This window comes from Ixodes scapularis, unplaced genomic scaffold (genome assembly GCF_016920785.2).
Source record: "Ixodes scapularis isolate PalLabHiFi unplaced genomic scaffold, ASM1692078v2 ptg003374l_1__unscaffolded, whole genome shotgun sequence".
In the NCBI taxonomy this organism is placed as follows: domain Eukaryota; kingdom Metazoa; phylum Arthropoda; class Arachnida; order Ixodida; family Ixodidae; genus Ixodes; species Ixodes scapularis.
The window spans coordinates 1-54,766 of record NW_024610320.1 but is presented as its reverse complement, the minus strand read 5'-3'; the positions used below and the strand labels follow the sequence as shown (position 1 = coordinate 54,766).

The following is a 54,766-nucleotide window of genomic DNA, read 5'->3' as shown; positions in this document are numbered from 1 at the left end:
AGTGCCGAATGGAAATCCCGGCTTCATTTCGTTGTTTTGCCCTTTGTGTTCTCCCATCCTCAGATATGCAGTGCTACTTTGATCGGTATCTGCACTAATATTGGTTCTAGTGCTTAAATTCAAAATGCTGGGAATACAGTAATAATTACTGTAGTGGCAAACAGCAAATCCAGTTTTTTTTTTTTCTGGTTTTCCCTGCCTAGGATTTCTTAAAAGTAAGATTTGCTATAGATTTGTCATTTTGTAGGTACTAAATCCCAATCTCAAACTCTTTATTTCTCTTCATTTGGAGAGAAATATGATTATGGGTTGTCTTTATTCTATCTCTCAGTTGTAAACTAAAAGCAGTTACTGGTACTTTCATTCGTCTGAAGTGTGAAAGAGTGTGACAACATACGAGACACTCTGGGACATTTCATTTTCGCCTCTGGTTCTGGTGAGTAATTCACAAGCTTGTACATCTGTTTTTCAAAATTAGCATTCTTTTTGCTTTTGGAATATTTTTTTTTTTATGGTTTCAATCATATTCTTTTTCGGAAGCGCAGGGTCAGAGCCCAGAACAGCTTTGACAGTGATTTTGTGGCACGTGGGTGGCATGGCACGTGGGTGCACAACGGATATGACTCACTTGGATGGCGGTATAATTTATTGCCTTCCGGTGGCAGAGATTGGAATAGCTTTTTTTTTTTTTATTTGTTTATTTCATTTGGATAACTTCACTCTGTCAGACTCAGTAACTGTGCAGACACAATGAAAAATTGAAGTATGCAGGATATGCCACTCATAAGGCCAGTCCAAAAATCGGCTAGTTTGGTACATAATTTTTCGGAGATCAACTTGATATTGTTAAAAAGAAATATGAAGCAAAATATACTGCTAAATAATATATATATAATATATTATTTATATTATATTATACTAAATTATACTATACTATTATATTATACTAAATATACTGACAAAAATCTTGCAATTGCAAAAATAGAAAAATGGCATTTTCTGCTGATATTTCCTGTGTCATCAGGTAACTCATTGAACTGCCTGATGGTACTGGGAAAAAAATAATATAGTATTCATATTTTTGATTTTTAATGGCTGTGAGGCCTTCCTTGTGAAAATCTAGCTGCCTTGGTTTGTATGTTGATTGATATGCAGAGTGTTTTTTAAAGTAAATAATCAAAACAAGATACTGGAAATAAAGAAATTATTTCTTTAGAATAGTGTTATTGACCAGGATAGACGCAAAGGCACAAGTATACAGAGAGAATTAGTGGCTTAATTAACTGAAATATGCTGATTAACTTTCAATTTTTTTTTACTGGCATATCTCAATTGTAGACTTGTAGCACGTTGTTAGTAAGGACTAGACGAGTTAATAGATTTTAGAAAATAAATTTGTGGAGTTATTACGTGGCAAAATGGGCTCAGGTGTACCATATTGCTCTTTCCTGCGTGCCCATCGTACCAGTGCCATCCAAGCGGGGGGTGTCTCCTTTATATTTGCACACGGTACTATTGCCTGCTATTGCACATTCATGTAACAAGAGCGCCGAATTTGAGACCCAACGTAAGAATCAACGAATAAGAAGAGACAAGACGATGAGATGTCAGATTTAGTGAATAGCGTTAGAGGAAAATGATGTCAGCATCAAGCATTGTTCTTTATGCACGTTGGTTTCTACAGAGAGAGCTGCACGAATGCCGGACCATTTAAGAATTATGTTGCCCCAGCGGCAGCATTTTTGGAGGAGCTAGGCAAGCAGACCTCGCTTTGAGTAGCTGCGAAGAGGGTCCGCGGAGCGTCGAGAAAGTTCCCCTTTCGACTCGTAAAACTTTCTGTGTATTATTCCCTTCCCCGTACATAAAGTTATTTACGCTCCATCTTCAACTGACTTGACCTCAACAACATCAGCGAAGTCATCAAGACTTTGCGACACCTCGTGAAGAAAGGTCCACCACCATTAACATTTTCTACCACTCAAAGAATTTTTTTTTTTCATCTACCAGTTTATTTGGGTTATATCAATGATTGGCTACAAATCTTCAGTTGGGGATCACATATTTCAGAAAAAAGTTTGATGTATCAGTGTACCGTGTGAGCCCACATAGGTGCATTAATTTTAATTCAATCAATTGGCTCTAAAAGAAAAAAAACACAAACTATTTTTTTTTTGGTCTATAAGATGCAGCACCCTATAAACAGCTGTTTTCGGAACAAAAGTTGCTAGCTTCATCACGAAGCTTGATTAAAAATTTGTTTCATTGAATAAAGTTTCATTGAAAAGCCCTCATATGTGTATAATGGTCGCAATATCTGCAAGAGCAAGTTTCAAAATCGTCCCATCTAGCGACGCAAATTCCAAACTATGCACGACCGCTGGACGTAGTTACATATGCCGCTACAAGCAAGGCGGCAGCCGTCATTAGGAGTTTTACGGTAACGCAGGCCAGTACACTGTATCGCCTGCCTCGCACATTTCCAGGTGCGCTTTTTTTGCAGCGCGGCACTCTGCAAGCAGAAAATAGGTGGTAACCTTGGAAACATAATGAGATTTTTTGTTTTGCTGCACAAATTCAGCTGTCAACAAAAAATTTATGTGTGTCAACCACAATTTGTTTAAGAGGATATCGCAGCTCTCAAGCCCTATGCAATTCCAATGGCAACCTTTTGATATTTTTTCTCAGCAACCACCGAACACATTGAGTTGGGAAGGGTTATATTAGAAAGATGATAAAAAACTGAGTAATATTGTGGCGCTACATTTCCCGTTCTATACGTTAAAATTGTTTCACGGGAACTTAAACTTGCTTGTAAAGGCCCTTTTTTCGTTCCGTTCTTCATGAACATTTAAAGGGACACTGACAGGGTATTTATGCTCGCCGAAGTTTTTAGTTGTACGTGACATATGAGAGCTCAACTACCCAGAACAGAATTTGCGGCTCAAAATTCGGTTTCTTTCCGCCCGAAAACCGCCGATCAAGAACTGGCCGGTTCGAGTCTCGCTCACTCTCTTTTCCGCGGTCACGGGCCGTTTTCTAAGGTATCGATGCGACCACCAAATTTAATTAAAGTCGTAGGTCACTGAAGGCACACACTCAATATTAAAAATAGAAAAAAATATGAAACCCATTTTTTGTGGCTTCTAAAAATTTGCAAATACGTTGATTGAAAAAAAAGTTCCACAGACAACCGGAAGCAATTTGTGCGTGCGTCGTTTCGCGTATCGTGGGACTCGCAGGGACGGCGATGGCAGCGGACGACGGGCGTGGGACCTCTATTTCAGAACTGTCGTTCGCGGTACCGGCGAATTTTGTCTGCCTTTAAAAGAGAAATTTGGGACTGATCAAAAGAACTGGTATTCATCCCGTACGACACGCCCGATCACCAAGCCGATTTGCACGAAGACGTCGCCGAGCCGTCGCTCCCTTCTCGTGGCTGAAGACATCGCTCGCGCAAACGTCAAGCACGACGTGTCTACTTCGAGTTGAATATGCACGCGTACGATTTCTTTACTACGTGAGAATATCGCCAATGCGTGGTGCATCCTGACTTCGACCCGGGAGTGCTTTTGCTAGAGGAAAATCGGCAGCAAACTTTCAAACTTACAGTTTATGGGCTGAATTATTACTAAGGAAAGAGATTCCCCAGTTTCGGTATGCCCCAGTAGCTCAGTGGGAAAGACGTCCGCTTCACACGCGGTAGGACCGGGTTCGATCCCCCGTGAAACCTTTTTTTTTAAAGATTTTTTGATGTCTACATTTTTTTTTTTTTTTAAACAATTATCACTGAAGACACAAAAAATAAGAAACAAATGTTGTGGACGACACGTAGCTGAATTAAATGGTACGGGATTTCCTTTTTGACACCTGCGAACTCAATGTAATCACTTTCCACAAAATGCAAGGAGCATATAAATCACGTAGCGTCCGCTCCGAGATGCCCGTAAATGTTCTACAGGAATTGCAGCCAGCCATTGGTCCCGATCCCTTTGATCTTTCGGAAACTGTCGCACAATGCCACTTCTGTTTCGGACGCAGGGCATGTGAGCCAGCTCTTCACGCAACATCTTGGGTGTATTCTTTTCGGAGCCGATCAAAATTCACCGCGGGCACTCACTACTCATCTCCAACTCCTCAATGTACAAAACAACTCATCTTGGAGTACAGAACAACGAGCGGAACATACATAACTGCAAAAGAATCGCTCGGTGAACAGTTCCGGTACGCCGCATGTCGTCTGCTACAAGAAGGAGAAAAAAAAAACAAAAAAAAACACGGTCGCGTGTAGCCACGTGACTTCCGCCACTCACTCTCTTCTCTCCACCTCTCCGACCTCCGTCGGGTTTCGGTTTCGGTTTCGAGCAGTTGCGTCTTTTGGCTTTATTAAAGAAATACGCTACTCTGTTGCAAAATATTAATTGGGTAGTCCTCCGACACCATAATAAAGCGCCTGGCAAAAAATTAAAAAAAAAATTTGGGGGGTGTCAGTGTCCCTTTAAAAATAAACCAGGGCCTAAATACATATTCAGGCGCCACAATATTAAAGACCAAGACTTTTTGAATATATCTCTTACAAGGTCATTTTGCCAGAGATTCTCATTGTGGTAAGATTTAACTAAGTTTGTGGCCCATAAAAATGCCAGAAATCCAGCTGTCAGCTGGCGCCATCTACACTCTTGGAAAAAAGGGTATGGATAGTCCTCCCTTAGGGGAGGAACGGTCTTGTAACCTATGTTCCTTTAGAAAGAGAGAAACTTTCGTCAATGAAGCACGGGAGCAAAGTTCCTCCGTCGCCTGCATCTCATTATGGCGGCCCTGAATCAAGCAAATCGAGCTCAACAAGGCTTAACGAGGACGCTACGTCTCTTGTACGGGGCGAGAGGAGCAGCAAATAAAAGTGTAACACGAGCTTTCCGCGAACTGTGTTTATTTCCGAAGCCAGACTCCCCCCACTGCTCAGACCAGCGTTCCAACATGACCATCCGCACGTTGATCGATTGCACGTAATTTTTCAAGCGGTATTAAACTTTCTAATGTAAAGCAGAATGTCAACCTGCGACAACCCGCCCCCTCCGATCACGGCCCGATTAGCGGCATCAATGCCCGACAGTTTACAATCTCATCTTGTTGTTACACCACTGATACGCGAACACACGGTCACATCGGCGATAATTCCAGTCTTCCATTCACAACCCACAACACTACCATCACGATGTTGCAGCTATGTTGCTGACACGCACAAATACAGACCCACGTTGAAAGCCGGTTGCACTCGGCATCTGAAAACAGAACCGAACTCAGCACGGAAGGCACCCAGGCAGCCGGCAGCAAAACCTGCCTGTCTTGGACGCAGTTCCTGCGGTTTCCATAACGTCGAGAACGTCGACACAGTTCCGCGTGGTTTCGCTACTGCAGTTCCGTGCCGCGTGAGTCCCGCAATCCGGAGACGGCCATCCTACCCAGTGTACGTGGCGCTGCTGGAGCTGCTTCGGAACTTCGCTGTTTCTAGCAGTTTCGTTTGCTTGTTTAATAAAATTAGCGATAAAAACGTCAATGCAACCAAAATGTTCTGCACGTTTAGACTAGAAGACGGAATTATAGGCGCTGAAGCTCAATCAACTCAACAGCTATTTATTAAACAACGTGCCCGACCTGCTCGAAAAACGAAACCGAAAGACGATGAGTCGGGAGGGCGAAAGCTTTCTCCCGTCTGCCTGGAGAAGGAGAAAAACGTTTCGTTCCTTCCCTTTTCTCGTGTCCGCTTGGGGGCGCGTCAGTAAAAGGTAGGAAGACGCGCCGTTGCTACTTTTTTCTTCCATTTTTTCTTAGAGTGTATGAGCATGTCGCTAATACTACCTCTTGAAATTGCACAGTGTGTTATAGCGCCCCGGACTACTTACACCTTCAAAGTCGTCGGGTTGACGGTCGGGATTTTGAGGGAGAGTGCCTCTCAAAGCTTTCTTTCTTTCTTTTTTTGGCGAGCGAAGATATTTTGTGGATTATCGCGATAGTGAGCAGTAGGTTGTCCATCGCCCGAGCGCGTCCTTCGGAGGATGTTCCGTGCTTTATTGGTGTTTTGGGGTCGCATAAATGCGAGTGAAAGGTTTCTTGTTTTTTCCTTTTTTGTCCGGCGGCGAAGATATTTTGCGGTGGGTGTTAGTCATTAGTTTTCAATTGCCAGAGCGCGTCATAGGGACAATGTTCCGTTCTTTGTTGGCGTTTTGGGTCACGAAAATGGGGGTGAAAGATTTCACGCTTCAAGGGATCCTTGCATGAGTCCTGAAGTTACCAAATGCAGGCTGACAAAAGCTACCGAAGCGTCAAAGGGTCGATACTATCTTACCACTTCTTTCTGTTCGAAGTAAGAGAGGTGATTTGATTTGGCGATTTCAAATATTCTGCAAAGATGCATTTGAAATGTTTACATATTTTAAATGTGGAAGAAACATACGTGAGTTCGTCGATTTTCTTTTAATTTCGACATTCGCTTGCTTATAGACTTGTGGAGGCTGATTTCTACCGTAATAAAACAAACATTGCGAAAATGTCTTCAGTGAAGCAAAAAACAGAACAAACGTTTTGGTAGTAGCGCGTCGCACGTTTTTATTTGGAAGTTGTGAAAGTCTTGCGCTGAAGATTCTTTGTTTGACCCAAACCAACAGATTCTTGATTCAGTGTTTTATGAAATAGAGGCGAATGTATTAGACAAGAACCCGCACACCTTTTATTATGCTGTTCGTCGATTGCATGTCTTGGCTGCGACAAGCCCTTGGTCAGCTGTACGTTACTCTTGGGCGGCGAAGAAAATCTCGCTGGAGAAGGGGCGGCGGAGAAAAGCTCACCGGAGAGAAGGTCGCCGGTGAAATGCTCATTGCTAAACCGACAGATGCGGAGAAAAGCTCATTTACGAAACAATTTATTCAACATTTAAAATTTAAGATTCTCGGCATTGTTTGCACTGCAGTGTTTATATTTAAAGCTCACGTCCGCACTTTGCTCACTGCTCATGCTGCGCTTTTTGCGTGTTCGTATAGTTGTAAAACCAAGTGTTCTTGTTCAGTCCCAGGAGAATAGCTTACTTTCTAAGGAAAATGGGGAAGAGGCAGACAAATCCACAGTTTTGCAGAATGCGAACAATTAAAAAAGTGGGGAACTCGTTTCTTTTTGTTCTCTGTTATCATTTACATAGAGACAGGACATTGCCTCAAAGTTGAGTACTACGAACACCAACAATGTGGACCTCCGTCTCGGCACCCGACGACTCCTGACCTCCCAAAAAGTATCAAGTCCATCTTAGGCCACATCACCGAAAGAGGTCATTGTTTATTACGAAACAAAAGAAAAACGGAACATAATATTGCCACGTGCGCAGCTGGCCAGGTAGGCAGCGCGCCCTTGGCCTAACGGTTGCCGTGCTTGCATTCCACGCAGATGGCCGAGGTTCGATGCCTGGCCACGGGTACACTTTTTTATTGTTTCTGTAATGTCGCATTCTGGTAAGTTCTAAAACCCTGTTGCTTATTCGAGGTTAGCTGGTTCTACCGCCGAACCTTCTACGCCGATTGTTACAGAAGACCATGCGTGTACATAAGGGGCTCCGTGTGGCGAGCCGCAGTCAGTCTCGATCCTGCTGTTTCGCCGGCATCGACGCTTGCGACGTTAACCTTCTATTTCCTTCACCCGATTAAACGTCTAGTTTCTAAAGTTATTCACCGCCTCATCAGTTGTCATTCATGACACTATATTTACGTATCCTTTGGATGCCGCCTCGGTGGCTCCGAGGCGAGAACGCCTGCCTACGGATCCCCAGGTGGTGGGTTCGAATCCCGACCGAGGTGCCCGCAATATGACGGAGACTTATTGCGTGGGCAACCAAGCTTTTGGTTGCACATCAAAAGATCCCCAGGTGGTCGAAATTAATCCTCAGTCCCCCGCTGGGGCGTGCCAGATGCCCGTCGTAGGTTTGGCACGTAAAACCCCCAAATTTGATTTGATTTGATTTTTGTATCCTTTGGATGCAAAGAAAAAACATTGTGGCCAGAGACCACAATGTTCGATAAAATGGCAGTCTACTAAACGGTTTGGATGAAATTGGGTTCAAATAAATGGCGTTAAAATAAATATCTTTGATAGAACAGAGTTCGATAAAATATTGAGAGCTGCGAAGAAATGTATCAAAAGTCTGGTGAGCTCTTTTCCACATCCGCCGGATTTCTGTAAGCTTTTCTCCGCCGGAGAACAGCACAACACCGTGAAGCTCATGGGAGAAAAGCTCACTTTTCAAAACTGACAGATGCTGAGATAAATCCACGCAAGAATTATACGATCAAGCTTTTAAATTTAGTATTTGCGGCTCTACTCTGGGGGCCCTGTGGGGAACACGAACGGAGATACTGTAAACGACTAAATTTTCGCGAGGACCTAATTTTCGCGAATTTCGCGAATCGCCTAGATTTTACGAAAAATACATCTCACTAACAATTCAGGCAATATGTGAACGCTATGGAAGCTACGCTCGATTCGGGAAAATTAGAACCCACGAATGATTTCAAATTTTCAGCTTTGGCCCGATTCGCGAAAATTTGAGCCCGCGAAAATTAAGTTGTTTACAGTATATACAAAATTTGTATATTACAGACACCAATAGAAACGAAGAAGCAGAAGTCCACAGTTATGCAGGATGGGAACAATTAACACAGTGATAGACACATATTTTTTCTATGAAGACATTGCCTCAACGTTGAGTGCTATAACGAAGTGACCCTGTCCTTGCACCCGACGACCACAGAAGCCCCCAAATTGTGTCAGGACCCATCCGCTCAACGAATCATAAGTTACTACAAAAAAAAAAAAAATACTGAAAAGACTGTTACTATTATTCATATACTAAAAGAATGCCATTTCCGAAAACAAAAATCGTAGGTGAGTTTCCACCGCATTCATCAAGTGGCCGGTGAGCTTTTTTCCACGTCAGTCGGTTTTGCGGTGAGATTTTCTTCTTTTAGTTTTTTGTGAGATTCGTGACTTTGGCATGGACCTGCATCTTTTTTTTTTATCAGAACCGTGAAAAATCGCACGTGCCTGAAAGATGATGCCAGTTTTCAGTCATCATATTTTCACAAAGCAAGGCATCCGAGGTTCTGTTGCACACTAGATCAAGCGCACCTGGGACCAGATATTTCACTGAACGCCGTTTCACTGAATGCATCATAAGTTTCTGCCAATAATATCTGAAAATTTATACTTTCTTTGAAATCATTGAACCTTGCAAACTATGAAGTCATTTCTCATTGTCCTCTCGTACGACTGACGCTTGAATGGCACGACGGAGGACACGCCTGGAGTTGTAACCAAGCGGATAAATTCAGGGTTTCCACCACCTCTCCCCCCTCCACCAGCCCCAAACATTTATTTTTTTTTGGTTAGCAATGTTGGTTAGCTTAGAGGTCAACATCGCCATTTTCAAAAGAATGAAATTTTAGAATGTTTTTGGCTCCAAAGACTCATGTTCCCCCTTGAAAATATATGTGACAATTTAGCAAAATATTGTTTGGCTAGTCTTCTGACACCATAATAAATTGCTTGGCAAAAAATAAAACAAATCTTGGAGGGTGTCAGTGTTCCTTTAAGTGCGTGCTCCCAGTGCTCGAGATAACTGAAGTCATACAGATGGGTATGCGCACGTGGGGCACAAAGATCCATTGTGAGAGATAGCGCAATAAACAGAGCCACCATGGCTACGAGCACACACACATAGCTGTCTTTGAAAAGACTTTATTCGGGTGTGGCATACGAGCGATAATAGAATTTGGGTGCTCTCTCCTTTCAGGTGTCCCATTTTTTCCTTCCCGAGGGATTCCATTGTTGTTTTACTGGGAAATCTATAAAATGACAGGAGGAGAACACTTCCGAAAACCAAATATACGAGGCTAGGCTCGAAGCGTCTCAGACAGGCTGGCTACCTCTCGAATGTTGCTGGTAGCCGCCGCTTGTTGCAACAAGCCGTTCCTCGTATTTTTGCTTTCAACATCAACAAAAGGCCTCCGAGGAGGAAACCTCATGTCAAAGGCTGCCACTGCCGACGAAGCAAACATTCTCCACCGCTGCTGCTGAAGACGCGGTAAGGGAGGCAGTCGTCGACATGGACCTCGCGACACAGGCAGCAATGGCATGATAACCAACCCTGTCAGCGACATAAACTGCATCGCCAATGAAGACGCGACAAGTGACTTTTCGTCACCAATGTGGACAGCGTCACTGTCATGTTCCTCCGAGGAGACGAGGGCATGTCGAAAGACAAAACGACACATAAGTAGACGAACAAAAATTAATTTACTCGCAAGCACAAAAAAAAGCAGAACAGAAAACAAAATTATAAGCGGAAGCGAAAGGAAAAAAAAAAAAATAGAGTGGTTAAATAGCTACAGTCAGACAGTCTCGGTCGCGCGCTGAGAACACTCACAGTCTCGAGCGTCGATCTTGCTTGGGACGGAATGCGGCCTTGTCCTTCAATGTTACGGGTGTGGGTCCAGGCTGTGTAGGAGCTCTTGGCCTCCCAGCACCGGTTCGATGCTGTCGCTTGACGGACCAGGTATGCGGCCTGGGTTGACAGGAGTGTTGCGAGGACACCCCTTCGCGTCCGCCTTCGAGCTCGAAGTCCAATGCTCCGGGCTTCTGGTGCGAGCAGCAGGCACGACGTCGCTCCGGCTCGATGGCGGCGAGAAGGCCTGGAGCGGAGCCAGGGTTCACCAGGAGCGAAGCCTGGGCTGCCGGGAGCGTTCGCGTGTCAGCTGCCGCCCTTCAGGTTCAGTCGTCGAATGTCCTGTGCGAGCTTCTCCTTTCCCTTTTGCTCGAGCTTCTTCTTTCCCTTTTGCTCGCGCTTGCCCACTTCTTCGTCTCTCGCTTTCATCGTCACTTCAGGAACGTGACACTCCCCCCTTCTTCAAGAGCCTCACTTCCTGAGGCGAATAGCGGTCAAAGTTCTGATGTGCGTCACGTCGTTGACGTCGCTTGTCTTTCTCAAAACGCTCACCACACACACACGCATACAAGCATCAACGTACACATAAAAAGCAAAATGAGACATGATAATCGCACCAGTCTTAACACTGTTCAGAACGCTCGTTCAGGCTTGGCCCTTTATCCTTTAAAAGTTTGAGCCAGACGCCTGCTCCTGGAAACCTTTCTGTAACTTTCCTTTAACTTTGATCCAAATGAACTCAAAGCTCCCCGGTGCATTATATAAGCTAGTCCTGACTCTTTAAACGCGACTCATGAAGTCAGCCCCCACGTTGTCTCTACCCTTAATATATTCTACATGAAAACTTTGATCTTGTAGCGCCATACTCCATCTCATCACTCGACTGTTGGTCGGTCTGTACCTTGAAAATTCTCCCGTACAAAAACTACTTGAATCCTTGCAATGAGTTTGCGATCCGGTGATATCTTCCCTAGTTGAAGAACTGTTCAAAGGAAACTTAAATTTATACCGTAAGCTGTTACTGGACGTTTAGTCGAAGAAGACAAGAAAACGAAAAATCACCAACTTGATTCCAAATAACTGGCCTGAAAGTAGCGAAGCGTCATCACGAAAGTTCGAAAACCTGAAGTTTGTTTAGTGTTCGAATACCACATAAGACTCACCTACCAAGTGAAAGTTTATAAAGAACACTGAAACTGCCTTGGCAAAAGTGCGAAATCGGAAGACCAAAAACAAACAAAAACGACGCGGCTTATGACTCGCAGCAAACGCTACAGCCATGCTGTGTACAGAGTCCTGTCATAATTTCAGTATTAAATTGGCTTTCTTAATCTAAATTAGCTAACCGCCCAACCTGGGCCTTCGAGCTGACCAGCTCGGCGCAGGACCTAACCGCGTTTTGGCGTCACGCTCAATCTGTGCTAGGCTGGCCTCAGCAGGGTCGTACTCAACCTCTGAGCATTTAGGGCTTCCGGTTTGTTTTTGTATCCGAACTTGCTTCCGCATCTTCTGGCCCACTCGTGTCTGACTCCTGCTTATCTGGCGTACGTCCTGTGTCAGCCCAGTGATTCCTGTTCGGCGACGAAGCTTGCTTACCTTGAAGCGCTCTCTCCGCCCTTCTCTGATCTGCACTACGTAAGACATTTGACTCTGTGGTCCTCTCGCAGGAACAACGCTGCGTTTCATTCGACGAGATTCAGTCAGAGACTCCTTTGATTCAGACTTTTCGTTGCTATCTCGTTGTCGGGATTCCGAAGCATCACCGACTAGAAGCCCCAGCAACAATTCATTGGTTACGCCCTCCACGCTCGGCATCTCATTTTTCACCGTTTCTGTGGTGCAGCTTAAACCACCGTGAGGTTTGCAAGCCTCCCCGCATAATCTGATTTCCCTGTCTGGCACCTCTTTGTCTGCACTCAGGGTACGGGTGAGTGTTATCTAGTCACCCTCAGGTTTCTCATCTGCGTTTTGCTCTTCAGCTGATGCGCACATTGCATCTTGAGCTGAAGTCACTATGGCTTCCAAAAGCCCGATCATCTCTTTCAGGCTACGAGATTCTGCCTGAAGACGCGACAGTCGTGCAACCGTCTCTCTTTTACATTTCTGCATTTCTAAGGAATCTCCGTCCCCTCTATTCTCCCCTTGCCATAGCATTTCCCATTCTTCACATTCCAGCTCCCACTCTTGCTTTACGAACGAAAGGTGACCTTCTAGCCACTTCTTCAGTGACACCTCGTCCATTTCCAAGGACTGCCCGAGTTTCGTTACCCTATTGAGTGTGTCATCTTTTTTCATCCATGCTCTTTTGTCGTCTACAGATTTCTTCAACTCCGGCCCAGCATAGCCGAGTTCCTTTTCGACAGCCGTTAATCTGTCTACCTCCATGACCCTGGATGCCTTTCGCCTTCCGACGCTCCTCTGCCTCTCAGAACAACAAGACGTCAGAATGGGCCATTATCCTGGCAGGCTCGCCAATTGTCAGGTTCCTTCGCGGGGACGAGGGCATGTCAAAAGACAAAACGACACATAAGTAGAAGAACAAAAATTAATTTACTCGCAAGCACAAAAAAAAGCAGAACAGAAAACAAAATTATAAGCGGAAGCGAAAGGAAAAAAAAAAAAATAGAGTGGTTAAATAGCTACAGTTAGACAGTCTCGGTCGCGCGCTGAGAACACTCACAGTCTCGAGCGTCGATCTTGCTTGGGACGGAACGCGGCCTTGTCCTTCGTGTTACGGGTGTGGGTCCAGGCTGTGTAGGAGCTCTTGGCCTCCCAGCACCGGTTCGATGCTGTCGCTTGACGGACCAGGTACGCGGCCTGGGTTGACAGGAGTGTTGCGAGGACACCCCTTCGCGTCCGCCTTCGAGCTCGAAGTCCAATGCTCCGGGCTTCTGGTGCGAGCAGCAGGCACGACGTCGCTCCGGCTCGATGGCGGCGAGAAGACCTGGAGCGGAGCCAGGGTTCACCAGGAGCGAAGCCTGGGCTGCCGGGAGCGTTCGCGTGTCAGCTGCCGCCCTTCAGGTTCAGTCGTCGAATGTCCTGCGCGAGCTTCTCCTTTCCCTTTTGCTCGAGCTTCTTCTTTCCCTTTTGCTCGCGCTTGCCCACTTCTTCGTCTCTCGCTTTCACCGTCACTTCAGGAACGTGACAGTCACCAACGAAAATGCGACCACCAGCTCAATAGCCGATGTAAACCGCATCACCAACAAGGACGCGACAAGCGACCCAGTTGCCATTGCGGACAGTGTTTCAATCGAAATGCGACAACCAGCTCGATCACCAACGCAAAAAAAAGTTGCTGTTTAGAGCAAAGATGCCTCCAACTAACTTTCACTCCAAACTGCGTCGTTAATTTTAGTCGCTCGTCTTGTGGGCGACATAGCAGTCGTTTACATTATCTGTAGTGCACAAACTTGCAGTGTCAAGAAGTCTATTGGTCCACGGTAGTGAATCGGGGCCAGCGGCGCTGATGCTCGCGACCGTGTAGGCATGCATCTTGATGACCATACCTTTCTCGATCATAGTGGCCAGTCGCACTTTCGAGCACCGTCAAGGCAGCATTACAGGGGCATTTTCGGAAAGGGTCTATTCTTATCAATGAATTGAATGAGAAATATAGCCCCCATGGGGAATTTCTGCAGTTAAGGCCCATACTTATTAAAAAAAAATGCACCTCACACCGTTCTATCAAATGCACCAACGAAAATTTAAAAAGAAATAACACAACTTATAAATTGGAAAATATGGTATGCCACTTTGAATTAAAAAATAAATTGGGTAGTCTCTCGACACCCCACTCATTCGCCTCGCATGAAAAAATTAATATTTTTTTTTTGGTGTGTCGGTGGCTGGCCTTTTAATTGAGGCTGTGTGAACTCCAGGTAGCCAGGTGAAAGTTGTGGGACGAAACCTTTGCTCTCTAACAATTTTTGCCCTTTGTGCTCGTAGTTCAGGAAACATTTCGCAGGAGGATTAGAATTTTGTCTTGTGGGGTACCTTGCATATTTAAAAAAAAACAGCAAACATCTCATGCTGTTTAAAAAAAAGACTGAAGACAATTTCCGAATTTTTGTAGTGATTGTATTGTTTCTTTTCACTGGAAGGTAACACAAAATGTTGGGGTAGGGGTATTTTTACAAAATTTTTGGACCAAGCATTTGTTTAAAGAGTGCTTTGAAAAGAAACAAATTTTTTGTACCTTATTATTGCCAGACCAAAATTACTGCCTCGGTGACATGTGTGGGTGATATTTGTTGAAAGTCCTCCAGCTGCAACAAGTGTGAACTAGCACCTGGTTTTTCTAGCGTGACTACTTGTGTGGTTTTAGCATTTGTCGGAAGTGCAAGTTTGGAGTAAAGAAATTTACTGTAAAGGGGAACTCTACCGATTTTTTGGTACTAGACTTCGATTTGGCTGGAAATTTGCAGACCGCATCAATAACCGTATCTCAACTAATAACCAAAATATTAATAAAAAAAAATTTCCGTGAAGTTATTGAATTTTGAAGTTACGCCAGCCGCTAGGGTTCCAGGAGGCGACTCTCTACTGGCAACAATGAAAAATCCCTACTTTTCCCTACTTGCGTACGTTGCTGGCATACCTCGGCAAACCTCACTCATGAGGGCCCTCACTCACCCTCACTCACCCTCATCTTCACAGGTGAGGTGAGGGTGAGTGAGTTTCTGAACCAGGAAAATTCATGAGTGTGAGGGTGAGTGAGGGCCGTGAGGGCTGTGAGGGCGGTGAGGGCCGTGAGGGCCGCGAAGGCCATGAGGGCCATGAGGGCGGTGAGGGCGGTAGGGGTATGAGGGCCATGAGTGCGTGAGGGGCATGAAGGGTGTGAGGGCCGCAAGGGCGGTGAGTGGCGTGAGGGCGGTGAGGGCCGTGAGGGCGGTGAGTGGCGTGAGGGCTATGAGTACGTGAGGGCCGTGAGGGCCGTGAGGGCGGTGAGTGCGTGGGGCCCCCTTCAGATCGAGCATCTTTCTCGGCAATTTTGGTGTTAATGGCGGGTTGTTCTCTAGCTTTCCCTAGATCGACACGAATTGCTGAGGTCGGGTCCGGCTCGAAATAAGCAAGCAACTCGGAGCAATTTGAATACGTTTGAAGCGGCTGCATCCAATCAGGGACGCTATATTTTCACATGATACCTCATGCCGGTGATGATGACAACAAAGGACTTGGTTATGGCTTGAAATTTATCGTTTTTGGAAATAAACTGTTTCAGAAAGGTGCATTAGTATCCCTTAACGAGGTTTAAATGCATAAAAACACGTTTATAACGCGTAATTGTGTCTAAATAGTGCAAGAAAAATAAAATGTTATGATGCCGATGGCAAATTGCAGCAATTGGTTGCTGCGTGTGATCGCGGGCGGCGCGTGCTGCTGGTGTTGTGACGTAAAGTTTCTGGGCGAAATCGCCCCATCTGAAGCTGGCCTGAGTGGCGTGAGGGCCGTGAGTGCGTGAGGGGCGTGAGGGCGGTGAGTGGCGTGAGGGCGGTGAGTGGCGTGAGGGCGGTGAGTGGCGTGAGGGCCATGAGTGAGTGAGGGGCGTGAGGGCCGTGAGGGCGGTGAGGGGCGTGAGGGCCGTGAGGTTCAGTGAGGGTGAGTGAAGGGCTGAAGGTGAGTGTGAATGTGAGGGTGAGGGTGAGTGAGGGGTTGAAGGTGAGCGTGACTGTGAAGGTGAGGGTGAGTGAGGGGCTGAAGGTGAGCGTCGCTGTGAGGGTGACGGTGAGTGAGGGGCTTAGGTCAGTGTGGCTGTGAGGGTGAGGGTGAGTGAGGGCGACCTAAAATGCCGACCTCTGGTTGCTGGTGGGCAGGCGGACGAGTGACTCAGGCAGCCGCGAAGTGGCATTCCGGGTGCCAGCGATTGAGATTTTTTTGCGCAGGTTTAAGGTAGAAAGTTCCGTTGCAATGGGTAGCAATCCTGTGCTTTGTGATAGATTGTAGAAACAGTGCCAAGAAAAAGCTTTTTTTTCTTTACCCTTGTTTTCGTGGGAGAAAAAAAAATGCATTCCCCGGCAGCAATGGAGGCCGGCTACGTCAAGGTGCTTTTGCGCAAGCTGTGTGCCAAGAGAACTAGTGTCACGTGAAATACTTTCACTTTTGCTCGGAATACTTTATAGCCGCATGCTGCAAGTTGAGTATCCTTCAGCAGCTGGAACAGCTTCAAGAGCGGCAAGCGCAAACTCAAGCCGGCAGTGACCACTACGACATCCGTCCAAAGAAGAGCGCTAATAACATCGAGAAAAATTTTACATAATCTAGCACTATAGCTGACATTTTGCACAGTCACATTTGTTATTCACTATTGCTTCAGTGATTTATTTTTATTTTTTATGAACACTATATCTGTTTCGTACGTCGAATCTAGCTCGGGCTACTATTGAAGTTCCCCTCACGCGGCCGATATGTTGAAGACGAGAAGTGAAACGTCTAAACAAAGTCCAAGTTTGAATTTAGACACGACTTTCGACATATTGCTATTCCTGTCTGCTATTACAGAGGCTTATGGAGCAGGTGTTGAGCTCCATCAAAACAAAAACTCAAGCGGTTTTTGAGTTTTTGTTTTGATGATGACAACTGAATCTAGACGCCCTAAGTATCTTTAAGAACCAAAAAAATATAGTCATACAGTGATTATTTCTTTAATAAAATGTAATTGAAGGCCACCAACCCTCAGACCATCCAAAAACGAAACCACTCTCATTGGTCACCGCTCGCATATCAAAACGATCTGGGGCCAATGGCGTTAGACGACGCTCCGTCGCGCAGTGATCCCGAGGTCCGAGGTAGCCGCATTGGCCGAACTTCTTTGTCATTTGAGCTTTGATCATGGCAGAGTTTTCTACGCTCGTGGACCTGACGCCGTTAGAGGTTGAAATTCTTCGGCGGACAGCCGGCGTGGGGATGATTTCCTATGACGCCACTCCGACGTGCGATGTGGACGATAGCAGCGCTTCGGAGTCGTGTTCGGGTTCCGAGGACGAATAAGGAACCCGGGTTCCTTGTTTGTGAAACGATAATTGCAGTATCGCATATTCTAAACTAGAGCTATTTTACATCTTGTGAAATTATCATGCACAACATATCTAAATGAACTGAAAATTGTTTTTTTAGCGAAACTTTACAAAGGCCACCAAAATTTTCAAACATATGATCATTTCATTGGTCGGCGCAGGAACAGAAAAGAGTCCGCACATATTTTATTCCTGCATGATTAATAGGTGGTTCTGCCTTCTAAAACTGAAGATACTCATTCACTGACACTTCGTTAATGCCATCGCACCAAAAAGTAGCTTCCCCAAAAACCACTTGAGTGCCCTTTTAATATACGACAGAGACTTTGCCTGGTTTGTCAAATGGTTGGTGTGCAATATTCTCTGCAGAGGAAGTTAGGAAAGCATCTATTGTATTGCTGAGAAATTTCATATAGGGCTGAACAGTTTTTTTACACCATGAAAATATTAATGTCGTTGAGGGGAGTCATGCAAATTTACAGCTGATGGAAACTGTGCTAGACCAAACTTCAAAAAAAAAAAAAATCTTATATATAATTAGCCTTTCTGATGTGCTCTTGTGGATGGGTGTTTGAACGTGTTGCATTCTACTTCAAAAATAAAAAAAAGTAAAAATAGGGGATCCATATTTTTTTTGAGTAACTTTTGTTAACTTATTTTGAATTAAAAGTTTATGATGTCTTTCTGTACCTTACGCACTATTGTATCTTGAAGCAAATAATCTTTATTTGAAAATGAACAGTGTAATTATGTATTTTTTACGCATTCCATTGCACTTTGATGTTTGGCTTGGTGGTTGCAGAGTTCTTTTAATTGTCATTTTAACACAATCTTCATGATCACTAACCTGCCATCCTATCTACATGAATGCAGTTCATTCCATTCTATACATTGCATTGTTTACGAGAGTCACAGTCTACATTTGTTAGGTCCCAGACCAGCACGCACATGTTCGTCGCTTTGGAAGGCAAGCAAATTACGTACCACACGCACCAACCCTGAAAATGGCATCGACCAGAAGCGCTTTTCAGAAATGGTCCATAGGGATCTTTTGTTAAATTACTTAAGCACCAAAGAGCATATTCATGCCACAAGAGTAGTTTACACGTGATGGCATCTGCAACACTAACTTTTCTAAAGAAAATCTAAAACACATTCCTTCAGGTTATACGAGCGTGTGGGGCATCTGTCCCCACATTCCGAGCATTTTTCGTGGTGCTTTGGCAATTTGTAAAAAAATGTATTGCATGACCCTTTGATCTTTCTTCACCAGCCATTTTCGAATAAAAAGAAAGTGGATTTACTAGTGATATCACGAAACTAGCGAGCCACGGCTTGAGCGTACCGAGTTGCAAAAACGGTTTTATTGAAATTCCGAATGCACCTGTTTTTTTTTGTTTTTTTTTTGCTTTCTCATAGTTTAGCACGTAGGCCAAGGTCATACTTTGTGCAAATATAGATAATTAACTTCAAATAGAACGAACGCCCAGATTTTCTCGCTGTTAGGCGCGAGAAAGGCGGGCGCGAGCGCATCCGACTGCCGGCCACGCTCCTCGCTGCCCACCAGTGACGTCAAGCTTGGGTGGCGGGGAAAACTGGGGAAAAACTAGGGAGAACGATCTTGCAGTTTCGGCAGCAAACAAAATATCACTTTTTTAATTAACCAGAGTGAATCTGGGAGAACAAGATAGCATTTCGGAATCAGGAAGCCATCTCCATTCAGATTATGCCTTTGGATTAGGTAGCTCAAAAAATCGGCGGAGTTTTCCTTTAAGAGAGCAAGTAACTTTCTATTGTTGAGGTTCTAGCAAAGATGTACGAGCTGTGATTGCCCATTGAAAATTTGTGCGGAATGTCAGGGCTTGCTTACGTTTTAATAATAAAAACAATACTCTTTTCTTTAGTCTTTTCATTTTTCCTCAATGTTGTTCACAATTTCTATACTTGTTTCACTGCTCTAAAGAAGTATTCTGAACTTTTTCTTTCTTTATTGTTACCAAAGCGATACAAATGACAACCACCTAGTGACCAGGATTCATAGCCAGTGCCTAGTGACGGATCCTTTAAAAAAATACAATGCAAAACAAAAAAACTTCTGTTTGGTATTGATTTCAGGACGAGACCAGGAGAAAGGGCGAGAAGGCGGCACCTGGCTAGCAGTCTCCAAGACCGGCCGCATAGCTGCACTCCTCAACATCCTCCAGAGGTCAAACATCATAGACGCCACCAAGAAGGGCCGAGGTAGGTCAAGCAAGTCTTCAGATACGTTGTGGTGATTGCATTCCTTTACGTCTGGGGACGGGTGCTCAAAGAGGAACCCGATGCCCGTCCCACCGTGCGGCCAACGGCTACCAGCGAGGGCAGTCTGCGCCGGGTTCGCCAGTGCCATGTCAGAAACAATGACCCCGGTATCCAACAGCGTTTATTGGGAAACAGGGGTCACCAACAAGACACTGCGCTCGTGGCAATCTGAGGACAGAGGGCGTCCGCTGCGCCTGCCGACCTGAGAGCCAAAGGGGATCGCCAGCGGAGTCATTGCCGGTAGACCGAGCTCACGCCGCTACTCGTCATCGCAGGAGATCAAGCCGGGGCTTGATCCTTTAAAATTCAAGACCTGCATGCTGACAGCATGGGTGCCAGTCACGCTTACAACTACTACATCTTGAGTCGGAGGCACAGGCAGCCCCCGGAACACCCGCCATAAATGTTCAACATACCAGAGTTCACAATGCTCTGGCTTCCGATGCACTCTGGATGCCGTTGAACGAAACCAAAAAAAGTTCCTGAATGTCAGACGATCAAGGGTTCAACGGGAAGTTCTTTCAGAATACCAAGTGCCACTTACATGCAGGCTACAGTGTAGGAAGGCTCTTTAGGTGTGGAGACTCCCCTCCTCGCCCCGTCGGAACGGCGAACACATCACGTCCCCTCCTTTCCTATGTTTTCTCCGCCTGCCCCTAGAGGGCACCAAAACGCTCAGGCCGTCCGGTCGCCGGCCCTCCGCCGGAATAGGGTGGCATATAGCCGGAACGTGGGCTAAGTCACCCATTGCTTACGCCACCTCTAATTGTTTCCAACTTTTTTAATTTTTTTTTTTTTTTTTCAATGGTGAACCGAGCATAAAGGAAATGTAAAAACCAAAGATCCAAAGCCAAACATTTGAATGAATGCGCCAACTGCTCTCCAGCCTGGGGAAACGTAAACATTTTAGAAAGGGAAAACAACGACATGAAAATACTAGTAAAAGAGACGATCACGATAAAGACGTCTGCCGAATGGATCAGTCACATGTTCTGTCGTTGTTCTCTCCAAATTGAAGGAGCCTGGTAGGGGATTGTCTTGCATGCAGTAGACGCAGACACAACAGACTGCCCATCTGTTCAGGGTCGGATTCTGTCTGGCGTTCTCGTGGAATGCAGATGCCTCCGTGGAAGGCAGACGCTTCTCCGGTTTCGGTCGAACGTGCAAAAGGGTTCGGATCGCATTAAATGCGACAGGACTGCAAAGGAAAAAAACGAGATTTATAGAAGCAGTCTCGAGAAAAGAAGAAAGAGTCCCGACTGTGCGACTCGTAATGTGGAAAAGAACTCAAAAAAAAAAAATTGGGTTGTGTGTGTGTTTATACAGCCTAGAACTTGGTCTGCCTCACAGGGGCGACGAGTCTCCCAGCTGTAGATGAGAAATTTAGCCAGTGCGGTACAAACCGCTAGCCTGGGGTCTTTAACGTGCGTCACGCAGTAGTGATACACGACCGCACGCCGGTACGATGCTCATCCAGATCGAAACGGGCAGGTGTGGGGCTCGAACCCAGGATCCCTGGGTTCTGCAGCGCGAGCTTTCGCTCCACGTGCTCCGAGCTGGTGTGCGCTAGACCACTCGGCCCCCGATCCCCCCAAAGAACTCCAAAAGCAGCTATAGAGTGTGCCATTAATTAAACAATATTTTAACCACGGTTTTTTTACAGCGATTTTGTTTTAAGTTTGTGATGATATTATTATTATACTTATATCACAAGTGCCATTAATAAAACCGGTTTGCTTTACTGGACGAGTGTGGTTACTACAAACCTTTGCTGCAATCTGCTACATGCAAATGTAAGTGTACTAACAAAGTGAACCTTTCAAAGAATGCTGCTTTTATTAACCTCTGCGTGCAAAATGTATAACTTTGTGCCAATTCGGCCAGCAGTTCAATTTAGCAGGACTTAAAGGCTGCCTTAAAATGTAAAAGAATAATCGCGTTAGCTGCCCCACATGTTGAAAAAAAAATTTTGTGTTTTTAATAGTCCAGTGAATCAAAGGTAATTAGCGAACCCGATATATATATATATATATATATATTTATTTATATTTAGAAAAGTCATGTGAACAGTGCTTAGAGCAATTCAGTTCCTTATTATCCGTTAACAAAGTTTGTGCTAATCATTCTTTATTTTTGTGCATTTTTTTCTTTCGGTCGCACTCAAGTTATCGTTTACCTGCGCTACAATCAGAGTTTATTCATTTTACAAACGCTTCCCGACGTTACTATTGCGCTACTGAAGAAACAAACGACGGAATGTAAGCTAGGCTAGAAATTATCTACAGGAGAGGGATATTTCTTTTTCACTCGTAGACCGCCGCGTCGGCTCGTATTAGGGAGGTACTCTTGTTTGTCCGTCTGCCATTTTTTGGGTTATGAAAACTTCAGTGTGCTGTGAGAGATGATAGTTGAATGGCCCCACCTACATACCACATTGTACGCGAACCCTTAGCCACCGGAAAGCAAGCTGCACCCTGAGCAGGCAGCTAGCACAGGCGGCCCGGTGCGCTGTTGGATGGCCTGAAATTTACGGCGCCATCTGGGGGTGGCTCCGTGAAGCCAAGCGCGCAGGGTGTCATTATCTGGTCGCGGAGGAGAGCGGAATCTCCACACCTAAAGAGCCTTCCTACACCGTGATGCAGGCGTGGAGGCTCGGCAAAGTTGCTCGGTGGTGTAGCTTGGCTCATACTGCACGTCGTCGACTCATTCGGGGTCGACCTCCTGCGGAGTGGACCTGGTGACGCCGTAATAGTTATAGGTGGCGTTATAGTATAATGCAAGGCAGTTAGTGCAGGATCATATTACAGGTGACGGAGATGTTGATGCCTGTTAGGAAAACAATCATGCCGATATTTAAAAGTTGCAGGAACCTAAACTTGCGAAGCTTTGTGGTGGGCGAGCGAGTTCTAGGCACCGGCCATGTCACTTTTTGTGGCAGAATATTTTTGAGGATGATGAAGATATTGTGTTTGCGCTTTGCCTGGCCATTTGTGCTCTAGAAAGTGAGCCGCGCACGCTGACCGTCAAGCTCTTGAAGAGCAGCGCTCGCAGTATTGATGTCTTCGTGTCAAACTCACAACTCGCTGCTCACCATCTCGATTCTAGTGTATTACAACACGTGATCGAACTGCTTTCTGGTTATTGATAGGAAGTTGGTTACCGCAGGCTACCGTGCAGTGTAGCGTTGCAACCGGAAGCTTGCACTGTACCTTTGCAGCATAATTTTCAGCGCACGCCAGAAGTGTTGCCGTGCTCACAGTAGCCAATGGTAGCCTGCGGTAACGCTAAGCTAAAACTGCCTATTAACACAGTCGGCGTGTTTAGTGGTTTTATTTATTTCTCTATCAAAAATAAATATTTTAATATACCATACATTTTTTGTACTGTGTTATTTTAAACATTGCGGCCCCTCTCACCACAAACTGCCCGTTCTGAGCTCTCGTCACGAACGGCTGGCTAGCACAGACGCGCTTGAAATGCTTCTAGCATTTATTCATTTTCTTTGTAATTACTTAAAAGCAAGTATGCATATTTTGTCTTTTGAAAGTGCTTGGAGTAAATGGCCATGTTCCTTGTAAGGGCCTTGAAACGCGAATCCACTCCCGATGTGTATTGCTCGATATACCGTTGCGCGACGAGTATTTTCCTACTTAGGGCAAAGAATAGACTTTTCATAGACCGTACACTAGAGCTCTACATTATTAGCGAGAGCGTTTGCCGACACATTGAGCACAGATTGAGTTGGCGGCCACGCACAATTCCAGAAATCCGCAGAGTATGCGATATACGAAAAGTTCCTAATAAAATTAGATATCCCGTTTTTTCGTGCAACGCTGTTGCAAGGCGGAGCACAATAATTGCTAATTTAACACGCTCACTTTTTTCACTAAAACGACTTCACAGACCTAGGCCGACGGTCCCTGCCACCGTCTCCGCGCCGCTGCCTCCCCGCCCCTCTGGTTCTTCGTTCGTTAGCGAGAGGGCGAGCGGCGACCTGGTGTTGCGAATATTAATAAGGATGTAGTATGGGCATATAAAAACACCAGTGTGGCATCCCCATGGAGGATTATATTAATTTATTATGACCGCTGTGTGTAAATGTTCAAGAATTGCGGGTTTTGTTGTTATACAAGCAATTAATTTTTCTATTTCAGGTTTTCTCGTGGTTGACTTTGTGCAGTCATCACAAGATGGCGAGACCTACCTCAACAAGTTGATGCAAGAGAGGAATGACTACAATGGATTCCTTCTGATCACAGTAGAAACAAAGTAAGTGGGATATACGTCCCGACATGCCTCTTGGTGCTCTCTGGTATGGCCTGCAGTGTGGCATGATAAAACAATTATATATTGGAGTTGGGGTTCTCCCCATGGTGGGCGGCAGTGGCTTTGCCTCCCACCGCTCTGACTCTCCGACAGTCAGAGCAATGGGCTCTGACTGATCGCCCCAACGGTCAGTCAGAGCCCATTGCTCTGACTGACCGCCCACCGCTCGATTATGCCACACTAAGCCCACCGTTCCGATTGATTGCCCATTGCTCTGACTGGCTACCCACCGCTCGCTTATCGGGTAGAACACGGGTAGAACACGAGAGAAAGGCAATGTCTTTCTCTCGTGTTCTACCCGCATACCCAGTCTCGCAGTGCCGTTGCAGAAGTTGGCATAGCTTCCCTCGTCTCGGCATATTGGCGGCATGTACTGCAAGTCGTTCCAAAAGCAGACCGAGCAGCTGCGCCATTAAACTTGCAACAAAAGTTTCTCGCCGTCTTTCTGATACCTTACCTTCTCTTTACAGACCACTTAAAAAAAAGTGCTTTCTAAATTACTACTCCAATCTTCAAGAGGGTGCACCTACCCACCTAGACCCAGGTTTGTGTTTGGTTTCTAAATACGTTCTAACTTATTTTCGATGATTCTGCGCTTTAGCATCCTCTGCGTAACCGAAGTTGTGCGCATATATTGCGTACCATTGTACCCCGGACGGCAAGAACTATGGAAGTTGGTGTCAGGGTGCCGGTAAGGTGCCTGAAACGCATCTTGTCGGACCGGTGTGCTCAGCATCCTATTTCGCCCACACATCGAAAGCGATCCCAGAGGGGCAGCAAACGACATGGCAAAAGCCGGAGTGTCACGCTGTCGAACGTCGCAATCCCGGTGGTTGGTCGTAGAAATGCCGACAAAAAGCATGGGCGATCGTGAATGTCACTGTCATCACAGTGTCACGTCCAGCAGAACAGACATCTGCCACATCCCTCGGCACCGTGACGCCACCAGGATCGTGGCCGGTGACGGCGTGACACTTCTACTACTTGGTTTGGCGGAAACGAGGGACTACTTTTCCGGAGGCGATTCAAGCACTGGTCAGAGTCTCGTTCCAGGCACCACAGTGCCAGGAAAATTCAGATGTATGTGGCACTGTAACGAATAAAAAATGGTAGACGAAGCTAGACCCGGAAATGCGAGATTAATCGGGTGAACGCCTTCCTGCAACTAGTGGCGTAGCTAGGCCATCCGGCACCCGGGCCCTTATGGCTTTCGTAGCACCCCCTCGCCCTCACCCCCCCTACACTCCCAGAGATTGCAACCAACCAGTAAAGCGAGAAGGGGAGGGGGGGGGGGGTGTGCGCCAGGTAGACGAAGCTAGATTCGTAAATGCGAGTTTAATCGGGTGAACGTCTTCCTGCAACTAGTGGCGTAGCTAGGCCATCCGGCATCGGGGCCCTTATGGCTTATGGCTTTCGTAGCACCCCCTCGCCCTCACTCCTCGATATCGCAACCAACCAGTAAAGCGAGAAGGGGAGGGGGGGGGGGGGGGGGGGTGCCGGGTGTTGTTACGTGACTGGGACGTCTGGTACCCAGGGCCTCTCAACTCCCCCGGTTGCTACGCCACTGCCTGCAACTAAAACAAAACGGGCGTCTATGTCTTGCGACAGCGACGGAAGGGCGGCCGACTTGGTGCGTCCGTTTACAGGTTCGTTTGTTCGGGTTATGTCGTCGAGAACATTCTGGACAGGAACGTTCTAAAAAAGATTGTCGCCGGAATGGCCTTGCTCGCAAGCCTCCAGTCATGCAGTCGCAAATTCTTTGTTCGTATTGTTTGTATGGTTTAAGCGACGCCGTGCGCCCATGCCAGAGAATATGAGGCTACGTTTCCTCATATTCACGTGTGTGGTTTTGAGCGGTCTAGGGATTTCGGCACTTGCTCACGGCCATTCGTTGTACAAAAGCGACAAACAACCGCTCCCGCCGAACGCAAGTTCGACATGCCGGAGTGGGTGGTGTGCCGGTACCGTCTGCGACGGTGCGGGATCTTTGACCGTGGCAGCAAACGAAGAGACTTCTCCGGGCTGAAATCTGGATGCTTTCCGTAGTTTAAGCTTCCGACGCACGTCACAAAAATGTGCCTGTGACGTGCGATGCTTTGCTGGTGCGGTTGTGGAGCGTCAGACTATGGAGGGAGAGGTTCGAGGCTAAATTCCTAGCGAGAAACAAAGTTTTTTTGTTTTTTTTTGTAAAGACAATTGGTGGCTGTTGATGGGGATCTGGCCATGTTATTATGTTTTTGTAGCAACTCTTTGTGACACTCTAGGCTCGGAAACCAGTCCTAAAATTCATTCTAAAACTAGGGCGGCAGGGTTCGAACCCCTTGCCTCCGCACGGGAGCTGTGTGTGCTGCCAACTTGGTTATGCTAGGGTAGCGGTCGGCATGTATGGGGCTGTTGATCGTCAACCGACAAAGTAATTAAAGGAAAGGTCTGCAGGAAGTTATGAGTATTGTTGGCATAGGCCAAACCATAGAGCTTTTATGATGCCAGGTTTTGCATATGATACTGCTAATGTTGTCAGCAATCGATTAGCCACATACTCTCCCTGGAACTCGAGGCCCGTTTTACAAAAGAAAAGTTTGCTTGTATTTGACGTAATATAGTTTGCATTGCATCAGTTTAGTATAATTTTTGCGAATTTCGTCTTTACAATTTTTTTAAAGGGTTGTCATGTTTTAGGGAGCTGGATTGAACATTGTTTGCATAGAGCAGATTTCCAGGGGAAGGGGTTACTTACTATCTTGTGATGAATTCTTTTATATATGCTAACTTTGCAGCCTGTAAATAACATTGAGTTTATATTTTGACAGTACTGGCATAATGTTTTAGAGTGGTCTTTCCTGCACCTATCCCTACTATAGTCCTACACCAGGATTATATAGAGGGGAAGTGTTCCAATATACGTAGAGTAGCATACCATCAATTTAATGTGCTAACAGACTTCTACGAAACTACAGAGGGTCATACAAGGTGACGAATGGTGGACACCGAAGTGCCTCGGATGCTTTTGATTGTACGTGTTGAACGGCCCAAAGGTGTTGGGAGTGCTTCTAGTTTCTAGAACGGCCTTTTTGATTTGACATTTGGACATGTTTTTACATACGTTCGCAACCGTTTTCCTTTGGTACACTAGGCCTTGTGTACTTCCTTCCGGCCAACTGCTTTAGAATGTGCTGAAGTGTCTCATGGGCTGTCGCGCAATAGTCTGATTGATGTATAACGGGGCATGCATGTCTTCTGGCTAAAGACTAGCTCCACTTGTGTCTCACGTTAGTAATCATTCTCTACAGGATTCCACGCTTTTGGCAACAGCGTTCCTCCCTACTTCTGGTCAAAAGTCACCGGTGGGAAGCAGATGTTTGAAGCCATAGTCAAAGAAAACTGTTCTTTTTCTCAGAGGGAGACGCTTGTCAGCAAGTTATTTGACTTCCTCCAGGATACAACTCCGTAAGATCTACCTTCTTATTTCTCATTGTTCTCGGCTTTGGTTGACATGGGCCTTTTTTACACTCGGCGTGCATCTAAACGTTACAAACGTGGGGACATTATTTTGTTTGATCAAACTATGTTTGGGGCAACAATATCTATTTCTTTTTTCTAGGTTTAATTCTGACATAAGTCTAACGTATTGTATCTTAAGAATTCACATAAGCTGCAATTCTTTTTTTGTTTACACTCAAGTGCTGCTAAGATGAACCCTCCGGGGAAAGGGCAACCAGAAAATGCAACAATACTATTTTTTTCTTAAAAACTAACATTTATTATTTTACTAATTTAGCTAATGGCCTTGCCTTAGACTTTCATATTATATTGTGGTGTTGTCTTAAGCATGTACAGATTATGCTTCTGCTAGTGTGAACATTTATCACTGCTTAAATATAACTTACAAAAAATATTGGATTGAATACAAGTACTATAGAAGCTCGTTGATACAATCACGGTTAATCCGAATTTAGGAGTGATACAAATTTTTTAAAAACTCTGACCACAAAGCTTTTCTTTTAATGCGTTACATTTCGGAACACTAGTGTGAATGCCCTCTTGGGCCGTAATAGGTGGTATGAACAAAAGTGTCAACCTCGTGGAGGTAAAGTCTCTCAATTTTTAAAATATCGAGGGACTTTGAGGTAAACATTGCAGGCACTGCCCGGTGCTCCCCACCACTCAGGTTGACTGTAAAGGTGGTAAAGTTGTCTTGGCAGTCGCATGCGAACTGAATAACCGTGGCCGTGTTCCAAACTTGGTGCAATCTCACTCTAGAGGGCATATGGGCATTTGAAAATGCAAAAACCTACCTGCATCAGAGATGTAGAATACTGGGCCAGTTGGTATTGATTCATTATAAGAGCAGAGTGCTAAAAAAATGAAAAAGAAGAAGAGAGCACGTATGACGAACGAGCGCTCGCTCAAGCCCCCAAAACTGATGCAGCGTTGCTCTACCGTTATTGTCACATGGTATGACCTTCTGGAGCGAGCAACCTTGAGTCACTCGAGCGATATTTGAAAAACGACGTAGTTGCATGTTGCGCAAAGTGGCCACGGTCGTGGGAGGGGTCAACTGGTCCAACCAAAGCAACCATCACCTTGTTAGGGAGCCTATATTTCAGAGAGGGAGCAACTGAAACCATGGAGAGCATTTACAATTCAATGGAGGAAGCCTCCTGCACATACTTCACAAGTTGGTTGCTCATGTTCATGCGTGAGCTAAGGAAGATGAGTCGAGCAAGGGCTGGAGACGCTTGCAGACGATTGACTCTTTCTACTCCTCGTTTCTTCTTCCTCTTTCTCTCTCGTTGGCGTGGCGTGGCAGCGATGAATCGGACAGGTGCATGCAAAGTTTAAACCAAAAGTAAAAAGTTGAAAAACATGCAAAGGCTGCCCAACACAGCAAACTGAATAGGTTGCAATCGAGGACTGCTGATGATATCTCACAAGCGGAAGGCACTTTCATTCAATATGCTTAAAAATGTGGGAAAGGTTGACCAAGTCTCCAAAAGAAAACATGCTGACCTAGCGTAGCAGTTGGGCCTCGCGCCGTCGACCTTCTACGCCATTGTCGGTCAGCGTGAACTGATCACGAAGAATGTGCAACAAGAAGACAGCACAGCATGTGAAGCTCGAGGAAATCCTCTCGACGTGGTTTAAAGAAGCCACGGCGGCTGGCGTCAACATTGACAGCAAGGTCCTGAGAGAGAAAGCTAGCGATATTGAACTGTCTCTCGGCATTGAGAACTCCCAAGCCTTTAAAGTTTTAAAGCGAGGCATGGCCTGATGTATAAAAGTGTATACGGAGAAGGCAAGAAAACATAAGAATCTGTTGTTAGCGACTGGATGACCAAAACGCTACCATCGCTGGTTGTGAGGCATGAAGCCCGGGATAAATTCAGCACTGGCGAGGCCTGACCTCTTCTACGTCCAACTACTCAAAAGTCTTGTTTTAAGGCCTGGACTTGCCAGGGAGGCCAGAAAAGTAAGCGGAAAGTCACTATCCTCTATTATTGTAATGCCAACGGCTCATAGAAGTTGAAGCTTACCGTCAATGAGAGGTTTGCCCTGCAAACAAAAAGGCTTGGATGACAGAATTTCAAGAATTTCTCGCCTACCTCAACTACAATAACTGCCGTATGTTGACATAATCCAGAATATGAAGCACCATTTCAAAGGGCCACTGGTGAGCATCTCCCCGCAGAGATCAATTGGCAAGACAAAGACCTCCAGATAAGCCTCTTGTATGCCCTGTACTTTATTGCTGTGTTGTGGCACCGCGTCACTCAAAGCACTATTGCAAACTGCTTCCACAAGTATGCATTTCTGAATCCTACAGTGTTTGCATCTCTAGAACTAGAAGAGGACAACTCGGACATAGAAAACTGGGAGCAACTTGGCACTGAAGAATCTGCCCACGACTTTGTCACCGCAGACAACGATATTGTGATTTGTGGACTGAGGACGGTCGAAAATATCATAGATGACATGACAGCGTCACGGCCGGGAAGCTCCAGTAGTGACGATGATGACAGCACCCAAGGAGACGACGAGTAACCTCCAATGACGGCCAAGATGCTGCACACACTCGACGCTGTGCGGCGCATCGCGAGCTTGGCCAACATCAGTGAAGACTCTTGCACACAATTTTAGAGATCTCAAAAGTGTCTACTGGGCAACCTCATGGAAAGGAAGACCCTAAAAAAACATGAGACTTGTTTGCCAATGAGTAGGGAGCAAATAAACATCAAGTATGCATTTCTTTTGCTTTGTTGTGTTGGCTTGGTTCATTCTTCAATCGTACGAATTTCGGATGATACAAAGGTTTTCCACGACCCCCTAGAGATTCATATCATGGAGATTCTACTGTGGTTGTGATATCAATGTTGCACATTGGTTTCCAGTGCCCAGAGAATCTGAAGTTTCAACTTTTGTCTATGGACAATCGCTGATTCTCTTCTTGTAGCTCTTCTTTTGCAGCATTTTAGGCAAGACAGCTCTTGTGCCACTGCATGTCAGATTCATCTGTGTATGGCAGACTTTGTTAGTGGTAAGATCTATAGCACTAGTGCCACATAGCAGGTACTCCTGGAAACACGCTGTGCAAGAGATGAGGGCATGATCCAGTGGTTTCTCTACACACCGCCTTGGGGGGTGAACACCCCCTTGTTTTTCTGAAGGCACCCCCTTAATTTGCAACGACTTCTCTATTCTCAATACCCCCCCCCCCCCTAATTTCGATTTCTGGGAAAACCTCTGGCATGATCCCAGTAAAGACGAGCGCTTTCCTCTTCATTGGACACCTGAAATGCCTTGGGGAGCACCCGGTACAAGACTCTGTAAATATAAGCAGCCACTACTTTACCGTTATAGCTGACGTCATCTGCCTATCAGCTACGTAAAATGCTAGCTTCACCGTTTTCTCATGGTTTCCTATCCAAAGCCTTCTATATTAGTCTGAACCAGGGAGTCTAACCAGTTATTTGGTTTGGGTCCGTTAGCTTAGCATTTTATTCCGGTTCGGTTCCAGTCCAGTGATGAATTTGATATGACGGTTCGGTTACCGGTTCTGCCAAGTACAATCTGGTTCAAACTGGTTCTTAAAAAGTTAGGTCCACAGCTCCCAGTTAAGAAAAAGTGCGTTCAACACAACATCATTTGCATTAAAAAAAAGTCATCAGAAGTCGTTCTGCGTAAATGAGGACAGCAAAACAAATTCTGTTGGGACCGGTTATAACGAAATAGCGGCTACAGCGAAGCGATCACGATTTCCCATTCCCGTTTGCACTTTTTCAATGTATTTGTGTCTATTTTTAACCGAAGGGAATTGAGCAGCTCCCACTGATATAGCGAAAAGAAATTTTGCGGTAATTTAAAAAATATTGAAATTTGGGAAGTTTACCAAGTCACAGACCTCCGCACCTTACTGTTGCGGTTGAGCAGCCACCCAGAACGGGCCACAGATGATGCTGCAAAGGCCACTGGCGGCAGCCTCTGCATCGTCGTCCACTCACCACTCCTTATCTGGGAAGCATCTTTTTCACATTGCATGCAGAGAAGCCGTTGTGATGTGCCAGGGCGTTCAATGCGCCAGCGACAATGTACCGTCGGAGACAAGGAGAGAGCCTAGATTTAAGAGAGGGAGCAACTTCAACCATGGAGAGCATTTGCAATTTAATGGCAGACGTCTCCGGAACAGATTGGCACAAATGTGCCTGCATTTGGTTGTCGTGTGGTCAGCGTGGCGTGGAAACCAGTTGGAGAGGCGGACACGTTTGCAGACGGTGAATGCTTTTGAGTTTTGACTTCTTGTAGGCTGCAGCTCGTTTTGCACATGGCCCCGATCGAGCAATTGCCCCCTCTTTTAACTCTAGGCTCTCTACCTATTGAACACGAACTTCAGCGTGAACTCAGTGCCGTTTGCGCTTCTTTGTTTGCTTCGTCTTCCGTGTTGGCATCACTGGTCAGTTGGGTCGCTCTCTGCACAATAATAGTCTTAACTTCGCTCAAGCACTGATTCAGCCAATCATCGCCACTCAACGATGGGGGGTCCCGGCACCGCCGGCACTTCAACGGGGAGGACGAAGGCAATCTCTCTAAAACAAATGCATGCCATCCTCGACAAAGTGCACATGAACGTAAAGAGTGTCGTCCACCTCCGGCATCCTCCGCGGTGGCCATCACAGCTGTCCCCACGGTCTGTACGTAACTTGCGGAATCTTTTCTCAATCAGAGCTTCTCGCAGTTGGCGACAAGCAGCTCCGATCTAGCAGAGGGTATGTGCAAGGAAGCCTCGACTACTTTCTGCAGGCACGATAAGCATGTGCCCGTGACTGCCCGTGTTATCTTTTTTTTGCTTGTTACTTTTATGCAGTTTAGATATAACGAAGAAGCAGATATAGTGATTTGATTTCCAATTCTCGTTGCCTTCGTTATAACTAGTCTCGGCAGTATATGCTTAATTTCGTTTTATGATCTTGACTTTTTATTCTAAACATTGTTTTATCCAAATTAAGTGGTCATACAGGCACTCAGAAACAGTGCCAATGTATAGTACTCACATGTGAAGTCAATCAGCCGGCGTGCAGTGACACCATGACGGTAGCATGCAACCCTACTGCAAACTACCTACTCCGCACCCTCAAACACCTTTTTTAAACAATGACCAAGTTTAAGTGGAGGAAGAGAGTGAAGGGTGGACTAAAAAAGTTAAAACGAAAATAAAATAAAAAAACGGGTGATATGTTGCATTTAGAAAATACAAACACACACACACTCAAAAATTATTCGGGCAGCGTCCAGGGCTCAGGGTGCTCTGGATGATTATCGTCCCGGCGTACGGCGCCACAATGTGGGTAGCGCTTGTCATGGCACTCCTGATTTTTAATGCCTCCTGATTTTTCCACCGCGAAATAAACATGCCGACAGCCATCGGCTTTTACAGCGGAGCTGTTAAGGGCTAGTTTCCCCAGGATCGTGTCCCCCACGAAGAAATGAAGACACCAAACTCTGGGGGCGCCTACCGCCATCTATGAGCGTCAGCGGCAAGCCACGCATCTGATTGCCGCCGTCGCTCATAGATGGCGGCAGCCTTTCCACTCTGGCTTGCCGACTTGCAGCCGGCTATTACTTTCCATTGTACAGGTCGTCTGGTCTTCCTTCCTCACCAGAGTGTAAAGGCTAAAAGTTTCTGTTTTAGAACGCAGCTCTTAGGCGCGAGTTTCCGGCTTGAGTGCCATTGTCGTCGGCATAACCGCACGTATTATTATGGTGCGTTTCCCATATTAACGTCGCATGTAACGTCACAAGGGCAAAATTTTCCCGCTAAATTGGCGATCAACTTTTTTTGCTAAAGTTAGTGGGAAAATATTTCTGCTAAATTCAGCGAGGAAACTTTCCCGCTACGTTTAGCGGGAAAATATTGCCCTTGTGACGTCCTGCGTAACCCTCCACTTCATACCCTCACCTCCTTTTCCTCAAGAGCTGCGCTCTAATTCGGCATTACAGAGAATTGTAAACGTCTTTCATTTTTCATTTGGATGTTCATGTTTGCTTCACTCTCCTCGAGCAGCATATCTTAGCAGCAAGGAAAGAAGCACACACAAACAAACAAAGAATAGCTCTTAGCTTCTTTGGCATAGTCGGATATAGTGTATTTCACTTTACAATGTTCCGTGGTGTAAACTACGAGCTACCTGCGCCAATCCGTAGCTCGTAGCTCGTCATGCTACTTCGCGCTCCCTGCCCAACCGGAAGGGCACATGGCAGCCTTCAAGCTATGAATTCGCTCCAATGGCTCGTAGCGTCCTTTGCGATCCATCATTAGGCGAAATGAGGTAGAGAAGTGTATGCCATCGAGCCGACTCACCGCCGCCAAGTCGCGCTTAACATAGACGGGAAAGATTTTTGTTTCATTAATATTGAGCTGTCTCCAGATCACCGCCGTTTGTTTAGTCCAAACTGCGCCACTGACACCACCGTCGGCAATATTTAGTTGTCTTTGCACCACCACCCGCAAGAAGATGCAGCTCATATTTTATTATGCCAAACCGTTTTTCAGTGAACTGGAAACTGCTACATAAAATTACGGTTCCATTGTGGTTCGGGTTCAGTATTAAATGGTTGATTTTGGTTACGATCTTGTTCTGGTTCGGTCAGAAATAACAGTTTTGCTTCGGTTTGGGTTTGGTGTGACACCATGGTCTGAACAAGCACCTTTGTAAAGACGTTGCGAAGAGTTTTTAAGCGAAAACATTGTGCCATTTGACTTCAGAGACTGCACTCATCTTCTTGTTGTAGGTACCCCGTCGATGACTCAATGCGAAGCCAGTCGGAGGAGTTGGATGCCACGCTGGAAATACGCAACCGGATCAAGTTTGCTCTGCCAAAATGGAACTATGGCACGAGGTGATCCCTTTTATATGTTGCATGTGTTATTTATTCATTTCAGCAAGCTCTTTTTGTGCATTGGAAATTTTCGAACATGGACGCAGTCTTTCGACTTTGTCACAAAGTCCAAAAAATGGGGGAGAGAGCTCTGGCTGTGTCATGGAGCTGTTTGATTTTAAAAGTTGTTTGTGCCAGTCTGCAGGTGCTGTCTGGTGTTCTGGGTGTGTGCACATGTTAGTTCAGTTAATAAAGAAAAAGCGAAAAAAGAAACCCCAAAATTTGAGACATGGAACACAAAGAAAAAGTGGACGACATCTCAAACGCAGCGGCACACCTATTTTATTTTTGCGTGTTCCATGTCTTTGCTTTTTTTTTTTTATTATCTATACATCACCAGGTTGCCTGCGCCATAACTTTTATTTCGCATGTTGATCTATTTGTAGAATATCACTAGTACTTATGGTTGCAAGATCTTCTAGAACTACTGTTGTGGAGGTGAAGAAAATTTTGACTTGTGCAGATTGGAGCAGAAGTTGGTCTATGACCTTGGGGTTGCACTGCATAGATTAAAAATTGGGGGATCATAGCTGTGGCTTAACTCAGGCTGGCAATTAATGAGCTCTTAGTTGATTTTTATTTACTGTTGTGAATCCTTCAGTTGTGGACTGGAGGATTTAAATGTCCTCGAAATAGAGCTTTTGGGGAATTCAGTCTGGCCAGCTGGGAAAGGAGGAGAAAAGAGCACAAAGGAACGGAGAGAAAGACACTGGGAAAGTCTATATGGCACAAGACAGTTCTCTAGGCTGGTATTTAAGCCACTATGTGTGCTGCGAGATGGCTGCAGTTTCTCTACAGCGATAGCTGTAATTGGCTCTTCTTACCACTGGAAATAACGTCTGTTGTAGTTGGCGAAGTAGGGCGTTAGGTGTCCGTCGTCAATGTTGCCAAATCCTTCATAAAGATCGCCTGCTGACCACGAGATTCGATCCTGGGGCCGCCGCTTTTGAAACAAATGCATTACCACTGAGCTACTCCACAGCTTTGACTAGGTCGCCTCAATGTTCTCCTGTTTGGCGTGATACCATTCTTCGTAGTACTACATGCCCTGGAGGAATAAAAAGAAATAGCGAATAACAAAATGCCAAGAGCTTATGCCGGGAGACGCGCTTTCACATGCTCCTAACTAAAAAGAAACAAAAGCTTTCGGAATGAAACTGACGTAGGACCATTTTTGTTCTGAACGCTTTTGTTCAGGCACTTCACGGTACGTGAACGTGACGCCGATGCCCAACAACTTCGCCGTTACGTGTTGCGGCTATCGCTCTGACTGTACTGTGGCTTAGCACAGGACTGCTCATTAGTTCAAAAAGAGGGCAAGGGATGCAACGAATTGCAGTGATGGAAACGCTGTGCAATTTATGCCCAATTGCACCATGAACGAAAGTCTTCTACATCTTGCGCCAAAATGCCATGTTTGCTAAGAATTGCGCCAAACCTTCGCCAGGATGAGCAAAGCAAAATATTAAAATATTCTATTACTGAATAGAATATTATTTGAATAATAAAATATTATTCAATATTCTATTATGGGTCGACTCTAATATAGAGAGAAGTAGGAGGAAAGGAAATGGTACAAATATTTATTTCACAGCGTCTCTACTCACTTACTCACCGTATAGTTTGTTTCATCTTAGGTCAGAGCATGAACACACATGCTAAAAGTGTGAGTCATGGGGCATTTGCTGTACTTCACTGATTTAGTCAACGAAAGAACATGCACAGGAAGATGGACGAATGCCATGACGTCGCACTTTAACACTGTTTGGTTGGTCCTATTGGCTCGTAGCGTCGGCTGCACTTTGAATTAAGGTGAAATGAGGATTAGAAATTGCTTGTCAATTGCGCTGGCCGGCTGATGCGCTGGCGGGTTGATTGCCGACATTGTCTAAATTTTCAGACGATGTCGGCGATAGTAGGATGGCAGCTACTCTGATAAGATAGAAATCAGGGTTTCGTACTTCTGATGTGATCACTTGACGATCATGTCTGCTGCATGCCGCTGTCTTGCCTCTCACCAGTGCCCGCATCCGTTTTTACCGCTTTGTACCAGAGTGCTAAGAGCAGTGGCTGACATCGGTGAGCGTCTGGGTTAATGCAGTAGGTTCGGTAATTATGCCCAGAACTGTTCCAGGTCTAGCTTCTTTTTCTTTGGTCCTGATTTTAGGTTGATCTCTAATTTTTAAAAACTGCTACAAGAGAAAAAAACCAACTATATTTGAATAAATGTGATAGCCAAGGTAGTTCCCGCACTGCTGTTGATCAAAAGAGCAGCTAACTTTCATTGTACTCTGGTTTCAAAGCCACTAAAGAGCACTGTATCTTATAAAACACAAGCGTAGGTTTTCATATTTGTGGGTGGCTGCTTTTGCAGTTTATAATGATGAAGTCTTGAGTGGGGTACGGTTCCTAAAACTAAAAAAGGGCGAGGAGGAGGAGGGACGGCACATTTTTATTGACAGACATACTTAGCAGATATCCTGGTTTTTGCAATAATTTTACAAAAATTACATTTAAAGGCTAAATATACTACCGGGTGTAAAAATGTGAGGGGAGAGAGGCTTTATCCCAGTTGAAGTGTGCTATGGTTCATTTTTCAACCATTGTTTGAGTGCCCGTTATAAATGGAACCTACTCTGACCAGAACCTTATTTCTAAAACTAAGGTGCTGTGTTCCTTTTGTGCCCTACCTATTCTTATTACAAAATTTAATACTGAGTAATATGGTCCAGTATCCAAGAGAAACCTTCAGTCATTATCATAGATGAACTTATTTAGCAATGAAGTCACTTCTTCATTTTCGAGTGATGTGGTAACAGATGTTGGCATCTGATCCAAAAGTGTCAGGGGCTGTTCCAAACCAGTATTTTGCCTGTTACAGAACCTGTTACAAAATTTCAAATACTGCTTTCATCACTGCAATTGCCACAATTAAGTTTGCAAAAGAGCTGCCCCTACTTAATTATTTTCCCACTTCTAGCAAAAAGGTGCCATGGGTAAAAGCTATGCTCCTTTTAATACTGTTATTTTCTAGAATATTTCTGATGCCGCAGTAAAAGCAGCTTACAGTTGTTTTTTTTTTCTCGTTTTTTTATTATTATTTTGTTTAAAAAAGTTTTCATTTTATCACATTTGGCTCTACTTCACAACTGGGGCAGTTTTGTTTCAAATATTAGAGCACACTCCGAGTGCAGGATTCTCCACCACAACCTTCTGGCATCAAGCTTCGACTATATTTCATTGCATAGCTTGTGTGGGTAGTACTATTACAGTGCGGGCGTGACAGTGTATCCTCGTGATATGGTTTGCTGGCATGAGCATTCTTCCAAGGAAAGAACTTCCTAACCCGAAGCACCTGAGTTTGTGCCTCCCATAATGCTGCACAAAACTTCCTGCTACTACTTACCCTTTTTGGGCTGAGGGTGCTTCACCACATTAGGAATATATACGTGGTGAAGGCAGCTTGCCGTTCTAACCTTCCACTTCGTTCAGTTTTTGCCTTTGAGTGCTAGCTCTATGCAGGTTAGAGGCAATGTTTACTATATCTGACAACATTGCCCTGGTACATATTACAGGGTTTGAAAAAAAAAAAAGTATCTTTTGTGAGTGACTAATTTACAGATTAATTTAAAGAGCACCATCAGTTAACAAAGAGGCTAAAAGAACGTGACATGTTACTTGATAATCATTTTCAGTTGTTACTTGATAATCAAACATGCTAGAACAATGTTACATAATTGTTACTTGATGATCAATTTCTTTACAACCTCCCTAATATACATTTATTATCTCTCACTCTCAATTTCTTTAAGAAAATTTTAGCCCATTTGAAATGAAGGATCAGTTAGTGGCAAACATGGACGTTTAATAATGATTAATAATGGCATTGACAAGTGACTTGCAACTGTGACGACATGACATTTGCTTCCTGAAGAAGCAGTTGCTGAAACCTTGCCCGTGGTTCATTTTGATAATTTGGAGCGTGCAGTCCTTGCTTCAATGTACAGCCTCCAAACTAAATTGTGCTTCCAGACTTCCTTAACAGTAAGAAATGTCACTGATGGTGACTAGACACCATTCGTTTTGATTCTTTGCTAGTTACTTCCACTTGCACCACTAATGAAAAGGAAAGGTATCTGGAGCTTTTTTCTTGGGTAAAGAATGGTGCAGAGTTCTTCTAAGAATTCCCAATGAAAGAAGAATGCTTTGCAAAAATGTGAAACTAATGTTTTGGGGGTAACTTAGGGTATGTTTTCTTTTTTGCAGGACACACACAATTGTGCTGGTGAATGGTCAAGGCAAAGCAGAGTTTATAGAAAAGACTATGAAAGAGCCCATTGACATTGGCTCCAAAGTCGAATGGGAGACACGGTCATACTCATTCAGTATTGAGTGAATTTAGGAAGTGCCATTATGACTTTTCCTTTGCTTCCCAGAAACTGGTCATAAGGGTTTACTGAGTGCAGCTTTGTAATTTAACTGCACACAAAAGCTTTAGTATACGTGTGTGTTTAAAGAAAATTTGATGTTCAAAAGTAACTTGCACTTTGGTTCCTAAAGTTAACGAAGAAATTGTGAAATGCATATTTTAATCAAGTGTTGTCCTTTTATGATTACATACCTTTTTTATTTGTTGCTTAACAGACCCACTTCGAAGGTTGGCATAGCCACTCGACCTAGTCCTAGAGCCAATTTCTAGCAGTAGCCACAAGGAACTGTTGGTTTGCACTGGCAAGGGTGTTACATGGGTGCGGCCAAGCAGCTTGCACATCGACTTCACCAAGAGCCTATTGCATATTGGTTTGTGCAAAAACCTTAGATCATCAAGTGCTGAATGAATTTCCAGAATGATTCACATACATGGGAAGTTAGTTGTTACCTCATTCAAAAGGCACTGTACTTCTTTGGTTGCCGTCTGTGTGGAAGTTTTAGAGGCTCCGTAACAGCCGCTAGGTAGCACTCGTATCTTGGAGCGAGTTAATTATCTGAAGAAAAAGCAACAAAATATTGAAGTGCCATGTGTTCTAGAAGTACAAAGTTTGCATGTTACCTGATGTTTATAAATGTTTTGATTATTTCAAATAAAGCTATTGAAATAATGGCATAACATGCTGCTTTTTTTCTTCCATTGGTTGAACGAAAGTGATTCACAAAGCTTGTAACTGATTCCTGAATTTCAGACACCAGTGCAGTAATGGAAGTGGTGCGCTATTTGTGCCAAATTGCACTATGAATAAAAGTGTGCTACACGTTGCGCCCGAACGTCATGACCTCCTAGGAAGGCCTCAGCCGGGGTGTTGAACGGGACCGTTATTTTTAGCTGAACCGGAACTGAACCACAATCTTTGTTGCCATCTTGGAACTGAACCGGAAAAAATATAACGGTAACTGGTTCAAAACGGTTCATGGTAATTTCTGTTTGCATTGGCAGCCATCTTAAAAAAAGAAAAAGCTTTCCTTATAAAAAATGTAACAAAAAAAACAACAACATAATTTTATATAGCAGTACTTAACTTCATGGTTTCGAGTTTCGGTGGTGTACTTACCATAAAAAGGTGATTTAGGAGTCTTGTTTTTTATACGAGTAAGGGTTTAAATAAACGGGAAGGCTAGTTCGTCAGTGAGCATATTTAAAAACACACGTTGATGGTAACTTACCTGTAGACTAAATACGGCTCTCGCATGTGAACAGTGTAGTGTTTGAAAAGCGGGGCGCCTGATGTGTCCTTGGCAGATAAGAAATTCAGCCAGCGCACTACAGACATACAAGCATTGAGGCCGCCGGGCTTTGGCTGCGTGTGCGCCGAAGTGTTATCAAAGGCAGGAAGCTAATGGCCAATATTGAGAATCCTGCGGGGATACCTCCTCAGGAGGAGTTAAGGCGCTGCAGGAAGGGTAGGGCCTCAATCGTCACATCGAGCTGCGGTGGAAGGGAGAAACAAACCCTCGTTCGAGGGCCGTAAAAGAGCGCGCCTGGCTCTAGTCGACCTTGGGAACGGGGCTCCCGTATTGCGGTAATTATGGAGTTTTCATAGACTTTTCTCCCACCTCCGCTACACTCTCCGGAACGAAGACGCCACTACTACGCATGCGCGACGCTAGCTTCGCCTGCAGAGTCTCGGATCTCGTAGCGAGTTACGGAGGACGTTGCGGGAGAGCCGAAATGATCTGCGATAACTCGATTAACCATTTGTACAAACGAATCACAAGAAGAAAAAACGGTTATGAGGGGGGGGGGGGGGGAGAGAGAGAGAGAGAGAGACGAGAGTCGGGCTCTCGCTTTTGGACATGCAGTTCCGCTAAACCAAATTCACACCCAGTCGTCCACACAACGTCAACACACGTCAGAGACCGCCCAGTCACTGCCAGCTTTGGCGTTTCCTGTGCGTGTGACATCCCGCGCATATGATAGAGGTCGCTAGAGCACTATATAGCTCAGAGATATAGCTCCTTCGGAGCAGAGTAGCGCAATCTAGAACGCCGCCTCTCGGCGACTAGCGGCGAACGCCCGGAGGTTCCAACTGCTGTCAGAAATGCATGGAGAACGTGAGAAAATCGTTGTCTCTTCAGTGTTGTGGGAATATACGGAATCGCAATCGTTTTTGACATAATAATGGAACACTTTAGAATAATTCGCGCTAAGTTTTGTGCCCCGCAAGGACCCGACTTTTTTTTAAAAATTGCCTGTGCGGCATCATGCAGCAGACGACACGGCGACGTCACACCATTCACGTGACCCGCTCCGGCCAACCCGAAAAGCCCATCTCCGCTGCGAGCAAAAATCGTCTGCTTCAAACGCCATTGCCTTGGAAATTGCCTTCTCAAAATTTGCACACGCATCCGATATTATTAAAACTTTGATAAAGTGTTTAGTGCTTTACTAACTTCACGACAGACTAGTTCTGAAAAGTGTGAACTCGCCGTTCATTTTTTAATCAGCAGTCTTGTGTCCATCTCCATGTATTCTCCCATAGGGCGGGCCGCCTCCTGGAACCCTGAGTACCACGTGACTCGCGCCGAGCCGCTCTGTCGGCCATGTTGTCGGCAAAACACGGGGTTCAAAGGATTGCGCTACGCTGCTCCGTAGGAGCTATATAGTGCTCTAGAGGTCGCCACCTAATCCTCCCTTTTATTATGTCATAGCTGGCCGATATGGGTCAAGAAAGTAACAAAGAATACTAGGAACGTTTTTTTTTTAAATTTTTATAGAGGACATTGATCACGGCAGCCCATCAGTGGGAAAACGAAAACAGTAGCCTCTGACGTCTGTGTTTATTCGGGCAAATCTTGTCCCAGTCGTCATGAGCAACCTCCGGCCTTAAAATTCCTACTTGCCAAAGAATCCGCCCTCAACTAACCTCTTACATGTATGCCGATTTTTAAATAACGATGGAGATTTCCGGGTAAAACTAAATTTGATCACGTGAATGCAAGGCCCAGACCAGGGATGGGCAGTATTTCAAATACAAGTATTTGAAATACGTATTTTAAATACTTTGTGTATTTTGCATTTGTATTTAATTACAAATTGGGTAATGTATTTGACGTGTGTATTTAAATACTAAAACGTGGGTATTTCAAATACAATTGTAATTAAATACAATTTTGTGAGCGAAAATACATTTCTCAAATTTATTGTCACTGTCCAGGGCCCGTTTTCTCGAACGCAAACCGTGGGTTAAAGTTAACTATTGTCCCTACAAGAGGGAATTCTAGGTCACGTGACTGAGAGAGCAGGGGCGCCGAGGGAGGAGCAGTACCTACAAGCAAAATGGCCGCGACGTCGCTTAATAAGGGCTAATGGTTCTTGTTGGTTCTTCTGAGCATTCATTTCGATCCGGCTGTTATATTAATGACGCATCATCAACCTATTAGCACGTCAAGCAAAGCGGTACTTCCGAGGGACTACTAAACTAACCGACGGCAGCATTCCGCGAACGCATCACTCTTCAGCATTCCGGGATGCAAAACATATGACGGAACATCAGCCTTGCAAGTGTTTTTATGGTGAGTAAAAAAATGTTTTGCGAACGAGTGTTGGTATATATTTATACAGACAGCATAATTTTTGCCTCTTGTGCCTGGAGTTTTTGTATCTGTGGTGAAACTTTTTTCTACTTTATAAAATATAAAAATATTTGTTTTGATGCATTCAAGCTGAGTGCAACAATGTGAATAGTCGTTATTGTGTTTTAGTGTCCATTTTTGTGTTTTCGTTGTGTTTCCAATGCTGCTTTCCCGCCAAAGTGTGTTAGGGCGCCAGGACCTCGTCAAGCTGCAACCGCAGCTTTTTGTCCTGACGTCCTCCCTTTTTGTACCAACCAGAATGGGAAATAAAATACATTATTATTATTATTATTATACTAACACGTTTAATTTGTTACACTATGCACGCCAACTCGTGAGCAGCGATTACTTTGCGAAGAAAAGGGGGTTATCCTCGATAAAGTCTTCGTTCCGGGTGAACAGCTGGGACATTGTACTGTTTTTTTTTTTTTTGTTCGGAGTGCGCCGACAGTATGCCGACAACATTGAGGTTTCTACAAATTTCTTGTGGCCAGCAATCCAACGGTGACGAGAAGCTCCTCGTCACCGGTGGATCGGTTGGGCAAAAGGAAAAGGGGGCATACAGTTGAGATCAGCAGGAATCGCAGAAACGTGCATCGCAATTAGGGTGCCGCGAACTTTTGTCGAACCAGATTTTTAGGTTGAACTTTCGGGGTTCGACCTTCGAACTTTTCCCCAGATTCTTCCGGTTCGACTTTGTGGACACTGTGGCCAGACCTTGATACAAGCATGTCTAGGTTTTGAGAATTTTTTTTTTTATGCAAAGGGTTATTTTATTTGATGAACAGTGGAAAATAAAAGAAACCAATTCTAATCACTGATGAAGTTAATAAGTTAATCTTCTTGTACTGCATTAACGGAAATAACCAATCAGCGCTGCCCTTAATTCTCCCCTTAGCCATCACCTTCCAATCCAAAGCCAACTGGCCAGCCTGTCGCGCATGCGCACACGAGTCGAACCTCAATACAAGGTTCGTCGAATTTTCCACTGAAGGTTCGAAAAAGGAGAACCTGGTCGAACTCGAACCTCGGCCGGTTCGCGACACCCCTAGTCGCAAAGAACAAAAACGAGACTACAGCACCGGCGTTGCCAGACTGGATGGCGCACGGGAAAGTTATGCGTTGTTTATGGCGAAACATATTGAAGGAAATGGTTCTTACGTTTTCGAATATTCGTCGGCAAACTCTAGCATAGTAGCTAAAATTTCTTCGTACCACCTGAAGCAAATAAATTGGTCTTCAAGTACAACATGACTATATTTTGACTTAAGATGCCATACTAGATTGATGACAACCAGCGGAATAAGAGGAGAAACAAAATGACTGGCTTGTTTCACCGATAGATGGCGTATCTTACGGCCTAATCAAAAATAAATATTGTTGTTTTATATCCAGCCCTTTATTACAGTACCTAGGTACTTTTTCCCTCCTAGGCACCGTGGTTTACCAAAATGGGTTTACCATCGCTTCGAGAAAACCGGCCCTGAGCAGTAAGAAAACTACACTCTGCACCGAATGCAGTGGCTCTAAATCAAACACAAGCGTTTAGTGACTTTGTGATTGCGGTGCTAGTCCAGAGCAAGAATAGTGACGAAATCGATGTTCACAGGCAGACTGGCTAAATAAGTGCCTGTGACAACTTGTGATGCTTTCCAGCCTGATTTCCACTGATATTTTTGACTGGAACATACTAAATGCGCGGGTCGTCCAGATTTTCGTAACTGATGCGAGTTGCAACAATAAAAAAATTCTCTAGCTAGTGATGCGCGTCTTGGTCGTCTCGGTTCTTTGTTGGTCTATACCAAAATGTAATCGACAAAAAAAGCTGCGTGAAGATCTTTACTTTTTTCACCTTTTACGTCCAAGTTGATTACATTTTTTGTGATTATATTTTTATTACGTTACTAGAGCCTCGTACACTAGCTCCCTAGTGTGCGATGCAAAATTAAAATGAGATACCCAGAAACCCGTTGCAGGTGCCCTGAAGTCGCTGACGCAAATTTTGAGGAATGTATTTTTAAAAGTATTTGGGGAAGACCAAATACACTTGGTTGTATATGTATCTTGTATTTAAATGCTTTTTTGGAATTGTAATTAGGTTTGTAATTAAATACATTTTTGACGAAGTATTTTGTATTTGTATTTCGATACATATTTGCATGTATTTTGCCCATCCCTGGCCCAGACAGAGGCGGACAGCACGCTAAAACTGATTTTTATTGAACTCTGGAATAAAGCAAACACACCACGCATTACCTATCGAGAGTTGAATTGTATATTTAAGTTTCGTTGATAGCGAAAACTATCGGAAACGAAGGGATAGATAAATGGCAAAGTCCACAAATATAGACGGTCAATAATTTACGGGCACCTAAAAACAGGTAGAGCCTGGAACGTTCATGAATCAGTAGGTAGGCGTTGTGGCGTTGTGCAACGTCAGGCTGCCTAAGCCATCCTGAAGAGGCAGACGCACTCCAACTTAGCCCGTCACCGGGACACGCGAACTGTTGATATGCTTCAAGCCGTCGGGTGGCAGCCTCTAGGTCTACGACGAGCGGTGTCCTTTGTCAGACTGTTGGCTAACATTTTGAGAATTCAACCGGATGTGCTTTTTGGCGCTTTGCGTCAAAACCGGTCGGGCATCTTCCCACGTAGCATCCAATGTCGTGCGAACATTCCCTGGGTGTTCTGAATGTTGAAGGAACGTTAAAGCACCATTCGGAACGTTCGTATGCGAACATTCCTTACAAGGTAAGCTGCTCAACATTCTAGAAACGTTTGTTGGCGAACATTCGTATCCACAATGTTCTCGGAACGTTCCCCTTTGAACATTTATATGTGCAACATTCTTGGAACGCTCGCTTGCGAACATTCCTAGAATTTTCGCAGGTGAAGCCAACTTTACGGAGCTTTCAAGCAACCTGTGTTTCGAAACACCATCCACTATATGCTATCTTGTGCCAAAAATATGCAAATTAAGTGGAGGTTTCGGAAACTTAGCATAAGGGATCAGTTTTATCTTATACGAGTCTACCGAGGAATGTGAGATAAGGTGTAGGAGAAAAGCAATGGTCTTCAAAATTTGATAATGAGCTTGGCACTCACTGCGTATGTAGAGGGGCAGTTTTGAATAGACCCGATTTTTAGCATCTCTGATTCAATACCTTGAAGAAGGTTTGTCCCGCTTGAGTGTGGGATGCTGTATCTGTTCTTATGCTCGGAGTGAGTAATCGGTTATGTGTGCAGCACGATTTGATAAGTAGGAGTAAATTGTCGTTATGGTACAGTCTCTGGCTAATGCGCACGAATGATTAAAAAGTATCGATCGCTCTGTGAGGAGATTTATTATATAAATATATGTAGTACGGTGCAGTGGGGCTGTAAGCTAAGCAAGCCACAATTGTGGATTCTTTGTAAGCATTCCACAGAGAATGTTGCAGATGTTCTTTGAATGTTTTGGGAACATTCTTAAACCCTTTTTAAAATGGTGATTAAATGTTCTGTCGTGCTCAGAACGTTCTAAAAATATCCCCTAGAAAACATTCCCCGTATGTAGCAGTAAGTGCCTGTGCCACATTCTGACAACGTCGATAGAATGTTCTTGCGTAAATTTGCAACATTCAGAGAATGTTGCAGAAGTTTTTTGGATGTACTGAAAACGTTCTTAGAACCTTGTTGGGATGTATCAATGTTGGTTGAATGACCTGGTAATGTTCTATGTCGTTCTCAAAATGTTCTAAGAATAACCATTCGAAGACATTCCCCGAATGTAGCGATAAGTGCCTGCGCCACATTCTGACAACGTTGATAGAATGTTCTTACGTATATCTTCAACATTCCAAGAATGTTGTCTATGTTATTTTGAACATTCCCGGAATGTTCTCAGAACGTTCTCGTGCTACGTGGGTTGCAGCCAGTGTTTGCAGGACGGAGAGGCACCGTCAGTCTTTCGCGGTGAGGGCCATTGCGCACTGGCGCTTGTTGCCTACTAGCCTCACCCAGTGCCCGCCCACGTCACGTGAAGAAATGGAACTCTTCCGTCGAGAGGTGGCCAGTCACCTCCGCCACTCGCTGTCATAATCCCTCGGGGCGGGATGGGGCGCGGGCGGCCGGTCGATTTCTCGGGGCGCCTCCGGCACTGCGTTGGGGCTTGGAGCGCGCCGGGGTAGGGTCGGGCCCATTCGACTATGTGCTCGGCCCTGGCTTGGCGGGTCCCGGGCTTCGGCGTGGCGCTGGGGGCCGTCGGCCTGCTGTTCGCGTTTCCTTCCGTTTCCAACTGTGCATACTGTTGTTGTTATAAGTGTTTATTGCTTATCTACCTCCCCCCCCCCCCCGGTTTGTTGTTATTGGTGTTTATTGCTTAACTACCCCTTCCCCCCCCCCCCTTTTTTTTTTGTTTGGGTGTTGCAGGCCATCTGGTATGAACCTTCGGCCTATCTGCCGCACCCCCGTCTCTCCTGAGCCGAAATAAATGAAATGATATGGTCAGTAATTGTCCCCGGGAATCAGTTGTAACTGGGGTTCTGTATATGAGGAGTTTGTTTTGGGGTATTGGGTAGTTCGTGGTGTACTTTTCTTTCGATAAATCTAGGGTTTCTTGTTTTGTTTTTGTAAGCTCGTATTATTAAGAGTGAATTTCTTATATTTTTCGATCCGCGGCTTCTTCACTCATACACTCATTGTAAATGTGTCTGCCTTTCTTACTTTTATATTTTCTGAATTTCGAACAGAAAGACTGCTTATAAGAGAAACTAAAATATGAATGAGCGAGTACGCGCAAAGTAAGTCGATCGGTCGTTGAACTGTACCTTATTTTATTCGAAGTCTCGAGACACTGCGGACGCACCTGCCTGCCTTGACTATTTCTTTGGATGTAGTGAGTTGGGCGAAGCATGTCTCTTTGCGTTTTGGCAGCGTTTTCATTGGAATTCTAGAGTATTTTTGCAGTTCTTACTTATTAGCGTATGTCCGTATCGCAAAATCTGATGAATTAGAAAAGGACTGGTGGTTTCCTCGTCAGCGGGAAGCCGCTTGTTCCGAAATGTTCATGCCTTATATTTAAGATTTTTAACATATAATGTATTTTAGGTCTCTATATATTACTCATGCGCAAGAATTTACAGGAGTCGATGAAAGTTTGTAAAGCTGGCCGACGACTTAAGCAGAAGCACCTGGACTTAAAACACGACAAAATTAATTTAATCAGCGCTTGAAGTTCAGAACCATGCAGTTTCTACAGAAATACAAACACTCAATTCCTCCTAAACTGTGTTACAGTTTGTAGGACATTGTGCGGTAGTTAATTGTTGAATGAGAATTGTTCCTTTCCCACGTTATCTTCCCATCGCATTTGACTTGGGCATCAGCTAACACTATAAATCCAAGGCGTCGCATAACTCTTCTAGCATCTTTCCAGTCGCATGTGAATCGAAAATCATTAAATGGGCCTTCGTGTCTCCTGTAATGAGTATTTTATGATTAAGGCCTATATCTGCGACGTCTCTCGGGACAAAGGCCAAGTGTTGCGTAGTTTCACTTTTCGATTCATTGCCTTTTTTTAGACACACAAACCCCAGAAAAGTATTCAGAGCCTTTAACCCTCCAGCCATACGTGTTCACTGCAGCTTTCCCTCGCTCTCTCCCAGTCTTGTCCCTTGATCAACACCCTTAGACCTCCGCCTTTTCATTCTCTCCCCCTCTCCCGCCCCCCCCCCTCCCCCCCCCCCCTCAAACAAAGGCTTTGTGATACCCCATACAATGTGAAATTGGTCTTTTGTTGTATTTTTTTTTTTTGTTATACACAATCTTATATCCTGCGTGAAACACACACGTGTGCTCATATTTGCAGACGATGTAAAGCTGTTTCGACAGCTGAACTTCATCACCGACTGTATAAAAGACTATTATTATTATTATTATTATTATATTCAAGCTCCGAGCTTGAACTGTAATTAGCTAAGTTAATTTTAACTTAGTTTCGCCTTTTGTTTATTTTTTTCCCCTTTTACTTTGTTTTCGCTCAACACTTTTCGTGTTTTTTTTTTCCTAAGTGCTTTTTTCTTCTTCTTCCGTGTTTTCTTTTTTTTTTAACGCTTTTCGCTTTTTTTTTTCTTCTTCTTCTTCATGCTTTTTTTTTGTGTTTTATAGTTCGACTTTCTGTCTTACATTGTGGAATCATGATAATCGTCTTTTGAATTTTTTTATGGGCGTCATCATACAAGCCCTCTGCAGGCTTTGATATGCCCGTATCTAGTACATGAATTCCAATTTGTGTGAAATAAATATATTATTATTATTATTATTATTATTATACTTTGCTGCGAGACGATGTTTGTTTATTACAAAAAAGGGTGCATCTTGAACAAACTACTTTTAAAAACCCCGCAAAACCGGGTGGAGAATAAAGTTCAAGATTATTTAAATCATATGACATAAATACTAATTTATATCGTGATTTAAATCAGCCCAGTTTTAATATAATGATTTAAATCAAATCTGTCCCCCAATAATAATTCAGAAAAAAAGCTTCCATCTACCGTTCGTCTATCATTGATGCGCTCTACGTGCAATTGTTTTGTACTGAAATAAAAAATCATCAACCAAGAAACATTTATATCAGGCTAAACACGAGCAAAAAAAAAAATCTTTTTTTAGCAAATTTGATTATTGAATTTTCTTTATACCTTTCACTTCGTTCGTAAGTTACGTAACGTTCTACTGCAAGCAAATCAGAATATATAAAAAAACACAAGAACTAGAAAAATTAATATCTTCGTGCAAGCCAATTAAAACGCGAAAAAGCTTACTAAAAAGATCAGGCTCCTTTTGTCCTAATAAAGCTAAGGTTACGTAACAAACAAATGGTAGTTAAACTGTATTCTATATTTACAGTATTGTTTTCTTCCGCATTATTATCAGTGATTGAATAGATTGATTGATCGATCAATTTGTGATGTTTAAGAATACACGTAGTAATAAAGAGTCACTATTTTAACTACAATGATTTAAGTCAAATTATTCTGATTTAAATCAAATAAATCTGACTTAAATGATACTAAAGAAAATCAGAATATTTTTTGACCCCGCGCGAAACCCAGATGATGTCTTTGTCATGAAAGCGTAGCACGTTATCTTGTATGGAAAATGAAACTCTTAGTCGAACCATAGCAGTAAGATATCTATAACGGTTTTGTAGATTACCACCTTTTTCTTTTAATTCTCACGTGGACTCTATATTTTTAGCCAGTCCTTGCGCACGTTAAGAATCATGACTCGTGTGACTACAAGACCATTTACCCTTTATCATTGTCTACTGAGACTCTTCAGTACTTATGTAAAGTCTCCGGCAATATGCAAGACCCACTGGGAGCGCGTGGCCGAGGTGGTGGCTGGCGGGGGCGCTGCGAGTGGTCCGGGCAGTTCCATTCTCCTTCGAGGGGAGGACGCTCACTTGGGGCTCAGCACAATCTGATAAGCGCGTTTCGCTTTAGCTGAGCCCGTGTGAGTGCCCTTTCCTCGAAGCAGAATGGAATTGCCCGGAGCGCTCGCAGCGCCCCCGCCAGCCACCGCCTCGGCCACGCGCTCCCAGTGGGTCTTTGATATTGCCGGAGATTGTACGCTCTAAACTTGAGCTTGCCTCTGTCGTTTAAAACTCTATCTCTAGAACAGTAAGCGAAACTATTCAACACATCCAAAAACGATTTGTACGAATAATCTACGACAGATATATTGGTCGCAAATATTATTTTAAATACAAGTTGATTTTATCTAGACTAATATCAAGCACTTTAAATAACAGGAGGTCTCTCCGAGATGTTGAAGTTTCACGTATGTGCTAATTCATGGATCAATATACAGTCCTACTCTTTTCCCTTCTCTACATTGCCGTATTCCTGTTAGCACAGGCTCTAGAAATCGTAGAGTATTTTAACCCAGATTTTAATCGAATTTTGTCACCGATACCACGAATCCACCACGTTTTGAACACGAAGTTTTGCCGTATTAATATTTTTGTACCAATTAGCTATTATTTATGCATGCGTATGGTTTTAATTGCCTGTGCCTGAATTTTTAGCATGTATATTAGCGGTGAATATGTATACCATGTGTGTTTTACCGCAAAGACCTTCGGGCTGTTAGTAAGTACGTGAAAAATAAACGTTAAAATCAAATTTAAATATTTCGGTGTTTAAGAAAATTTACGAATCATGTCAAATACAGGGGTGAGTTATCTTTCGGGGTGGAGCATCTTTCGGAATATTACGGTTAATTACGATATAGGAATGCACATTCGGCTAATGGTGGTTCTATGCAAACCTAATTACTTCCTAATTAATTGCTAATTTGTGCAGCGGAATTTTTTTACGAAACTCGAAGCTAAATGAGTGATAAAGGACTACGTTACGGGTTTTCGTTGACCTTATACTCGTTAATATGGACGTTGTTTTATAATTTGCATTTATTGTTGAATCTGGAGTCATTTGTGCCAAGACACGGGTTCAGCTAACATATTCTCTCTTACGGTTCGGGTGAGAAGACTAATGATTCACTATACTATGCTAGAGAAGGGCCGAAATGCCTTTCCTTGATTGCAAAAATCATTCCAAGTAACGCCAGTTTGCGCTTTGGCGTCGTCATCAACTGCATTGCTCTATCTTGTATTTTTCCAAACTGCTAACACCCTGCTACGTAGAGCTTTTTTTAATGTTGTGAATTTTAATTGAAGTATCTATGTCGTTGGGGTGTTAAAGAAGGAAACATTTATCTATTCAGATTTGTGGGACGCCAATTATGTTTGCGGGTCATTAAGACCATCTATACATTCTTGAGGACAACGTTTCCATTGTGTACATGTACAACACCTGTTGCGTTGGAAGTTGTACAATATATACAATTGAACGTAGAATTATCTCTCTCCCCCCCAATTTTTTTTTTCCTTCCTAGAAAAAGAAGAATAAAGTACGAAAGCTGCTAGAAAAGTAATGAGGCTTATTTTTTTATTCAAAGTCAGATGACTCCGCAGGTTCTGAACAGTGTTATTTTTCCAAGTTGCACCCTTCACATTCAATATATTTTCTTTTTTTGAGAATGTATCTAAGAATTTTGTTCAATGAAACGTGAAATACTGTTTTTTGACATCCGTGTTAGCGTTGCAAACGCGACATTTTTTTTACTTCATTGTCTGAAGGTAATTTTTAAAGAAAAATCTTTTAGAATATTAACTTACGAGCGCGTGTTCGTTTATTGAACAAAAACGACAGAAAGTGTGTTATTCTTTCTGTCGTCTTCGTCCAAAAATCTTATACGTTCATTTTTTTTTCAGTGGTGGTAATGCTTAGAAATTAATATGAAATATGAGAATACGAGTATAAAAGAAATACGAAAATAGGTTAGCGCAAAATTTAATCAGACCTATGCCTCATTCACACAGGGACGTCTTTTTGTTCCGTTATGACCGCCTGTACGACGTGCCTTCGCTCGCTGTGACAGAAAAGTAAAGGCTAAAGCGGTTCCATTGCCGATTCAGACATATGGATGTGCAACATTCACAAATACCGGCGCAGCGTTGTCCGTTTATCTTCTTGTAAAAAAAAAAAGAAGTTTTATTATATTTTAATCAGCCCTCGTAAAAAGTTAATAAAATCCAAAAATATTTCATGGGATGAAAAATACATTTTCAAAAATTTACGATTTTTTGCCGCCTTGAGTGGACGCCTACTGGTAATTAGAATATCGACCGTCGTTAGCAAGCTCCACCTTCCACCGCCATTGCTATAGTTTGGAACATCAAATTGATACAGGGAAGAGTTCGTGGAACATTTATTTGGACAGCTATCGAACTTGCTGTACTTTCTTGTACACTTCTAATTAACAATGAAGACCATCAGACAAAATCCGTGGATGACTCTCAGAGTTCCTTGAAATCTTGGCGTCTGGGGGTCGCCCGTTTTCATATGGTTTGTTGACGTATATGGACAGGAAACGATGTAAGAAATGGATTTTCACGGGCTACTCAGAGAGTCACACTGGTGATTGCCAAGTGTCTTCTATGCGTTTCCGACCAGAGAAACGCATTTGGGCGGCGATCTCTCGCCGTTTCCGAAGGCGCCGCCAAGCCGCTCTTGGCGCTGCCTCACTCCGGTCGATGCCGCCATCGCTGCGGAAACCGGAAGATCCAGAGGCTTCCGTTCTTGAGATCATTCGGGTGTTCGTTGAGTCTCGGTTCGTACCGGTTGTTTTTCTTTCATTGTACTATTGCCGAAAGCCTCTAGCAATGGCGCGGCATTGCTGGATGTATTATATATCTTTCCAATTTTGTCTCCGTTTTGTTTTTGAACTCCTGCAAAATATAAAATAGCCGGGGAAGACGTTGGTTCCGACTGCACGGGATCAGTCGCTATTTGTCGTTCCCCGGCCGGGAGATAGGGAAACTAAAGCTTGTTAAAGAGATGGAGTTGAAACTTACCATTGGTCAGAATTGTGGAAAATAATTGTGATTGTATCAGATATGGCACAATTGGTTTGCAGAACACAGAGATCCTGGGTTCAATCCGCACCTGTCTTCAATCTGGGCGAGCACTGTGCCGACTTGTGGTCGTGTATCAATTAAGCGTAATAAACGTTAAGAACTCCGGCCTAGTGGTGGCACTGGATTGGTTAAATTTATTACCTCACTTTGTCTATAAATGTTTGAACACTGACCCAGGCTAGCAGTGGCACTTGACTGACTAAATTTATTACCTCACTCTGTGTACAAATATTTGAACACTGCTGCAAATGAGGGTGATGCCTTTGTCCGTTTTCGGAAAAGGTTCCACGTCCCTAATCGCTGGCACCCTCAAAGGGCAACCAAACATGTCATTTTTAAAAGGCATTATAATTAGGGAGCATTAAAAACGTGATTCTGTTGTACGATTTAGTAGGAAGAGAACCGATCTGTGTATTCACTGGTCCGGCACTTTAGTTGATGACAGATGAAGAGTTCCAGGGGCAGCTCTTCTCACTTCTTTCCCCTTCAGCAGAGCGAACGCAACGCCTCCTCTTCAGCGTTCGCTCTGCTGAAGAGGAAAGAGGTGAAGCAGCTTCCCCTGAATTCTTAACCTGCCACCGACTATAGTTATATGTTTTGCAGCTGAATTCCTGACAGGAAGCTTCCACCGTGGTTTCCTTCTTTTATTTTTTTCACACATAATTAAAGTTGTTCTTCAGGGCTATAAGGCAACTTGTTGAGAGCTGCAGCTAACTGCGAATAACTGTGGGACCTGCTTAGCTTAGGACCAATAGTTGTGGGGCCAATGCTAGTGAGCTCCTGCGTCCGCAGCCCCCCCCCCCCCTTTTTTTTTCTATGTCAGAAATTTTTATTTATCAAAAACTCGTCACGATGCTGAAGAAATTTTAAAAACAAATAAACGAATATACGAGAAATTACCAACGATCTTAGTCTCTGAAGTTCTATGATGGATAGAATCCGGTATTGAAGGAGCGATCTTTTAAATCTGTTTGGAAGACATTAAAAAGTCGTTTTGACGAGTGAAGAACATTAATGATGAAAATAATCCCTGGAGAAGGGGAACAAGAGGGACAAGGGACAAACATAAATCTCCAAACACAGCTAGGTGACTGGTGAGCGACCGAAAAAATCCGCCTGGTCCGGGTATCGAACCCGGGACCTCTCCATTACAAGTGGAGCGCTCTACCAACTGAACTAACCACGGGTTAGACGTCAGTAGAGCAAACGGGTTTTATCAGCTGCCACCAATCTAACACCAACAAGGGTAAAGCTTGCAATTTAATGTTATAATTAGAATGCAATTATATGCAAAGGGGCAAGCGAGCTGGACAATAATGATGAAAATAATCCCTGGAGAAGGGGAACAAGAGGGACAAGGGACAAACATAAATCCAATAAACATATTGTTTATTAATTTCCCGCTAAACCTAGCAAAAAAGATTGACGTTATGCGACGTGGTTACGTGACGTGACGTCAGGTTCTAATCGAGGCGGAACAGGCAACGGCATTAGACTAGCTCAATAAAGGCCCGTTCACACACTTGCGACCTCTTAGAACCGGGTGCCTTGGAACCTCTTAATATCTCTTGCGACGAGAGGACACATTGGCGCCATCTATTGGTAGCAGTGTAAACCTGG

General features: G+C 44.2%; 1 protein-coding gene across 1 annotated transcript; it reads left to right on the top strand.

Annotated features, from left to right (window-relative positions):
* Window positions 1–19,306: 19,306 nt before the first annotated feature.
* LOC8032211 (transport and Golgi organization protein 2 homolog) lies at window positions 19,307–39,655 on the top strand. The gene is made up of 7 exons (XM_040209549.2): window positions 19,307–19,317; window positions 19,496–19,734; window positions 23,949–24,063; window positions 24,591–24,664; window positions 27,411–27,567; window positions 34,405–34,512; window positions 38,818–39,655. The coding sequence occupies exons 1-7, from the start codon at window positions 19,307–19,309 to the stop codon at window positions 38,945–38,947; spliced, it is 834 nt and encodes a 277-aa protein (XP_040065483.1). The 3' UTR covers window positions 38,948–39,655.
* The last annotated feature ends 15,111 nt before the right edge of the window (window positions 39,656–54,766 follow it).

What these genes read in the sequence shown, in the direction of transcription:
- LOC8032211 (XM_040209549.2), top strand. An exon ending in CTGATCACAGTAGAAACAAA is followed by an intron (nt 24,064 to 24,590) that starts GTAAGTGGGATA and finishes TTCTCTTTACAG; the next exon opens with ACCACTTAAAAAAAAGTGCT. An exon ending in AAATGGAACTATGGCACGAG is followed by an intron (nt 34,513 to 38,817) that starts GTGATCCCTTTT and finishes TCTTTTTTGCAG; the next exon opens with GACACACACAATTGTGCTGG.